The sequence below is a fragment of the Cervus elaphus genome, chromosome 1, assembly GCF_910594005.1.
Source record: "Cervus elaphus chromosome 1, mCerEla1.1, whole genome shotgun sequence".
Taxonomy (NCBI): Eukaryota; Metazoa; Chordata; class Mammalia; order Artiodactyla; family Cervidae; genus Cervus; species Cervus elaphus.
The window spans coordinates 63,640,403-63,712,491 of record NC_057815.1 but is presented as its reverse complement, the minus strand read 5'-3'; the positions used below and the strand labels follow the sequence as shown (position 1 = coordinate 63,712,491).

Below are 72,089 nucleotides of genomic sequence, written 5' to 3'. Positions count from 1 at the left end.
TAAGGACACTGAGGAGGGGTGTCAATGATGAATCAGAACTTCTAGAAAGGTAATCTCAGGGTAGCTGACATGTGAGTAGACTCTTCAATTTTAACCAAAAGTTACTGAAGGTTGGATGTGTAAAGAAATATGACCAAAGACACAGGGTCACCACCTTCATGAATTGAATAAGTGACCAATTCCTTATGCAGAGAGATGTGAGAAAAGTTTCTAATTTAAGAGGTTAGAAAAATTTCATGATGTTTTGCAAGACATGGAAGGCCACCTCTCATTTGTAATTCTCAGTTTCTATTTTTTTCTGAAGATTACAATTTAGCTCTGCATTACTGATTTATTTACCTTAACCTTAAACTATCCTGGTAACACATGTATACACTGAGTCCACAGGAACTATTTAGAAAGTCGAATCTTAGTGATACAGCTAAATTTTATTCTTTCTCCACTCTTTTCCATCCATCATCCATTTTAGGTGACTCCTAATTTGAGTGTGTATCCTTTCAGATTGTTTTTAGCATAAATTATCAGTATAAATTTGTTTATCTTATATACATATGTTGAAGGTGAAACTCTAATATTTGGCCAGCTGATGCAAAGAGCTGACTCATTTGAAAAGACCCTGATGCTGAGAAAGATTGAAGGCAGGAGAAGAAGGGGACGACAGAGGATGAGATGGTTGGATGGCATCACTGACTCAATGGATATGAGTTTGAGTAAACTCCAGGAGTTGGTGATGGACAGGGAGGCCTGGCGTGCTGTGGTCCATGGGGTTGCGAAGAGTCGGACACAACAGAGTGACTGAACTGAACTGGATATACATTTGTACTTATATATATAATAGTTTACATTACAGAATGTATCTTATATATATTACATGCATATTTATATGCACACACATATATATGTATATTAATATGGGAATAGAAAACAAATTTAGCTGCATTTTTAAAATTTTGAATTTCTTCTATATTAGTTAAGTATACTTTATTTTGATTACCGCTTAATAATAAATAATATAAATTTGCCACAACTTTTAACTTAATTTTATTGAGAGACATTTTGAATATTGTATTTTTTCTTCTATCACTGGCAGTTTTACAATGAGAAACACTGTATATATCTCCGTGTGTATATAGAAAATTATTTTCCAGGATGGCAAGTGGTTAAAATGTTCTACCAAAAATATTATTTTTAGTAAAAAGGTTTACCAAAAAAGTTCCCTCTAAAGTTGGGTCAGTTTGCACCCCTACCAACTGAGTGTAAGTGCTGTCCTTTAACCCAAATGTCACTACAACATATCATCAATCTTGATATTCTTTTGGTTAAGAATATAATATGTGTTTTGTATCATATTATTTTAATTTTCCATTTCCTAATTGCCAGTGAGATTTTATTTTCCATTAAGAAAGTATTTTTAAGTGGTATATTTAAATGGTACAGTGAGACAGAGCAATAAAAGATGGAATGCTAAGGTGCCTGATAAATATGAAAGTCTTGATGGATCCACAAATACAGATAAAAGGAAAGAGATATATGTATATCTATGGCTGATTCATGTTGAGGTTTGACAGAAAACAGCAAAATTCTGTAAAGCAATTATCCTTCAATAAAAAATAAATGTTTTTAAAAAAAAGGATATAAATAAATGTTCATTGTAGGGAAAAAAAGAGGGGAAGTTCATTAGCTCAAAATGCATTAGCTCAGAGTATATCTACACTATCGATAGAACAGGATGTCACTGACATCCTGACATTTTATCTAACAATGATAATTGTACCTCTGAGATGTAACATATATTGAAAGTGCATTGGAAAGGTGTTAATTAGGAAGAGAAAAACTTATATTTGGGCCAGCTTCTTAGTGGAATTTTTTAAAAGGAAATTTTCAACCAACATCCATAATAAAATTAATGGTGATCGTATTTTCTAATGTTATGCACAGGATCCTCTTTCCCTTTCTCACATATATAAATGCAGTGAAAGAAATGATCACATCCATAGGGCAATTAATTATATTAAGAATGAGTTCTTTGAAATCAGTGTCTTAGGCACAAACCGGGTCTAACATTGGGTTGACCAAAAAGTTTGTTGGATTGTTCTGAAATATCTGAGAGTCATATGATGAATAATTTCTATCTAAATAAATTACAAATGTTGTAATTACCTGCAATCCACTACCTGCAGTTCACTATATTTGGCATGTTTATCAGAAGTTTCAAAGTTTTTAAGGTTTTGTTTGTTTGCTTTAGAGGAAAATCCATGAAGAGAAAGCTAAATATCTGACACTGATTATGACAGTGTACGATAAGACTGATGTCCATCCATTAGTCTTCATTCTCTTTGGCATTCCTGGGTTGGAGGCTACTCACATCTGGATCTCCATCGCCTTTTGTTGTGGCTACCTTTTTGCCCTACTGGGAAACTATTCTCTTCTGTTTATCAACAAGACAGACTCCAGCCTCCATGAGCCAATGTACCTCTTCCTCTGCATGGTGGCTGTAGCTGACCTAACTGTGTGCACTACAGTTGTGCCCAAACTTCTCAGCCTCTTCTGGTTCCATGATGGAGAGATTCGCTTTGAAGCCTGCCTCACCCAAGTGTTCCTGATTCACTCTTGCTCCACCATGAAGTCTGGCTTCTTCCTGGCCTTGGCTTTTGACTGTTATGTAGCTATTTGTAATCCGTTAAGACACTCTGCTATTCTGACCCATTCTGTAACTTGGAGGCATGGGTCTAGCAATTGTATTCTGGGACACAGCACTTCTCTTTCCTCACCCTTTCCTTCTATGGTGGCTTCCCTACTGTGAGACCAATATCATTTCCCACACCTATTGAGTTCATGGCCCTTATCAAGATTACCTGTGCTGAGACCAGAATCTGTAGAGCCTATAGCCTCATCATAGCATTTCTTACAGGAGGAGTGGACTTCATATTGATCATTTGTTCATATCTCCTCGTATTCTACACTGTCTTCCACCTTCCATCCAGGAATGCTCGACTCAAGACCTTGGGTACTTGTGGCTCCCATGTCTGTGTGATCTTAGTATCCTATACTCCAGCCTTTTTCTCTTTTTCCACTCACAGGTTTGGGCATCATGTGGCACCCCATGTCCACGTATCTGTGGCCAACATTTATCTCCTAGACTCACACATGTTGAACCCCATCATCTATGGGGTAATGACCAAGAAGATATGGGACACGTTTCTTAAATTTTTCAGGTTTTCAACATTTCTGAACTAAATCCTCTTAGTTGTTGAGTGCTGTGAACAAATAATATATTTTCAATCTTAAAAGTTGTGTTTTTTTCATGAATACCCTGTCTTAATGGTCAGAGGGATTAGATTTTTCTGCGGGAAGTAACGCATCCAAAGATATATTCTGTGTTATAACAGTCATTACGTTAAGGAAGATATATTACCAAGTAGAACTCTTTTTCAAAATATTAAAATATTATTTCCTATAATAGCCCAGAAAACTAACAAAATCTGTGGAGAATTATATGAGGCAAAAAATAAAAGCTATATGCCATATATCTATTTGTTTAACATTTTAGACATTATCAGATTTAGAAATTTTCCTGTTTTTTGCTTAAGTCCTTTCTTCTTGATTAAATGTCCTTTTTTTTTTAAGTACATACTTGATAGTACGTAGTGAGATTATTTTGGTGCTAGCTTTTCTGTTATCTGTTCATTTGAAGATTTATTTATTTCATCCTCATTCTTTTCTTTCTTTTTTTTTTAAATTTATTATTTCTGTTTGGCTTCACTGGGTCTTAGTTGGAGCATGCGGGATCTGGTTCCCCAACCAGGGATTGAACCAAGGCCCTTTGGTTCAGAGTATGGAGTCTTAACCACTGGACCACCAGGGAAGTCCCTCATCCTCATTCTTGAATTATTTTTTTACCTACACATTTCTATCCTCCAGTTATTACATTTTCTTAGCCTTTGAAGTCATTATCCTACAGTCTTTTGGAACTTATTATTCCTTTGAAAAAAAATCTGTTGACCAAATTGTCATTAATTTTTAATACTTTCTCTTTGTCAGTTAATCCTGTTGCTTTCTTTGGTGTCCTATAGTTTAGCATGTATAACTCTCATAGACCTTAGCTAAATGATAAAAGGCTACATACTGTATGATTCTGTTTAAATGAAATCCTACAGAAGGCAAAACTATAGTGGGGTTAGTGTTCAAGTACCCATGTTTTAAAATTTCTTAGGTGATTCTTAGATGTAGCTAAAATTGAGCTACAGCTGTACAGATTAAGGCACAGAGAAATTAGTTGACCAGTGGGAAAATGTTTGGAAAGATGTTTTAGTCAAGTACTTCACCCCTCAACCTAAGGATATAAAGAGATCAACATTTATTAAGCATTTGCTAAGTCCCAAGCTCTTCACTATATGGTTTGTATACATGATTACTTAACCCTCACAATATTTTTGTAGAGTTAATTATTGTAAATACCTATATGAAACAGCTCAACAAAGATATATTCAATAATCCAGTGAGTAGAGGAGCTAGGATTTGAGGCTTGTGGAGCTCTGAAGCCATAATTTTCCTACAATCTCACAATGATTCCGTATACAGCCACATTTCATTGGAATCTCTGTAAACCTCAGCTCTGTAAACCTCCTCAAAAGCTGAGGTTTCTTTGCTGCTCATTCCATCCTTCATAGCCATCCTCAGTTTAGATTCATTTAGCCAGTATTTTATATTTGACCAGAATTCATTGTGAGGTAGAACGATCCATAAGGCAAGGTTTGTACTCGGTTTCAGGGTCTCAGAAGTGTACAGAATAAATATATTCTTTCCTTCCCATGTGATTCCTGAGAAGATTGATATTTTTTAAAAGTTGGGGCATGTGTGAGTTCAAAATTTCTGTCTTGGTGATGAGGCTTCCCTAGTGGCTTAGGTTGAAAAGAATATGCCTGCAATGTAGGAGACCCGAGTTTGATCCCGTGGTTAGGAAAATTCCCTGGAGAAAGGAATGGCAGCCTACTCCAGTATTCTTGTCTAGAGTGATAAAGACCATTTTGAAGGATTTAATTTGGTTTGTGAGTCAGGAATCTCTCTAACTAACCCCCAGAGTTAAGTGTGTATTCCTAATCAGAATAAGAGGGCTCATCACATGAAGGAGCACCAAAGAACATATGACTTTATTAGAAAGCCTCCCTTCCAAGAAGGGGTGGGAGGTAACATTGTCTTAATTAAACTTACTCAGTTTATTCTTACTAAATTTTCCAATCTACTGCTTTTTCCTAGTATGTAGTAGAGAAGGGTATCAAGCAAGGCTGGGCTTTATAATATATAAACATCAAGAGTAGGGTAGAAATACCTTGCTTCAGTTGTTTGATAAGGTTGATTGAAACATAGGAAGATTTGTTTTCAGTGTAATAACATCTAATCATACTTGTATAGAAGTTGCATTCTCATTGTCCTTCCTAAATTCTTTCCATATGTTAACCCATTAAATTATATAAACTAGACATGGTTTGTCACATTCATATCCTCATTTTACAAATAAGGAAACTGAGTAATAGAGAAGTTATATCATTTTCCCATGATCACAGAGATGGTTACAAGTTGAACCAGGATTTGAACATAGGAAGTTTGGCACCACAGTTGCATTCTTAACAATTACACTATATTTAATTATACTTCACACTGAAATCAATGTGACAAGTGCCATGATAGGAGTAAGAAATAGTTAATTAGCCAAGCCTGTGGAGTTTAGAAAGTCAGAAAATAGTTCCAGAGATTATCAAGTAGATAGTTAAATAAAGTTCACTATGGATTAGGTCAAGTCAATGGGTGTGTGTGTGTGTGTGTGTAAGGGGTAGTAGTGTCCACTTTTGAGTTAAATAGTTCTATACTCAGTCATCTCAGTTCCTAAGGTTATCCCATTTTCTTCTCTGACAATGGGTGGTATATTCTGGGCAAATTTACATGTCATGAATGTGAAAAATGCAAGAGTGTAGACAACTTTGGATCTTTGTATTCTTACTACTGTTGGTCTCCCAAAACCATTTCTAATGCCATAGTCACCTCCTGATCTCTCTTCTTGCTGGTTCCAGTAACAGAAAATAATAACCTTGCATTTGGGGTTTTCTTAATGAAGTCACAGAAAACTTCTTAGGGTTATTCTCTTAATCTGTATCTTCTTGAATGGAATGTACATATCCTCCTCATCTTTGTTCTGATTATAGGCAAATAGAGCATTGCCATTTAATTGTCTTCCTATGGATGACTGTCAAGAGAAACACAGATTTATACACATACACATAAATATTAATTTTCAGGTTTATAAAACAACAGAGAATTGTCAGGTAAAGTAAGTTGATTTATACACATCACTCCTTAGAACAAAATCTGTCATCTTTTACTATACTAAGTTGTCACTGTGCTATATCACCTTAATAAATCTAATGAGTGAGTGATACTTACTCAGTCATGTCTGACTCTTTGCGACCCTGTGGACTGTAGCCTGTCAGGCTCTTTTGTCCATGGAATTTTCCAGGCAAGGATACTGGAGTGGGTTGCCATTTCCAAGTCTAAACACACTGTAATCAAGAGCTCTTTCTCTCTCTTCAACACACCTACTCTAAAGGTAAGTAGGTAGGTAAAGTGTATATTTATATATCCATATCTGTCTCTATATCTATACATAAAAAATAGTGTGGTGCATTGAAATACTCAGTTGAAATAGGAATTACCAATATTAGGAGAATTACCACCATCATGAAAGTGCATTTACGCCACACTACCAGGAGGATATCATCTTAATGACGTGAAAAGACTGAAAGAGCTCATAGGAAGGGCTACAGTGGCGTGTGTTACTATTGCAGCTTTCCTTTGATGTAGTCCACTCCCTGATAAAATTAGAACTTTTTTTGTCCCTTTACTCAATATTGTATGAGACTTCAAATCACTGTGCAGAACAGCTACATTAGACAGATAAAATGTATTAGAACAGTATTTCTGGGGATGAATGTGTGTGTGTGTGTGTGTTTTGAAAAGGTATATTGTAAGAGTTTCCTAGTGGTCTGGTGTCAAGAGTCCTGGCTTCCACTGCAGGGGGGTGTGAATTTGATCACTGGTGGGGAACTAAGATCCCACATGGGCAGGGTCAAAAAAAAAGAAAAGAAAAGAAAAGGGTTCATCGCAGCTTGAGTTTTGACACATAACTTAAAAAAAAAATTCTAGAAAGGAGAATTTAATCCTCGACGTGGGAGAGAAGATAACAGATATGAGTTAACATATTTAGTCAAAGGTAAAAATAATGATAATAGTAATTACTCAACTGAGAAAAAAAGAAGTGTTTCAAGAAAGAAATAAGAATTATCTAGAAAACTATCCCTAATTTGAATATGGATGACTGTATGCAAGGAGTGGTTTTTAAATTGAAGGAATTTGGGAAGGAGATGAAGTAGAATACTATAATCATATTTCTTTTTTATGACTTAGATTCAGCTAATTTAGAGTTTAGTGTGTGGGAAACCTCATAGTATTTAGATGCATGCATTAGAAAGTAGTGTCAATTTCTGCTGGTCATTGCCATGTAAATTTGATTAATTTCCCTTCTGTAGTCTGAGATTTCTCACCTAAGAAATGAAGCTAAAATGCCTACCTGCTGGTGGTTGCAAGGTTGACATAACTTAAGATGGGTCAGCAAAAAAATAGTTACTGATTAACCTGCTGATAAGAGAATGATAAATTAGAAAGCTGCAGTGAACTTGGTTCTGACAAATCTCAGCTTGTTGGCTTATTCTTACATCAGGAATCAGCAGGCTTTACATCCCGGTCCTCACTGCATATGAATGTTTGGATGAGTGTATAATATTCATAATGAAGTGCATCTGTTACCCTTATCCTTAGATATTTTCACAGACATATCATATACATTACATATTTGAAGATTACACCATTCTAGAATGATTAGCACTACTATCTGCTTAAAGGAAGAAAACAAGTGATATGCTTGTGTTTACTAGGTTGTAATTGGTGAGGATAATTTCTGAATAGTTTAAGGTAAGTTCAATTACCTTTCTCTCTCTGTGCCAAAAATAGCCTTTAAATTTGATTAGAAAGGACTGAAGAAGAGGTAAAAGTGAGAAAGAGAAAGAAAACATGAAAAAAAGAAAGCTTGATAAATCAGTAAATAGGATATAAGACAGTAAAGAGTTCAGGTGCATAGAAAGAATAGCAAAGGTGTCAACAGATATGTGAACTGCACACAGATTATATTAGAATATATTAGAAAGAATTAAGGCAGCAGTTGCTCAGCTATATTTAAAAGTTTATGCCAACACATTCTTACAGTCAGTTCCTTTCTCCCCTCACCTCAGTCACAAAGTTTTCCTTTCTTATCCCTATCCTACCAACTTCTCTTTTTTCCTTGTTCTCAGCTGGCCACAAAAAGGATCTTCACTTCTAAAACCTAACTTAGCCTTCAGGGACTCTTGGAGAAGTTAGTAAATCTCTCCTAGCAGCCTTCTGAACGCCATTTGATTTGGCGGGAGGTTTCTTGGTACTGTGGACACAGTCTCCAGAGTGAGACTTTGTTGTACTGAAATACTGTAAAGGATAGGGGACAGAGAAACAACAAAGCTCTGAGATTGAATTAACTCCTTGTCTGGTGAAATAATGTAGAATGTCCCCAAGCATTAATAGTCCATCTAAGACTCAAACTTTCAAATTTAGGATTAGTTTATTTTGAGGGAGGGAATTATTATTATTGTTAGCTTTATAACATCTTTAAACATTTTTTTTTTTTTTTCTGCTAAGGTTCCTGGGATTTGTTCTAGGCTTTTAATCCTTAACTTCTCAAGGTGGGTGGTGCTGTTCCAGTTCTCATGATGTATATATATACACTAATGACTATATTAAATTTGGTATATCTTCTTACTGTTGTGCAGCCAGCATATTAGCTCAATATTTACTATAATTGAACAGCTAAAAAGTAAAAAAAAGTACACTATAATTTCATCACAGTGACTCAATATCTAGTCTAATTGCACTGTCCTACTGTGCTTATGGCAGGAAGTGAAGAGGAACTAAAAACCCTGATGAACTAAAAGTTGATGAAAGTGAAAGAGGAGAGTGAAAAAGTTGGCTTAAAGCTCAACATTCAGAAAACTAAGATCATGGCATCTGGTCCCATCACTTCATGGGAAATAGATGAGGAAACAGTGGAAACAGTGTCAGACTTTATTTTTGGGGGTTCCAAAATCACTGCAAATGGTGATTGCAGCCATGAAATTAAAAGACGCTTACTCCTTGGAAGGAAAGTTATGACCAACCTAGATAGCATATTAAAAAGCAGAGACGTTACTTTGCCAACAAAGGTCCATCTAGTCAAGGTTATGGTTTTTCCAGTGGTCATGTATGGATGTGAGAGTTGGACTGTGAAGAAAGCTGAGCACCAAAAAATTGATGCTTTTGAACTGTGTTGTTGGAGAAGACTCTTGAGAGTCCCTTGGACTGCAAGAAGATCCAACCAGTCTATCCTGAAGGAGATAAGTCTTGGGTGTCCATTGGAAGGACTGACTTGAAGCTGAAACTCCAGTACTTTGGCCATCTCATGCGAAGAGTTGACTCGTTGGAAAAACCCTGATGCTGGGAGGGATTGGGGGCAGGAGGAGAAGGGGACAACAGAGGATGAGATGGCTGGATGGCATCACCAACTCGATGGACATGAGTTTGAGTAAACTCCAGGAGTTGGTGATATACAGGGAGGCCTGGTGTGCTGCGATTCATAGGGTCTCAAAGAGTAGGACATGACTGAGTGACTGAACTGAACTAAACTGTGGTGTTGGAGAAGACTCTTGAGAGTCCCTTGGACTGCAAGGAGATCCAACCAGTCCATCCTAGGGGAGATCAGTCCTGGGTGTTCATTGGAAGGACTGATGCTGAAGCTGAAACTCCAATACTTTGGCCACCTCATGTGAAGAGCTGACTCATTGGAAAAGACCCTGATGCTGGGAGGGGTTGGGGGCAGGAGGAGAAGGGGACAACAGAGGATGAGATAGCTGGATGGCATCACTGACTCGATGGACAGGAGTTTGAGTAAACTCCAGGAGTTTGTGATGGACAGGGAGGACTGGTGTGCTGTGATTCATGAGGTCGCAAAGAATCGGACACGACTGAGCGACTGAACTGAAAGTGAAGAAATGCATGCAGTTTTCCATCATAATGAAGTCTATGATGTCTTCCCTGGTAGTGCAGATGGTAAAGAATCTGCCTGCAATGAGGGAGACGTGGGCTCCATCCCTCTGTTGGGAGGATCCCCTGGAGAAGAGAATGTCTACCCACTCCAGTATTCTTGCCCGGAGAATTCCATGGACAGAGGAGCCTGGCAGGCTACAATCCATGAAGTCTATGATGGATTCCAATAGATGTTTCCTGTCAGTAATGGAAAACAGGGGTGAAAATCCAGAGAGAAACTCGTCACTTTGTCATCACTCTCCCACTAACTACTTATATGAAACCATGAAATATGGTTTTGCACCCCATTCCACTATGAGGGAGGAGAGGTTTTCCCCACATACCACCATCTAGGTGTCCCACAAAGTAATTAAATTTTGACACTGTCTACCTGGAGATATTTTCAAATCCCACAGGTCAAGGGTTCAGTCCTATAAGACTTACTACCATGGCCCCCTGCAAACCAAGGTATCATCTGGGCTTCTGTCTAATCAGCTGTACATTGGCAGTTCCAATGAGCCCCTCCTTGGGATCGATTAATTTGCTAGAGCAGCTCACAGAATTTCAGAGAATTATTTTACTTAATTCAATTACCAGTTTATTATAAAAAGTTACGACTCACGAAAAGTCAGATGGAAGAGAGTCCTAGGACAAGGTATCCAGAAAGAGTAGGGATCTTCCATATCCTCTGCAGGCATGTTCACCAACCCAGAAGCTCTCTGAACCTTTTTTTTTTTTTTAATTGTTTTTTATGGAGACTTCAGTCTCCCCTCCCTGGAGGTAGCCCGGGCAGGGAGTGAAAGTCACATCTCTTTAATAACATTGTTGGCTCCACTAGCAACTAGCCCCGCTCCTTAGGCTGGGTCCAAAAGTCACCTCGTTAACGTAACAAAAGACTCATTTCTTGCTCTCACCTCAAGAAATTTCAGGAATTTTAAGAGCTCTGTGCCAGAAACAGGGACTAGGAACAAATACTTATTTCTTCTTATAAAGCACAGTATCACAACTATGTACAAATTGCCTTATCTTCTCACTCTCAATTATTTTTACTGAATTATAATTGACATATGATGTGTACTTTCAAGTTGTCCAGCATGTTGATTAGATTATGTTTATATATATATTGCTTATTCTTTCCCTTTGCATGAATTTTTTTCCCTAAATTTTCAGAAAATGTTTTCATTATATTTCAGATCACTTCTCAGAGACAATGTGATCACTCCATCTAGAGTAGCCTTAACTTCTGTTCCCTCAGAGTGCCTCATATATTTTTATATCACATTTTCACAATACAAAATTATTTGCTCACAGTATTAAATAGTTCATACAGCTTCCCAAATGCCCCTTCCTCTCTGCATACACATTATATAATATAAGGAATCTGTATGTTTCATATCAGTCTTGTATGTTACTGCATCCTAAACACATAAGGTCATATCTGGGCTTTAGTAGAATTTTAGTGTACATTCACTCATTCAATCTTCTTTAATTAGGCAGCTGGCTGAACCACAGTGTGATTGGTAGCCTAGGTTCCTGACTACTCCAGGATATGTGTTGGCATCCCTCTAGAAATAATCAAAGATATTTTTTCAATATTAATTATAATTCTCACACATAAAAAGCTTTGCCTCTGAGGGTTGATCCGTGAGCCAAAAGCATTAGTTTCTTCTTAAGACTTGTCTGAACTCAGTATAAACATAACTATGATAATGATTCTAAGAACTCATCAGCTTTTCTAACTGGACTCTTCCTATTTCTTGAATTTTCCTCTTTTCTATTTGCTGGCAAGTTTTTATTGTACATCATCAGAATTAGTGAAAATAGACCTCAAATTGTCCAATGATTTCCAGTTTACCACACTGGATTCCAAAGTAAGCACTCTTGCTGGATAATGTTTCTTAATTCTAGGCTTTAACTTATCAAGCTCTTGATAAATTAACTTCAATAGAAACAAATCACATATAGGCATATTCTTTTTTTTTTCCATTTATTTTTATTAGTTGGAGGCTAATTACTTTACTATATTATAGTGGTTTTTGCCATACATTGACATGAATCAGCCATGTGTTCCCCATCCCTATCCCCACTCCCACCTCCCTCCCCATCCCATCCCTCTGGGTCTTCCCAGTGCACCAGCCCTGAGCACTTGTCTCATAGGCATATTCTTAAATGTCAGGATTACTTTCTGAAGTAACTACTGTCGATATCTTCATTTTACCATTCAAAACTGAGAAAGACAGATAATATAACTTGATGAAAATCAACATAGTTAGAAAGTAGTTGTTTTTGGATTCAAAACTGAGCAGTATCACTTGAGAGCCAATGTCTTAAACAGCAAATTTTTGCTTTTCTTAGAATTTAGAATATTCAGGTAATTTTTGTACTAACCAAGATAATATGAAATGGATGACAATAAAATGAGTTTATACAGCCAGAAATATGAGCACAGAGTTAACACTTTACTATTGAGGGAGGAGGTATGAAATCATAGGGCAAAACAGAAGGGGGTCATGTAGAACTGATATCTGATAACCCACTTGCTCAGAAAGAAGAAAACAAAAATTAAAGACAATAAGTAACATGATTCTGAAGAACTACTAACTGAGAGAGGTACTCAGGTTACTGAAGAATTTGGTAATATATGCTACTATGGCCTCATGACAAAACTGCTTAGGTCATTATTAGGAATAGTGTATATCTTAAAGAAAAGCACTGTATTGTATTAGGTACCTGTAGTGACTTGGCATGCCCCAAATGAGTTATATACCTATGATAAGTGCATGATATTCCATACAAAGTTTAGTCTGTTACTAAACTTCAGAAAGGAAGAGGAATGAACAATATCACAGTCAAGAGTAACAAGAAAGATGACTTATAAAGAAACGTCAGAATACAATGTTTCTGTTTTATAATACATACTGTGAGTAAATAGAGTATGCAAGAACACAAAAGAATGACAGAGAGAACTATATATGTTTTCAGTGAATGAAATGAATCAGTTTGAACCAACTGAGGAAATAAAAGGGAAAATGGTAGGACAAATTGGATTCATTAAGTCTTCTAAAGACGTTTTTGTGGGACTAGATATTATTTAGAAAACTTATAAGATTTCTAGGTAGATTGAGGAAATAGTAATATGCCACACAAAATTCCAGGAAGTAATCTGGAGGGAATAGTCTCTTTATCTGTTTTCTCAGAAGATATTTAGCTAGAACTATCCCAGTTTCTGAGGTTTTAGATTTAAAATATTTTCAGTTTTCTTGTCTATGAGAAATAGACAATTCCATTAATTAAGCTTAGTGAAAGTCAGAATAATGAATCAATACTAGCGTCTCTTGAAGTTCATAATACTGAACAACAGAATAGTATTGCGGAAGCAAACATAATGAAAAAGATCACGGAAAAGTGGAGAAATTGAATTATCAAGCAGACATGTTAAACAGAGTGAAGTAAGCCAGAAAGATAAAGACCAATACAGTATACTAACACATATATATGGAATTTAGAAAGATGATAACGATAACCCTATATGCAAAACAGAAAAAGAGACACAGATGTACAGAACAGACTTTTGGACTCTGTGGGAGAAGGAGAGGGTGGGATGTTTTGAGAGAACAACATCGAAACATGTATATTATCATGGGTGAAACAGATCACCAGCCCAGGTTGGATGCATGAGACAGTACTCGGGCCTGGTGCACTGGGAAGACCCAGAGGGATCGCGTGGAGAGGGAGGTGGGAGGGGGGATCGGGATGGGGATTACATGTGAATCAATGGCTGATTCATGTCAATGTATGACAAAAACCACTAAAATATTGTAAAGTAATTAGCCTCCAACTAATAAAAATAAATGGAAAAAAAAAGAAAACAAAAAAACAAACAAAAAAAAATAAACACCTAAGTCAATCATCTTCTAAGCAAGTTTCCTGAGAAGAATGACATTAAATCAATACTAACGAATACTTTATATTGCAAATAGAATATGTAGGGATTCAGGCTTCTAGAAAGAAGGTTAATATCTTTTTTTAAAATAAGTCTTAGAAACTTATTCCATAAAAACTGATCATTTTAGAATTTGTGAGAAGTCAAAAGTTCGAGAGATCATTCTCTGATCCTCTTGGTTCTCATGCCATAGATTATTGGGTTCACCATGTGTGGGATGAGGACAAAGGTATTAGCCACAAAGATATGAATATGAGAAACCACGTGGTGCCCAAACCTGTGAGTAAGGAAGGAGAAAAAGGCTGGAGTATAGGCCACCAGGATCACACACACATGGGATCCACAAGTGCCCAGGGTCTTGAGCCTAGCAGCCTTGGATGGAAGATGGAAGACAGTGTAAAGGATGACAACATAGGAACAGAGGATTAATATGAAATCTAAACCTCCAGTGAGGAAGGCAGCAGTTAGGCTATATATTCTGCAGATCCTGGTGTCTGCACAAGCCAGCTTGATCAGAGCCATAAATTCACAGTAGGTGTGAGGGATGACATTAGTTCTGCAGTAGGGAAGCTACCAAAGCATAAAGGGTTGAGGACTGTAAAGCACGACTCCACGGAAGACAATAGCCAGCCCCAAGTTCTGGATGACTCTGTGTGTCAGGATAATGGAATGTCTCAGAGGATTGCAGATTGCCACGTACCTATCAAAGGTCAGTGAATGAGAAATACTTGGACAAGGCAGGCTTCAAAATAGATCTCCCTGTCATGGAACCAAAAAATGCTGAGGATTTTGGACATAGCAATAGTGGAAAGGATCAAGTCGACCACAGAGAGCATACAGAGGAAGAAGTACATGGGCTCATGCAGGTTGGAGTCTGTTCTGATAATAAATAGAATGGAGAAATTTCCAAGGAGAGTGCTTAAATAAATAAGGCAGAAGAGCATTGATATCCAAGTTTGAATGGCCTCCATCCCTGGAATGCTGAAGAGAAGAAAGGTACTGGGATGAAAGCTGATGTTTGGCAATGACATGATGAAAAATATGGGCTGTGTTCAGTTGCAGAATATGTGTATACTTTCATATTCATATGACCATTTATTTACTGATGACTTCATTTATTAATTAATATAAATCTTGAGAATGTTTTATACTCTAAAAATAAAATGATAAATAGGACCTAATTCCTAATTTCAAATTGACATTGTAATGGGGAGAAACTGATATAAACCAGTGATTAATTTCCCACATGATCAATGTAGTAAAAGGTTTATGAACAAACCATTTTATGAACAAAGTGGTAGAGATATTTATTCTACTTCTGTGAGTCAGAAGATTCACAGATAAGATGTTTAGTCTTGGTTCTGAAGCACTCTGGACCTTTAAGATAAAGAAAAATTGTAACATAAGTAAATTCACAATCAGACAACTCTAACCTTAAATGTATTAGCCCTCTTGAAAATTAATTTGTTCAAGACTGTTTGTGAAATGGGGCTTCCTTGGTGGCTTAGATGGTAAAGAATCCTCTAGCAATGCAGGAGACTTGAGTTTGATCCCTGGGTCAGGAAGATCTCCTGCAAAAGGAAATGACAACCCACTCCAGTATTCTTGCCTGGGAAATCCCATGGACAGAGGAGCCTGCTGGGCTCTAGGCCATGGGGTCACAAAGAGCTGAACATGACTAAGTGACTAATACTTTCATTTGTGAAAAACAGTGTTCCCTCGGTATGCATGGAGGATTGGTACCAGGACCCACCATGGGTAGTAAAATCCTCAGATGCTCAGATCCCTTAGTCAGCCATCTGTATCCTCAGTTCCACATCTGTACATGAAACCAACCCTGAATCATGTAGTAGTATTACATGTATTTATTGAAAAGAATCAGTATGCAAGTGGACTTGTGCAATTCAAACTCATATTCAAGTGTCAATTGTCCCTTGAAATGGCAGTGACATTGCAGAATGAAGAGAACACAAGACTCTGTCCTAAATTTCACTTGACTGTCCACTGTGCCACATCAATTAGCATGCTTTAATGAATAATTCTAATTGCACATATTCTAGACTCTTTTTCCATGGAATGAAAACTGTAAAAGTGATAGCAGAAGGTTCTAAATTAGGACACATTCTGCATTTGTCTCCTCAGATTATGTTAAAATTAAGAACCACCCTCCTCCTATGGAAGGTAACTATTTTGAACCAGGTAATAATCATCCTCTTTTAACCAATATCTCATTTTTCCTTCAAACATCGCCTCTTTTCTCCATCCTTTCCATCTGATAAGTTCAAACTTCAGAGTTCTGGAGGTATGGGAATTTAGCAATATATAGCTAAATTGTGTCATGCTGACAAGTACCACTGTTAATTCTGAGGACAGTTTATAGACCAGCTATATAAGAGCAACAGTGGCGGCACGTTGTACTCATGGAGAGATACAAATCAAAACAAGGAAAAACAGCTGAAAATACAGGGAGTAGAGCCTGCAAAATATAAGTGTATATTTTATCGCTCATATTCCAGTATGACCAGAGAGCTAATTAAGCAGATAAGTACACTTCTGTTAGGAAATATATAGATGTATAACTTTTCATAATTGTGCTGTTTGCCTAATTCAAATGTAGGCCAGGGAGCTAAAAAGGACTAAAAGTCCTAACACTTAGAAGATGGCATGGGGGCAGAAATAAACATATCTCTCAGTTTTGGAGTTGGCAACCACTGAGGAGCTTTCTCATTTGAAATTGAATAAGAGACAAGACAATAAGGGAAGTCTAAAATTATTTGCTAATTAAGCTGTAAATTGTCTTAATACATATGGTTTAAGATTTACTTTGAATAATTACTTCAGCAAATAAAAGTTCAGAAAGTAGATATTAGCATGTAAAGGATAGGCAAAACACATACATTATTGTGCAGTTAAATTTCCTCTTCAGAATAGCTCATTTAAAGAGTAAATCAAGTTCAGAGCAACACCCCCTTATGTAACTATAAAATATGAAAACATAGCATCTGCGTGGCATAATTCCAGTTCTAAAATTTGTAATAAATTCCTGGACTGCATTGTTTTTGTTATGAAATGATAAAATCAAATAACAAATCTTTGAGTTAAGAATTTTAAAATAACACCAGTAATAATTTTGAGTAAACAGAAGAAAGTAAATGATGAGAAGAAAGAGAAAAAAATAAAAAGTGGGATATAGCAAAAAAGTGAGAGGAAAAAAAAAAAAAAGTAAGAGCAAGCCCATACATACTTGCTTGGAATTTTTTTTTTTTCCTTTGTCCCATTGCCACTATAGGAACTGACTTTTCTTCAGTGGATCACAAAGCTCCTGCTTCTCACTTCAGTAATAATAATATATACTTAGATTTCATGTGCAAGTAGCATCCCTGTTGCAGAATCTGAGAAGAAAGTAATACTTACACAATTTGTGTCCTCCTAGGTACCTCTTTCTGTAGCACAACCTAAATTTCTTCAGTCTTAGCTCCCAGATAAATCCATTTGATAGCATGGCTTATTCTTGAGTTTGTTGTACATAACAAATGCTGATGTGGGTATTTGCCCTGGGGTTTGGTTGAACAGGTCAAGGAGCAGTTACTGTTATGTCTTCCCTTTTCAGTGGCATTACTTATCCTTAGAGAACCTCAACTGAGGTTCTACAGATATGATTAGATAGGAAGACCAAACTCCTGGAGAAAAGGAAAATCCTAGAGGAGTAAGATCTAATGGTCAAGGAATATCAGCTTTGATATAAGCCATGAATTGATAGAAATAAGGAGAGAGATGTAATAAAAAATATTTTATAACATCTTGTCAATTCAATGAGGATGTTTATTTATAGAAGATACTAGTCATCACTCAATCATTTCTCACCAATTAATTCTAGAGTATTAATTTTAAATTAATTTTAATATCACTGTCATTGAATTTTAATATCACTCTGTGTTCTGATCCCTTTGGCCTTGATGAAAAACCCAGGACCTCTTGATCCACAACTCTAGTAATGAAGAAAGATGCTGAGGTGGTTGTATTATACTTCACCCCACCTGTCCTATATCATCAGAACAGGTTTGTCAATATTCAAATCTACTTCTCATCTAACCTCAATTATATTAATAGTTCTAAGATCACAGGCTCCCAGCAGCCAAGAAAGTGGCCCAGGTGTGCATGGGTTCCCTGTGGAGCCTGATACACCAGAGCTGAGCTTCTTGAGTAGGGAATAGGGTTATTCTCATACCATTTTCACAAGAGCCAGGAAGATAAGAATAAACAGATAGGTTTTTCAATGGATTATGTCTCACTGTAAAACTAATTTCAGTAGGGGTATATTGATTGGTCACAAATACTTAAAGATATGCTTTTTTCACAAAATTCTTTCAAATTTTTTACAACATTGGCTTTATGTAATAATTTATAACTTGTTTGAGTACACGTAATTCCTTATTTCCTCTGAGAAAGCGTAATGGAACAGAGATCTTTCTTAAAAGAAATGATAGAGTTTTCATAATTGTAATTTTAGTGGTCACAAAATATGTCATTGAATTTTCTTGCATAGTTTACTTAACCATTCTCCACTACTTGAATATATGTATTACTTTATTGTTTAACTAACTAGGAAAAATTATCAAGATTAACTCTTCATGTATGTATGATAGAAATAATAAATAAAAAATTCACAAACCATGTGCATCTACTGCTCTGAACATTGCTGTGCAAAGAAACTTTATGATCTCTAGCTCCAACATCATACATATGGAAATTTTTCACATTCCTGAATTAATTCATTAAACCAACTCTTTTATTCATCAAATCAACTCTTTTATATGTACTAGGACATAGTAATATTCTAGAGACTGGAAATGTAATAAAGCAGACAAGATCCCTCATATTAGGAATATTTGATGTAGTGGTTAAAATAAACAATAAACAAATAAGGAAACATAATATTTCAGGAAATAAAAAGTTCTTTTCTGACATGAATTTGCTGTCTAAAAAACTTAGAATTTTTATCTTGAGTTTGATAGCAGTTAATTTTTTTAACATTGAAATTTTTTAAAAATCTATTTTCTTTGCTATACCATGTGCCCTATAAATTTGAATTTTTTTGTGTTTCCTTAATTCTAGTAATTATCACTCATTTTAAAAGTATTTTCTCCTCTCATTTATTATTTACCTTCTTCTACCTTTCTTGATAAATGCATTTTTGGCCATTCTAGTTGACTCTTCCAACTATTTAGATTTTTCCATTTTCTGATGATTATTAATTAGTAATTTCATAATTACTTTATGATCTGTTACCTGACAGGTTTTGGGGGTGTGTGTGTAAAGTAAAATTGTATAATTTTATGTGCAATTTCATAAATAGTGACTAGATCAATTCTACTATCTTTTTTCTTCCCAAGTACTCTTTAGAATCCTATCAGAATTAACTTTCCTATTGCTGCCATAGTAAGTTATCACAGATTTCATGGCCTGGTGGTGGTGGTGGTTCAGTTGCTAAGTCATGTCTGACTCTTGTGACCCCATGGACTGTAGCCTGCCAGGCTCCTCTGTCCATGGGATTCTCCAGGCAAATCCTGGAGTGGGTTGCCATTTCCCTCTCCAATTAAGTGGCTTAAAACAGCATAAACTTTTTATTTAATTCTGTATGTTAGAAATTCAGCTCATGTGTCGCTGTAATAAAGGTTTCATTCTTTCCCAGAGATTTTAGGATAGAATCAATTTTATTGACTTTCCAGCTTTTAGAGGCTGCTCCTTGGCTCAGAGTCTCCTTGCATCTTCAAGGCTGACAATGGATAATTAAGTTTTTATCACCCACCATGTATCACTAAAACATTGATTTCTCTGCTACTTCCAACTTCTACTTTTAAGGACCATTATGATTACATTGGACCTGCCTAGATAAGCTAAAGCATTCTCCATATTTTAAGATCAGGAGATTATTAGACATTAGTAGCTTAAATAACCCTTTACCATGTGAAGTAACATTTAATTTCCTAGGACTTGGATGTGGATATACTTAGGAAGCCACTATTCTCCCTGCTAAAGGGGTTGCTTTTATTATTTTTTAAAAGTGTGTTTATGTTTTATCTCAAGTAAGATTATAAATATATATGTACATGTATTAATAATTGATAGATACAGTATAATATATTATATATACTATATATAACATCACTTATATATTATATAAATATGTATATTCAGTTCAATTCAGTCACTCAGTCCTGTCTGACTCTTTGTGACGCCATGAACTGCAGCACACCAGACCTCAACAGCACACCAGGTCCATCACCAACTTGCGGAGTCCACCCAACCCCATGTCCATCGAGTTGGTGATGCCATCCAACCATCTCATCCTCTGTCATCCCCTTCTCCTCCTGCCCTCAATCTTTCCCAGCATCAGGGTCTTTTCAGATGAGTCAGCTCTTCCTATCAGGTGGCCAAAGTATTGGAGTTTCAGCTTCAAAATCAGTCTTTCCAATGAATACCCAAGACTGATCTCCTTTAGGATGGTCTGGTTGGATCTCCAGGCAGTCCAAGGGACTCTCAAGAGTCTTCTCCAACACCACAGTTCAAAAGCATCAATTTTTCGGTGCTCAGCTTTCTTCACAGTCCAACTCTCACATCCATACATGACCACTGGAAAAACCATATCCTTGACTAGACGGACCTTTGTTGGCAAAGTAATGTCTCTGCTTTGTAATATGCTGCCTAGGTTGGCCATAACTTTCCTTCCAAGGAGTAAGCATCTTTTAATATCATGGCTGCAATCACCATCTGCAGTGATTTTGGAACCCGGAAAAATAAAGTCAGCCACTGTTTCCACTGTTTTCCCATCTATTTGCCATGAAGTGATGGGACTGGATGCCATGGTTTTGGTTTTCTGAATGTTGAGCTTCAAGCCAACTTTTTCACTCTCCTCTTTCACTTTCATCAAGAGGCTTTTTAGTTCCTCTTCACTTTCTGCCATAAGGGTGGTGTCATCTGCATATCTGAAGTTATTGATATTTCTCCCTGCAATCTTGATTCCAACTTGTGCTTTCCCCAGCCCAGTGTTTCTCATGATGTACTCTGCATATAATTTAAATAAGCAGGGTGACAGTATATAGCCTTGTTGTCTCCTTTTCCTATTTGGAACCAGTCTGTTGTTCCATGTCCAGTTCTAACTGTTTCTTCCTGACCTGTATACAGGTTTCTCAAGAGGCAGGTCAGGTGGTCTGGTATTCCCATCTATTTCAGAATTTTCCACAGTTTATTGTGATCCACACAGTCAAAGGCTTTGGCATAGTCAATAAAGCAGAAATAGATGTTTTTCTGGAACTTTCTGGCTTTTTCAGTGATCCAACAGATGTTGGCAATTTGATCTCTGGTTCCTCTGCCTTTTCTAAAACCAGCTTGAACATCTGAAAGTTCACAGTTCACGTATTGCTGATGCCTGGCTAGGAGAATTTTTAAGCATTACTTTACTAGCGTGTAAGATGAGTGCAATTGTGTGGTAGTTTGAGCATTCTTTGGCATTGCATTTCTTTGCGATTGGAATGATAACTGACCTTTTCCAGTCCTGTGACCACTGCTGAGTTTTCCAAATTTGCTGGCATATTGAGTACAGCACTTCCACAGCATCATCTTTCAGGATTTGAGACAGCTCAGCTGGAATTCCATCACCTCCAGTAGCTTCGTTCGTAGTGATGCTTTCTAAGGCCCACTTGACTTCACATTCCAGGATGTCAGGCTCTAGGTGAGTGATCACACCATTGTGATTATCTGGGTCATGAAGATCTTTCCTGTACAGTTCTTCTGTGTATTATTTCCACCTCTTCTTAATATCTTCTGTTTCTGTTAGGTCCTTACCATTTCTTTACTTTATTGTGCCCATCTTTGCATGAAATGTTCCCTTGGTATCTCTAATTTTCTTGAAGAGATCTCTAGTCTTTTCCATTCTATTGTTTTCCTCTATTTCTTTGCATTGATCACTGAGGAAGGCTTTCTTATCTCTCCTTGCTATTCTTTGAAACTATGCATTCAAATGGGAATATCTTTCCTTTTCTCCTTTGCTTTTCACTTCCCTTCTTTTCACAGCTATTTGTAACACATCCTCAGACAATCTTTTTTTTTTTTTCTTTTTGCATTTCTTTTTCTTGGAGATGGTCTTGATTCTTGTCTCCTGTACAATGTCACAAACCTCCATCCATACTTCATCAGGCACTCTTGTCTATCAGATCTAGTCCCTTAAATCTATTTCTCACTCCCACTGTATATTCATAAGGGATTTGATTTAGGTCATACCTAAATGGCCTAGTGGTTTTCTCAACTTTCTTCAATTTCAGTCTGAATTTGACCATCAGGAGTTCATGATCTGAGCCACAGTCAGCTCCCGGTCTTCTTTTTGCTGACTGTATAGAGCTTCTCCATCTTTGGCTGCAAAGAATATAGTCAGTCTGATTTTGGTGTCGACCATCTGGTGATGTCCATGTGTAGAGTCTTCTCTTGTGTTGTTGGAAGAGGGTGTTTGCTATGACCAGTGCATTCTCTTGGCGGAACTCTATTAGCCTTTGCCCTGCTTCATTCTGTACTCCAGGGCCAAATGTGCCTGTTACTCCAGGTGTTACTTGACTTCTTACTTTTACATTCCAGTCCCCTATAATGAAAAGGACATCTTTTTTGGGTGTTAGTTCTAAAAGGTCTTGTAGGTCTTCATAGAACCATTCAGCTTCAGCTTCCTCAGCATTACTGGTTGGGGCATAGGCTTGGATTCCGTGATATTGAATAGTTTGCCTTGGAAATGAACAGAGATCACTCTGTCTTTTTTAAGATTGCATCCAAGTACTGTATTTTGGACTCTTTTGTTGACTATGATGGCTACTCCATTTCTTCTAAGGGATTCCTGCCCACAGTAGTAGATATAATGGTCATCTGAGTTAAAGTCACCCATTCCAGTGCATCTTAGTTTACTGATTCCTAGAATGTCGATGTTCACTCTTACCATCTCCTGTTTGACCACTTCCAATTTGCCTTGATTCACAGATTCCTGGTTCTATTCAGAGAGTTAATTCCTAGGCAGATTGATAAGAAGTCCAGGGGTCCCCAAGGAGAGAGAGGTCTGGAATTCTCACTCGAATTAAGAGGTGGCACCCTGAACAGAACTAAGTGACTTCATTTTATGTCTTTACTTTCTATGCTCTGACTTTCTACTTTTCAGATGGGCCTGATAATATATGTGAGCCTACTTATGCTTACTCCAAAAATCCTGAGTCTGCCATTTGATCCTCAAGACAATGCCTTCCTGTCCTGGGCTCACTCCTATCCAGCATTTCACAATCAGTCTAACTGCTGGGTCTGTGGAGAGCTCCTCTCTTCATCAGTGGAAGGCTTCCCATGGTGGACATCTCCATTTCAAGGAAAAGACCTTCTCCAAGTCTGCGAATACCTTCAACAACAATCATATGCAATGCTTTTCTTCATCTGATGACATCTAACAACCCTAAAATGGACTGGTGCAGCACGTTGTACTTTAACTATGGACATAATGTGACTTTTAATTTTGATTATACGTTGTGTCAGTTCAGTGACTGTTTTGCAACACATAAGGTAAATAGGTCTAATCTAATGTGTTTTTACCTGATGTTTATCAAATATGGGATGAGGTTATATGGTTAACTCATGAAAAAGGACGTCTAATATCTACTGCCCTTGTATGCTGGGAACAAATAGAGCCATCCCCAGAAATTAGTCAAAAACTTAATTATAGTGAGTGGAAACACTTAGGATTTTTGCCTCAGGAAATATGCAATGTAATCATTCCCGTGTTTTCCAATCCAAATTCAGGTCCTCCCTTTGTCTGGCCAGGCACTGACTGGGACTGGATATCTCAGTCATGCTGACTTGCTCCAAACAGGACTTATTGGATATGTGGCTCTTACCTATGGGCGTGGCTCCCCCCTGGTTGGATAGGGAGATGCACCCTGGGTCTAGCCTTTACTCATGGCCTTATATTTTCAGAGCTTCCAGAAAAGCCCGCTAATTTACCCCACCTTAAAACTCAGTGGGCAAGGTCTGTATTTCACTGGTATGATTATTTTGCTGCAGTGTTTGTTCCCTCTTTGGGAACTACAGATGTTATGCAACGAGTGGATGCTTTGATTAATTTTACTCAACAGGCGTTAGAAGATTATCAAAAAGCTATTTCAGCTTTTAATGCTGAACAAGGATAAATTAGAGAGGTGGTTTTACAAAACAGATTAGCTTTAGATATTCTGACAGCTGTGCAAGGAGGAACTTGTGCCATTATTCATGCCCACTGCTGTACTTATATACCTGATAGGAGCACTGATGTTACTCATTTAACTAAACACATGACCAAGATGACTGGGGCTATGGATACTCCTAAAGCCTCAATTGCCTCACTTTGGGAGACATTAACCAGTTCCTCATGGTGGAAAACTATCTTAATTACAATAGTCTGATTGTTCTATTTTTGCTTTTTGCTCCCTGCATCTGTAACTGTGTAATTGGATTTGTTTCTAGTTGCATGAAAGCTTTTAATTTACAAATGGTTGTCCAAGCTCCTACGAGTGCCACAGCCTCCTCCAACTATTACTTGGGCCCCTGGATCAGAAACCCTCAATATGAGGGTTAGAAGAATATGTTGCCCTAACAATTTAGGGACCATGCCCCTAAACAGCAGGAAATAATTATGGAATGAAAACAATGCCCCTTTCCCTTGGCAACATAATTCTCCTAAAAGAAAAGGGGGGAATGAAAGAGTCATTTCCTAGGCAGGTTGATAAGAAGTCCAGGGGTCCCCAAGGAGAGAGGGGTCTGGAATTCTCAACAAGGAAGAAAAGACAAACTTTTTTTGTCCCTCTACATCCTGTAGGCTTATATAACAATAATGTACCCTGCTTGAGGATAGTCTCTGGAAAAATCTTTCTGGCTAATCCTGTTATCTTAAGGTATAAATTATAGGAATAAGTCTAGTGAGGTCTTTAAAACCTCCAGACATTCTTTTGATTCACTGTAATTAATTAGAGAGTATATAACTTCATGGCTAAAACTAGCAAGGGGGTACTCTTTCTGCCCCCTTCTGATGCCTATGTCAGAAGCTTTCTCTATCTCCTTTATACTTTAATAAAACTTTATTACACAAAAGCTCTGAGCTATCAAGCCTCATCTCTGGCCCCAGATTGAATTCTTCTCCTTGGGAAGCCAAGAATCCCGGCATCTTTGCATGGTTCGGCAACAACCTTTCAGAAGGACTTATGTTGAAGCTGAAACTCCAATACTGTGGCCACCTCATGTGAAGAGTTGACTCAATGGAAAAGACCCTAATGCTGGGAAGGATTGGGGGCAGGAGAAGGGGACGACTGAGGATGAGATGGCTGGATGGCATCACCGACTTGATGGACATTGGTTTGGGTAGACTCTAGGAGTTGATGGACAGGGAGGCCTGACGTGCTGTGATTCATGGAGTCGCAAAGAGTTGGACACGACTGAGCAACTGAACTGAACTGAACTGAACTGAAGTGATCCACATACTACATAGAAAAACAAGCTAACTCTATCGATTTTTGTGACCATGGACTTTCATTTTTTCTCCATTTCAAAAGGCTCTAAATCTCTACATTTATTTTCCTCCTTAGAAACTTAGAGTATTTCTGTGTTACTCTCTGGCTTACATTTATGCTTTTTCTCTTATGTTATTGTTCAAGTAAAATTTCTGAGCAATTTGAATGTTCTGAAATCTCCAATTAACTTTCAAATTTTCATATTCCATCCAGATACCTTTTATGAACATGTGTTCAACTGATACAAAGACATATCTAACCAGCTGCTTCACAGGAAATTCAAATATATGCCCTAAGCATAAGAGTTAATTTAACCCTTTCCAGCCCATACAACTTTTTCATGTATTTTATTAAAAAATATTATTGATGAACTATGTTCTCAGTCATGTCTGACATTTTGTGACCCCATGGACTGTAGCCTGTCAGGCTCTTCTATCCATGGAATTTTCCAGGCAAGAATACTGGAGTAAGTTTCCACTCCTTCTCCAGGGGATCTTCTTAACGGAGGGATCAAACCCACCTCTCTTGTGACTCCTGTATTACAGGTGGATTCTTTACCACTGTGCCACTGGGAAGCCCTAGTATTGATGAGACTATCATAAATGTAATGCCAGTTTATTTTACTGTTGGTAATGTAGCTGTGAAAAGCAAAGTCAGGAGCCAGACTGTCGAGTTCAATAAATGGCTCCATTTTAACCAGTAGTTTGTCTCTGGCTGTGATCTGTCTGTGCTTACTTCCCTCTTTGTGTAATGAGGATATCAGTATCTACTGTCCATAAGGTTCTAATGGGAAAGAGACTGGAAAAAATGCCTCACTATATAAAAGAAGCCACCTGCAATGTAGGACACCCAGGTTCCATCCCTGGGTTGGGAAGATTCCCTGGAGAGGGAAACGGCAACCTACTTCAGTATTCTTTCCTGGAGAATTCCACAGACAGAGGAGCTTAGCAAGCTCCAGTCCATGGGGTCACAAAGAGTTGGACATGACTAAACGAGTAACACTTTCACTTTTTTCACTTCATATATATAGACCTATATACATATATATGTATACATAGAGATATATCTATACATAGATAAGATAGGATTAATTTCCAAAATATACAAGCAGCTCATACAACTCAATACCAGAAAAAGAAACAACCCCATCAAAAAGTGGGAAAAAGACCGAAACAGACATTTATCCAAAGAAGACCTATAGATGCCTAACAAACACATGAAAAGATGCTCAACATCACTCATTATTAGAGAAATACAAATCAAAACTACAACGAGATATCACCTCACACCAGTCAGAATGGCCATCATCAAAAAGTCTACAAACAATAAATGCTGGAGAGGTTGTGGAGAAAAGGGAAGGCTCTTGCACTGTGGGAATGTAAATTGATACAGACACTATGAAAGACAGTATGCAGATTCCTTTAAAAACTAGGAATAAAACCACCATATGACCCAGCAATCCCACTCCTAGGCATATACCCCAAAGAAACCAAAATTGAAAAAAAAAACACTTGTATCCCATTGTTCATTGCAACACTATTTACAATAGCTAGAACATGGAAGCAATCTAGATGTCCATCGACAGATGAATGAAGAAGTTCTGGTACATATACACAGTGGAATATTCAGTTCAGTTCAGTTCAGTCGCTCAGTCATGTCCGACTCTTTGCAACCCCAGAATCGCAGCATGCCAGGCCTCCCTGTCCATTACTCAGCCATCAAAAGGAAAACATCTGAGTCAGTTCTAATGGGGTGGATGAATATAGAACCTATTCAACAGAGAGAAGTCAGAAAGTGAAAGATACATATCATATTCTAATGCATATATATGGAATCTAGAAAAATGGTACTGAAGAATTTATTTACAGGCAGCAATGGAAAAACAGACATAGAGAAGAGACTTATGGACATGGGGGAAGGGGAGGAGAGGGTGAGATGTATGCAAACGTACATTACCATATGTAAAATAGATAGCCAACAGGAATTTGCTCTTTGGCTCAGGAAACTCAAATAGGGGCTCTGTACCAACCTAGAGGTGTGGGATGAGGGAGATGGGAAGAAGGTTCAAAAGCGAGGGATATTTATATATCTATGGCTGATTCACGGTGAGGTTTGACCAAAAAGAGCAAAATTCTGTAAAGCAATTACCCTTCAATAAAAAATAATTTAAAAAAATCTTCCTCTGCTTCCTCATATATAAAACCTACTCTGTCTTACGTTTAAAATTTACCATACCAAAAGGCCATTTGAAACACTCAATCAGCCAGCATTAGCTGAAAAGGGATAACATTTTTCTAAGCCTGAAATCTTGACCATTAATTTCTTTGGCTTTCAATCACTCAACAATGATATCCACTATGAAGATTTGTCAGCTGTCGTCTCATGAATCCACAAATTTAGCTGCTGTCCCCTTTTCTTCAAGCTTCATAATGTACTACAGATGTTATTCTAGCACTTTCTGGAGGGTCCTCATATATGGATGCAGGTATTTTCTCTTTTTTTTCCTGGGTGTAATCTATTGTAGATTCATTGACTTTGAACTCACAACAGCAGTATGAATCACACTTGAAGAAAGGTTGTGTAACACCCACATTTTCTCTGTAAGGTACATCCTGGCCTTCTTGCTGTTATACTAGACAGCACTATGTTTGGAGGCATTTCAAGCAGCAAATTTATCATCAACAGTACAGAAATGTTTAAATGATGGCACAAAATAAATCATGAAGAAGATTATTTACAGTATGAGAGCTGAACCAAGAAAGGAGAGTATTACATCAGGGACATGTATTTACATCAGGAGACTCACTTTTCTTCCTCTCTGAGCATGTCCACAAATAACCACAAAAGCTCTGAATACTAATTTTGGGTAAGAATTGGCACCCTCTTTCTTTTTACTATGTGATGTTCCACTTCATCCATGATAGTTTTCACTCTTCTGAAATCAGTTTTGTCTGAAAACGATGTATTTAATTCAGATTTCTTTTTATCAGTGTTCATACAATGTTTTTCTTTAACTTTTAACCTGTGCTTTTTTTTTTTCATTTATTTTTATTAGTTGGAGGCTAATTACTTTATAATATTGTAGTGGTTTTTGCCATACATTGACATGAATCAGCCATGGATTTACTTGTGTTCCCCATCCTGATCCCCCCTCCCACCTCCCTCCCCATCCCATCCCTCTGGGTCTTCCCAGTGCACCAGCCCTGAGCTCTTGTCTCATGCATCCAACCTGGGCTGGTGATCTGTTTCACACTTGATAATATACCTGGCATTGAAACAAGCAACCTGTGCTTTTCAAGCGATATCATGTAGACAATATATAATTATATGTTTTTAAAATCGACGCTGACAAGTTATCCCTATTACTTTTGATATTCAGATGTTTCACACCTAAAGTGATCTTTGATTTAATTGGATTAAAATCAGCCATATTTGATATTGTTTTCTATAAGTTATACTTGTTCTACTTTTCTCTTCTTTCTTGTTTTTGTTCCCTTCTTCTTCTCTTTTTTTTCTCTCTTTTTTTTCCTTCTCTTTTTTCCCCTTCCCTAGTTTTAATTGAGCACATTAGATGATTCCTTTTTATCTGCTTGCATATCATTTTTACCTATTTTCCATTTTTTTTAGCAAGTAACTAATCCAAGTTCACTTTTAAACAATAATATATCACTTTATGTGCTTCCCTGGTAGAGAAATCTGCAGCAGTAGAGAATCTGCCTGCTATGCAGGAGATGCAGGTTCAGTCCCTGGGTCTGGAAGATCCCCTGGAGAAGGAAATGGCAACTCACTGCAGTATTCTTGCCTAGGAAATCCCATGGATGGAGGGACCTGGCAGGCTATAGTCTACAGGGTTGAAAAAGAGTCAGACATGACTTAGTGACTCAACAATATGCCACTTTATGAGTACCAAAGGTAACTTACATTAGAATATTCCCAACTCCCAGTTTCTCTTTCCCATGTTTTATAACATTGCTGTTAATCATTCACTTATCCATATAATCATAAAATACATTCTCACAACTATTTCTTTGAATAAATGGTTATCTATTACATTAATTAAAAATAAAAATAAAGCATCTTTTAGCTTCATTATTCCATTTCTGATGCTTTTTTAATGTGGATATAAATTTATGACAATATCATTTTTCATTACTCTGAGAAACTTTTTAAAGTAATTCTTGCAGTGTCAGTTTATTACCTATTGATTCTCTGTTTCTGCACATCTGAGAAAATATTTCTCTTTCACTTTTGAAGGATAATGTCACTACATGTTGAATTTAGACTGTTTCTTTTTTCCTTAGAATACTCAAATATTTCATTCCACTCTATTCTTGCCAAAGTGTTAAATATCTACCATATGATCTAGCTATTTCATGCCCAGCTGTTACTCAAGATCAAATGCAGGCTTTGTACTTTACAGTCTAAAGTGCATGATTTATATTTTATAGAAAGACATAAAGAGTAAAAGTATTGAGAATGTCAGAAAAGTTAGAAAGCTTTTAACAGGATAAAGAGATACATGAATATAGAGAAGAAAAGTAAAGTACAACTAAAATCAGTAAATTATTAGAAGCTAAGCAGTGTGGAATGCACCACACAATTCTGATTCCACTTATTTTGTTAGATTTATTTTGGCTAACTTTAGTTGATGCAAAGTTAGGTTACTTTAACAATCTATCTCCTTTGGGATCTTATGATACTTTGGTGATAGTAAAATGATCAGCTGTTCTACCCAAGAGAAAAATTACACATGCATTTCACATTTTCCCAGTGGTGCTGCCAGCCATGGCAGCATATGCTCCTGTGGTCATATATTATCTTCCTTTTGAAATAAACAGAGATCCCAGAAGTGTATCCCCAACCGAGTCCCATGAGCCTATTAACATTATTGTTTCTGCATAAAACCCTCTAGTCTTCTGACTTTCTTAGTCACTAGCACTGGAATAGCTATGTTTAGACAACTGGTTCTTAACCTAAAGAAAAACAAATCAGATATCTATTTTGCTGAGTTCATGATACTTGAGGAAACTGAATTATATTTTCTTCTCAAAAGCAGACAAACATTACTAGAAATTAAAGGGTCATAAAGTGATCTAATTTTTAATACCTCTCTAGAAATATTTTTGGAGAAGGCAATGGCACCCCACTCCAGTACTCTTGCCTGGAAAATCCCATGGACAGAGGAGCCTGGTGGCCTGAAGTCCATGGGGTCGGTAAGAATCGGATATGACTGAGCGACTTCACTTTCACTTTTCACTTTCATGCATTGGAGAAGGAAATGGCAACCCACTCCAGTGTTCTTGCCTGGAGAATCCCAGGGACAGGGGAGCCTGATGGGCTGCTGTCTATGGGGTCGCATAGAGTTGGACACGACTGAAGTGACTTAGCAGCAGCAGCAGCAGCAGAAATATTTTTAATCCTCTATTAATGTCTGCTAGTTCCAGATTTACTCTCACTGGTTTTCCTGGCTTAGAAGTTGACTACCTCTGGCTCTCCATCCCTTTCGCCTCCATTTATGCCATGGTTTTCCTGGGGAATTGCATGGTGCTCCACGTGATCAGGACTGAGCCGAGCCTACACCAGCCCATGTTCTACTTCCTGGCCATGCTGGCCCTCACTGACCTGTGTGTGGGGCTGTCCACTGTGCACACAGTGCTGGGAATCCTATGGGGCGTCATTCAAGAGATCAGCCTGGATTCCTGCATTGCCCAGTCCTATTTCATCCACGGTCTGTCCTTCATGGAGTCCTCTGTCCTCCTTACTATGGCTTTTGACTGCTACATTGCCATTTGCAACCCACTACGCTATTCCTCCATCCTAACTAATGACAAAATCATGAAGATTGGGTGGCAATCTTATGTAGGAGTTCTATGCTCATACCTCCAGTCATTATTCGCCTAAAGTTCTTAAATTATTGTCACCCCCACATCCTTTCTCACTCTTTCTGCCTGCACCAAGACTTAATTCGAATGGCCTGTTCAAACATCCGCTTCAATAGCATCTATGGTCTGGCCCTGGTGGTCAGCAACCTGTTGTTGGATGCAGTGCTCATCATTATCTCCTATATCATGATCTTGCATGCGGTCTTGGCAATTGCATCACGAGAAGAGAGAATCAAGTCTTTGCAGACCTGTGTATCTCACATCTGTGCTGTTTTAGTTTTTTACATCCCAGTCATTGGCCTGACCATGATTCATCGTTTTGGCAGACACCTCTCACCCTGGGTTCATGTTCTCATGGGCAATGTCTATATTCTTTTCCCACCCTTAATGAACCCCATTATTTATAGTATCAAGACCCAGCAAATACGAAGAAGAGTCCAGAGATTGTTTTACTTGACAAAATGTAAGTCTTAATATCAAATGTGAATGTATTTAAAAGTCAACAAAGGAGTTCCAAAGGATAAGAGTCAGTGAATAATTAAAATATGTTCAATGACTTTCATTTGAATGAGGCTTTCCATTTTACAAATACCTTCCTCTGCATTTTCCTTGAAACTGTCATATCAGTGAAATTGACATGTTATGCTGTCAATGATTTTTGTATATCTGAAAATACATATATAATAGCTTCAGAATCTTAATAAGGTCTGAGGCAGATTAGGTATTAAAATTCATCTCACTATGGCCAGTTTGGGATTCATTCATTATAAAAAGATACATTTTGCTGACTAAAATGCCTCAAGTAATTACTTAAGGACCAAAAATTATCTTACTTATTCTCCCTATTCTAAACAACATTCTTGCTTTTTGCCTACCCATTTCCCCAGTTTAGCCACATGCCCATGTCACTGAATAAGCATAATAGAGAATTTGACCTTTTTGAATAAATTAAAAAACCAATGAAACATGCAAACAACAAAAAATTAATCTTGATGTTTTTTGTCCGCCAGCCAATCTTCCCCACTCCCACCCTACTGAACTGGAGATAGGGACAATCAGTAATTGCCAGAGTAGGAAAAAAAATAGACTTTTGTGATTAGTTTTATTTTCTTAATCCAAGGAACAATACAAATAACTACTCCATTTGAAAACCATTTGAAAATATTTCCTATGAACCTATAGATCATATAAATCCAATGGGGATAGAGGGTTACTGTGATCAAAGAAAAATGTTTCTAATTTATCTTCTCATCAAGACTCTGTGGTAGATGCTATTTTCTAATACATATATGATTTGTAGTTTAAAACACACAAAGATTAAATGATACATCAAAGTTTTAGGTGGTAGTAGGTAATGTGACTTGAATATATACTCTGTTTATTTTCAAATCACGTGAAAAGTCTTTCTTTCCTATCTCCCCTCTGTGCTTTTTAACATGAAGTTTGTTAAATGGTTCCACAACCATCATAAGATTTTATAAAATAAATAAAGTGAGCAAAAACACAAATAAATCATGGATAGCAAAATAATGCACACATTTGGACTCTTGGTATGTGTAAATTTTCTTAAGATATTATTGTTGCAGGGATATTTATATAATCTTCTTGATATGTTTAAGGCATGTTTTGTTAATGCATACTTTCAAATAGTAGTTCACTGTTTAGATGTACATGTATTGTCTGATAAATCCTCAAAAATATTTACAGTCATGAAATCACGACCACAATCAATCAAGATATGGAATATTTCCATCACCCCACAAGTGCCTTTTATCTCTTTGCAGTCACTGTTCTCCCACAGCCCCAAACTCTCCACTGCCTCCAAACTAATTTCTATCATAGGTTTTGCCTTTAAAAGAGCCCCTATTTGTGTGCTCAATTGTGTCTAGCTCTTTTGCAACCCCATGGACTGTAGCCCACCAGGCTCCTCTGTCCATGGGATTATCATGGCAAGAGTACTGGAGTGGGTTCATTTCCTGCTCCAGGAGATCTTCCTGACCAGGGATTGAACCCTCATCTTCTGTGTCTCCTGCATTGGTAGGCAGATTCTTTACTACTGAGCTACCTGGGAAACACCTTTTAGAGAAGATCCCATTAATTGAATCATAACTAAAGTAATCTCTTTTAGTCCAGATCCTTTCACTTGCAATAACACTTTTGAGATTCACCTTGTTGTTGTTGACTGCATCCACAGCTTATTTTTATATTTGAGTTTTATTCCTTTGTACCACATAGGGAAAACTATTCATTAATTGATTGGGTTAGCATTTTATATTTTTCATTTTGAATGAAGCAGTTATAAACATTATGCCATACAATTTTAAAAGCGACTCCCTAGTATTGTTAGAGTTTATTTTTAATCATTACAATAACAATAATAATGGTCATAAAATAATAATTAGTTTATATTTATCAGATTCCTACTATATGCCAGGCACTGTGGAAGGACACAGTAACGATTCTCACTGTTGATCTTTAGAACCAGTCATGCATAAATCATAATCAGCCAATTTTGCAGATGAGGAAATTGAAGTAAAGGGATTTTTAAAAAGTAGAAAACAATTGTGGGGCACTTTAGTTTCACAGCACTTTTACCACTACCATTACTGTTCCATTTTACATTGCAGTTATCTCCCCACCATTCTATTTGTTTTTATTGTTGGTAGTGTCCATGGTGTGAATTAAAAATTTTTAATTGTGTGTTGCTGTAAATATAAGTTTTCAAATGCATTAGCACTTGAAACAATCATTTAGTAGGCCATTCTTTCATCAGCCAGTGTTATGATATATAAAATTCTAATGTAACAGGTTTTGTACTTTTTACTCAAATAATAAGATGTGGTGAGTTTAGTTTTTTTTTTAGTCTTATCTGCTGTCAAAGAGCCAATGGTTCTTCCACTTAAAACATCAATTAAAGTTTTTGAGCTTAAAAATGATGTTTGTTGTGGTGTCATATTTTCTGTCAATTGGAAACTGATGTTCTCTGCCAGGATATTTCCTTCTTCCACAGGTCTCTGCCACTAACTGTCACCTCCCTACAGACCCCTCATCACTGCATTGAAGGGGAAGCTGACATGGCCCTGGATTCAAAAACTGGATGGGCCTCTCTTCTAAGTCTGTAACACTTTGCAGACCCTTGCTGAATGAATCTTATCTTACCTCCTCACTCTGTATGGAATGCTTATTTTTCTCATCCTCTGCTGCATTTTGACTGATTTTCTCTCCAAACTAGTTAGCAATCCAACTGTAAATGGCGCTCAGTCTCCAAGCTCTGAAAACTGACCCATTTTCTCTTATTCCCCTGACTCTAAGTTGTTGTTGTTTTTTTTGTTTTGTTTTGTTTTTTAGCCTTTGGCTGCAGAATCATTTTTTCCTAGCATAACAGTTCCCTTGACAACTCCACTAGTCAGCATTCACCATGATTTTTGTGTCCCCCACAATGCTGTAAAGAACACCTAGATCAATGTGCTGCATTGTGGAAGAGCAAGAAACTGGTTCCCTCACTGAATATACCATGTGCTGGTTTTTACCCTAATGCTGCTCTCTGATGATGGCATGAGATAGTTTACATGGAAATCTCCCTCAGGTGATAAACAAGTAGTAGGTTATTAATCTTCTGCTTTTAACTTCTCCCTCAAAAGACATTGGGTTTCTAGCTTCTCATGCCCTGACACTCTGAATGAGGGCCAAAGAATGCAGCTGAACCTGAGACCTTGAAGATTACTTATTCTCAATTCTCCTTGCCTATCTGTGTTTCTCTTCTCCATCTCATGCTGAAAGGGGTTCCATTACTCCTCTTTTGTTTTAATATCTAAAAGAGACTTCCTCTACATTCCAAACTCTTTGCTTCTATCCTTGTTCTAGCTGGTACCCTCTAACAGAAGTAGCTGATAACAGTAGGATGCTAGTGAAAGAAAAGAAAAATCAATAATATCCAAAAGGCAAAATATTATATATATTATATTAGATTATATTTATTTTATATTATATATATATATAGGTACACACATATATACAAATACACACACACACACATATATACTCTGAATGGTTTCAACTACTTCTTTTCTTATGGTAATACATATGAATTTTAGCAAATTCTACTTGTTATAAAATAATGCTAATACATTTTGGCATAAGTTAAACACTTTTTTCCACAGTACTACATTTAAATCAAGTCCCAATACCAACATGACACTGCAAAAGTGCAAACTAAATTTTACTATTATATTTGTAAATGATTATTGACATTTCAGTTCAGTTCAGTCACTCAATTGTGTCCGACTCTTTGTGACCCTATGGACTGCAGCATGCTGGGCTTCTCTGCCCATCACTAACTCCCGAAACTTGCTCAAACTCATGTCCATTGAGTCGGTGATGCCATCCAACCATTTCATCCTCTGTTGTCCCCTTCCCCCCCGGCCTTTAATCTTTCCCAGCATCAAGGTCTTTTCTGATAAATCAGTTCTTCGCATCAGGTGGCCAAAGTATTTGATCATCAGCTTCAGCATCAGTCCTTCAGTGAATATCCAGGACTGATTTTCTTTTTTTTTTTAATTTTTTTATTAGTTGGAGGCTAATTACTTCACAACATTTCAGTGGGTTTTGTCATACATTGATATGAATCAGCCATAGATTTACACTTATTCCCCATCCCGATCCCCCCTCCCATCTCCCTCTCCACCCGATTCCTCTGGGTCTTCCCAGTGCACCAGGCCGGAGCACTTGTCTCATGCATCCCACCTGGGCTGGTGATCTGTTTCACCATAGATAGTATACATGCTGTTCTTTTGAAACATCCCGCCCTCGCCTTCTCCCACAGAGTTCAAAAGTCTGTTCTGTATTTCTGTGTCTCTTTTTCTGTTTTGCATATAGGGTTATCGTTACCATCTTTCTAAATTCCATATATATGTGTTAGTATGCTGTAATGTTCTTTATCTTTCTGGCTTACTTCACTCTGTATAAGGGGCTCCAGTTTCATCCATCTCATTAGGACTGGTTCAAATGAATTCTTTTTGACGGCTGAGTAAAATTCCATGGTGTATATGTACCACAGCTTCCTTATCCATTCATCTGCTGATGGGCATCTAGGTTGCTTCCATGTCCTGGCTATTATAAACAGTGCTGCGATGAACATTGGGGTGCATGTGTCTCTTTCAGATCTGGTTTCCTCAGTGTGTATGCCCAGAAGTGGGATTGCTGGGTCATATGGCAGTTCTATTTCCAGTTTTTTAAGGAATCTCCACACTGTTTTCCATAGCGGCTGTACTAGTTTGCATTCCCACCAACAGTGTAAGAGGGTTCCCTTTTCTCCACACCCTCTCCAGCATTTATTGCTTGTAGACTTTTGGATAGCAGCCATCCTGACTGGTGTGTAATGGTACTTCATTGTGGTTTTGATTTGCATTTCTCTAATAATGAGTGATGTTGAGCACCTTTTCATGTGTTTGTTAGCCATCTGTATGTCTTCTTTGGAGAAATGTCTGTTTAGTTCTTTGGCCCATTTTTTGATTGGGTCATTTATTTTTCTGGAATTGAGCTGCAGGAGTTGCTTGTATATTTTTGAGATTAATCCTTTGTCTGTTTCTTCATTTGCTATTATTTTCTCCCAATCTGACGGCTGTCTTTTCACCTTACTTATAGTTTCTTTTGTAGTGCAAAAGCTTTTAAGTTTCATTAGATCCCATTTGTTTAGTTTTGCTTTTATTTCCAATATTCTGGGAGGTGGGTCATAGAGGATCTTGCTGTGATTTATGTCGGAGAGTGTTTTGCCTATGTTCTCCTCTAGGAGTTTTATAGTTTCTGGTCTTACATTTAGATCTTTAATCCATTTTGAGTTAATTTTTGTGTATGGTGTTAGAAAGTGTTCTAGTTTCATTCTTTTGCAAGTGGTTGACCAGTTTTCCCAGCACCACTTGTTAAAGAGGTTGTCTTTTTTCCATTGTATATCCTTGCCTCCTTTGTCAAAGATAAGGTGTCCATAGGTTCGTGGATTTATCTCTGGGCTTTCTATTCTGTTCCATTGGTCTATATTTCTGTCTTTGTGCCAGTACCACACTGTCTTGATGACTGTGGCTTTGTAGTAGAGTCTGAAGTCAGGCAGGTTGATTCCTCCAGTTCCATTCTTCTTTTTCAAGATTACTTTGGCTATTCGAGGTTTTTTGTATTTCCATACAAATTGTGAAATTCTTTGGTCTAGTTCTGTGAAAAATACCGTTGGTAGCTTGATAGGGATTGCATTGAATCTATAGATTGCTTTGGGTAGAATAGCCATTTTGACAATATTGATTCTTCCAATCCATGAACACGGTATGTTTCTCCATCTGTTTGTGTCCTCTTTGATTTCTTTCATCAGTGTTTTATAGTTTTCTATGTATAGGTCTTTTGTTTCTTTAGGTAGATATACTCCTAAGTATTTTATTCTTTTTGTTGCAATGGTGAATGGTATTGTTTCCTTAATTTCTCTTTCTGTTTTTTCATTGTTAGTATATAGGAATGCAAGGGATTTCTGTGTGTTAATTTTATATCCTGCAACTTTACTATATTCATTGATTAGTTCTAGTAATTTTCTGATTTTCTTTAGAATAGACTGGTTGGATCTCCCTACAGTCCAACGGACTCTCAAGAGTCTTCTCCAACACCAGAGTTCAAAAGCATCAATTCTTCAGCTTTCAGCTTTCTTTATAGTCCATCTCTTACATCCATACATGACTACTGGAAAAGCCATAGCTTTGACTACATGAACCTTTGTCAGCAAACTAATGTCTCTGCTTTTTAATATGCTGTCTAGGTTTGTCATAGCTTTTCTTCCAAGGAACAAGCATCTTTTAATTTCATGGCTGCAGTCACCATCTGCAGTGATTTTGGAGCCCAAGAAAATAATGTTTCTCACTGCTTCCATTGTTTCCCCATCTATTTGCCATGTATTGCTGGGACCAAATGCCATGATCTTAGTTTTTTGAATGTTGAGTTTTAAGCCAACTTTTCACTCTCCTCTTTCACGTTCATGAGACTCTTTGCTTTCTGCCATAAAGGTGATGTCATCTGCATATCTGAGGTTACTGATATTTCTCTCTGCCGTCTTGATTCCAGCTTGTGTTTCATCCAGCGTGGCATTTCACATGATGTAGTCTGCATATAGGTTAAATAATCAGGGTGACAATATACAGCCTTGACATACTCCTTTCCCAATTGGGAACCAGTCTGTTGTCCCATGTCCACTTCTAACTGTGGCTTCTTGATGTGCAGGCAGATTTCACAGGAGGTAGGTAAGGTGGTCTGGTATTCCCATCTCTTGAAGAATTTTCCACAGTTTGTTGTGATCCACATAGTCAAAGGCTTCAGTGTAGTCAATGAAACAGAAGTAGATGTTCTTCTGGAATTCTCTTGCTTTTTCTATGATCCAACAGATATTGGCAATTTGATCTCTGGTTCCTCTGCCTTTTCTAAATCCAGCTTGAACATCTGGAAGTTCTCTTTTCACATACTGTTTAAGCCTAGCTTGGAGAATTTTGAGCATTATGTTGCTCGCGAGTGAGTCTACTGCAATTGTGAGGTAGTTTGAACATTCTTTGACATTGATTTTCTTTGGGACTGGAATGAAAACTGACCTGTCCTGTGGCCACTGCTGAGTTTTCCAAGTTTGCTGGCATATTGAGTGCAGCACTTAACAGCATCATCTTTTAGGATTTGAAATAGCTCAACTGGAATTCCATCACCTCCAGTAGTTTTAGTTCTGGTGATACTTCCTAAGGCCCACTTGTGTTCTGACTCCAGGATATCTCACCCTAGGTGAGTGATCACACCATCGTTGTTATCTAGATCATGAAGATCTTTTTTGTATAGTTCTTCTGTGTATCCTTGCCACCTCTTCTTAATATCTTCTGCTTCCGTTAGGTCCCTACCATTTCTGTTCCTTATTAAGCCCATTTTGCATGAAATGTTCCCTTGGTATCTCTACTTTTCTTGAAGGGATCTCTAGTTTTTCCCATTCTATTATTTTCCTCTATTTCTTTGCATTGATCACTTAGGAAGGCTTTCTTATCTCTCCTTGCTATTCTTTGGAACTCTGCATTCAGATATATCTTTCCTTTTCTCCTTTGCCTTTAGCTTCTCTTCTTTTCTTAGCTATTTGTAAGGTCTCCTGAGACAACCATTTTTCCTTTTCACATTGTTTTTCTTGGGGATGGTTTTGATCACCACCTCCAGTACAATATTACAAACTTCTGTCCATAGTTCATCAGGCACTCTGTCTATCAGATCTAATCCCTTGAGTCTATTTGTCACTTCCACTGTATAATCGTAAAAGATTTGATTTAGGTCATACCTGAATGGTCTAATTCCCTATTTTCTTTGAGTCTGAATTTGGCAATAAGGAGTTCATGAGCTGAGCCACAGTCAGCTCCTGGTCTTGTTTTTGCTCACTGTAGAGAACCTCTCCATCTTTGGCTGTAAATATTACAATCAATCTGATTTTGGTATTAACCATCTGGTGAAGTCCATGTGTAGAACCATCTCTTGCATTGTTGGAAGAGTGTATCTGCTATGACCAGTGTGTTCTCTTGGCAAAACTCTGTTAGTCCCTATTGACATGTCTGGATACTTATTATGCTACAGATATTGTTATAAGTGCCTTTTATATTTTCTAAATTTAACAAAATATCCACATATATAAAATAAGCTTCCTAAGATTTTATACCAGAAGCAATCTAACCAAGATTTGATTATTAGAAATCTGACTCCAGAGATTGTCCTCTTTAGTCACAAGCTTACACTGTGTCCTATGCTTCAAATTAGTAATTCCAATTAATTACATGAAAATGACTGCACGCTTATTTTTTTTAACTTCACTCTTAATAAAAGTATTTAAAGCCCTATGCTTTTTCATTCTTAAGTTTTACTATGATTCTATATAGTCTCTGCACTATATTGTCTTATAATTGCTAATCACAATTACACTTTTCTGACTCCTCTATAACAGTTTCTTTTGTGATATACATTTCTTCAGTTTCTGCCTGATATGTCACATACACATTCTTTTTTTTTTTTTTTTCACATACACATTCTTTTGTCAAATATAGTAATTTATTTTTGCCACTCTGTGCTGCTTGTGGCAGGATCTTAATTCCCCGACCAGGGATTGAACCCAGGTTCTGGCAGTGAAAGTACTGAGTCCCAAAACTGGACTGCTAGTAAATTACCCAGATACACATTCTAAAGTTCATTTTAAGTAACATGATATTCAGATATCTAGGAAGTTTTTTAAATGTTGCATTAAGACTCCTAAGCAAGGGAAAGAGATGATTCTTAGTCATTAGCTTCAGCAAGAAGACTTACATAGTTCCAGAACACGTTAACTGGCCTTGTCTCTGTAAAGAACTCATTTTTTTCTGAACTCTTGCTGACTTTTATAGGGCTGGTGCTTTCCTCTTGGAATGGTAAATCCTTGCACTTTCTGGATCCACTCTGAGGCCTCATTGATTCTTTCATTGCATCATTAGTTCTCACCCCCCTCCCTGTGTCTATGGCTGCAAGGCAATTTTGCAAACAATCGCAACCCCATTGTTTTTAAAAATATGTGTTTGGATGTTGGAATAGCTTTTTAGAATTATTGCCTTTGTAACTTGTAGTCTGTTTCTTTAACCTGGTCCTATATTATAATTAAAATATATTTACTTCTCTTTTTACTTTTATTATCTTACCAGTGGACCATCGTATTTTCAGATTTTTTTTTAGCTTCTCTATAACCTGGAGGTTGCTAAGGAGTTCCCGTGGGCTCTTATCAATTTAAAGAAAACAACCAGAGTTCATGCTGTGCCAAATATGCAGTATTTGACAGTGACCCATGCTTTATCTATTTATTTTAATCTTCAAAAATATGGATATTTATGAGATCTTGAAGTTTGTGCCTGCTAAGTTGCTTCAGTTGTGTCCAACTCTTTGCGACCCTATGGACTCTAGCTCACCAGGGTCCTCTATCCATGGGGATTCTCCAGGCAAGAATACTGGAGTGGGTTGTCATGACCTCCTAAAGGGATCCTCCCGACCCAGAGATCCAGTCCACTTCTTTTGCATGTCCTGCACTGACTGGGGGATTCTTTACCACTAGCACCACCTGGAAGTTCAGTTCATTTCAGTCACTCAGTCATGTCTGACTCTTTGAGACACCATGGACTATAGCACACCAGACCTCCCTGTCCATCACCAGTTTCCAGAGCTTGCTCAAACTCATGTCCATCAAGTTGGTGATGCGATCCAACCGTCTCATCCTCTATCATCCCCTTCTCCTCTTGCCTTCAATCTTGCCCAGCATCAGACTCTTTACCAATCATCCCCTGTGAAAAGGTACTTGCTATCACTGTGTAAGGCTGATAATGTGGCTAGAACTTAAATTTGTGAACTAAAGTATGAGGAGGTGATCAAACCTTGTGAGGTACTTAACTCCACAGGAAGGCATGTCCAAGAATTGTAAATATGGGAACGCTCCGTGACGCTGATCCAAAGAGGAAAATAATCCCAGGATTAGTTTGGCTTTAAATATAGACAGCTGAGGGAACAACAAATATATGTGGAAAGAGAGGGGATTTTCTTTATAAAAATATTGTAGTGGTTTCTTTGTCTTGCATACTCACGGTTATATAGCAGCATAGAGCTGCTCTTATTAAATAATTTGGGATGGACTTTATCCTTTACCATTTTCTAATAAAAGTTTTCATGAAATCCATATTATATTCCTTCTTATTGTTTGTTTGTATTCATCTAGTAAATTCATCTGGGTCTGGAAAATTCCTTGTTGGAAGGTTTCAAACTACAGTTTCTCCAGTAGATATGAGAGTACTTAGATTACCTATTTCTTTCAAAATGAGCTTTAGTAGTTTGTACATAGCAAGGGATTTTCTCATTTGTCTTAGTTATTAAATATAATGAAGTTAATTTTTATTTTGTAATTGTATATTTTCTATTTATTTCCTGAAAATTTTGACTAAGTTTGTAAGTTATATTAATTTTTGAAAAAGTCAGTTCATACTCTCATTCTTGTAAATTTCAAGGAGATATGTATGATATCCAACAATAAATTAATAAAGTTATCCTTTGTAAACAGGTATCAATAGAACAATGAATCAAATTTAAAATCCTAAAGCAATATTTAGGCCAACTAACATTTATGAAATATAAGAATTCACAATCACTATAGTTGATTGTACATGAATACACTCACAATATGATTTTTAAAGTTTAAAAATGGACTTTAAAGATAGACTACAGAGTTTTTTCTTCTAGAGAACAGAAAGAAGAATAGAACATTTTACTGAATATAATATACTTAATGAGCTTAAAATCTTTTAAAATTTTGATGTTTATACATGTGTGGGAAACAAAAATTTGCCCAAATCACTTCTGTGTACTCCTGTTTTCTTTCAATATCTAGGGGAAACAGCACAGAATTTAAGCAAAATAGTAAATACAGAAAGAATCAGAAACAATACAATTAATCAGTAATCATATAAAAATCTGGAAATCATGATAAACTTATATTTCTCTTCTTCACTGCTAACTTGTAAAATAAAGTAGAAATTCTATTTTTACTTACCTAAAAATCCTAGTAGAAAAATGCTCAAAATATCCTCCATCAAAGTAAAAAAAAAAAAAAGAATACTTTCAAGAGACAAAGTAATTAAATATAAATCCTGGATACTTAAGGAATTAAGAAAATAATAGGGACATCTGCAGGGGAGGTAGAATAATATTAAGTCATGCTAATGCTAAATATCTCATCTTGTACAGGAAAGAATCACTAGATATAATTTAATTATTTATAATTAGCTTAATTTGCATGTTCTTTTAAAAATATACATACTATCAGAAGAATTCTGTATATTCTACCAGATTTTCTATGCAAATACACTTGTGTGTAAGATTCCATACATTAATATGTGTGTGTACATTCATTACTTATGATCATCTGATAAATATCATTCTGCAACCTGTAATTTCTCTCTAAAATGTTTTAAGCTTATTAGCACTTTGTAGTAACATATTCAGTAATAATTGTACTAAATTTTTAAAATGTATTGCAATACATTCATCCTGTGCATTTGTATTTCTAGTTTTCATTTTTGTCATCAATGCTGTGAGGAAATAAACATGTTCATGAGTTTTCATTAGTACTTGTACAGCGAACATGTAAAATATTCTTTATTCTTTATTATTTTATAAATCATTTGTGTTCTCAGACATCTCACTGTTTCTTTTCTTCCCTGATGAATACCTTTTACTGTTGCTAGTAAGAGTAATAATTATTACTACTATGGTAAAATAAATGCAGTCTATAGTATGATTATAAAATGATCAAGAGGAGCATTGACATTCATTTGGGGAGCTGATGCAGATTTTTTATTCATTCCAGTGCTTTTACTAACATATGGTGCTAGAGGTAAAGATCCCACCTGCAAATGCAGGAGACCTAAGAGACACGGGCTGAATCCGTGGGTAGAGTAGCTCCCCTGGAGGAGGGCATGGCAGCCCATTCCAGTATTCTTGCCTGGAGAATACCCATGGACAGAGAGCCTGGTGAGCTAGAGTCCAGAGGGTCGCAAAGAGTCAGACACAACTGAAGCAACCTAGCACACACACATGCTAATAATCCGTAAATTTCTACGTCTGGCAAATTTTTCTCCTGTCTCCAGAGTGAAAAATTAAAATAGCTTGATGCCCCAAGATCACCTAAAATCATTATGTCCCATAATGCCTGAAATTATACTTAGGAAAGAGGAAATATGGGCTTCCCAAGTGGCACTAGTGGTAAAGAACCCTCCGATCAGTGCAGGAGATATCAGAGGTGGCTGGATCCCTGGGTCAGGAAGATCCCTTTGGGGAGGGAATGGCAATCCACTCCAGTATTCTTGCCTAGAGAATCCCATGGACAGAGGAGCCTGGTTGGTTACAGTCCATGGGGTCATGGAGTTGGACATGACTGGAGTAATGTGTGTTACACACAAGGAGGAAATATAAAGGAGATTCCTTTCTCTGTCCTGCAGTTCCAGTGTATGTAGGATGCAGGCTGATTACAGTAGTATTACTGGCAATAGTAGCAATAGACAAACTTCTTTCATTTTCATTACATGCTATGCAGTGTTTTAGAAGCTTTATATAAATCATTCAACATAATAATTTTAACAACCTTATAAGTTACATAATATTTTGTACCTGTTATAAAGATAAGTGTACAGAGTTCCAGAAAGAGTAAATGCACTCTGCCAAGGCCATACATCTGAAATTCAAGACTTGAACTTAGAGCCCAAATGCTCAGCTAATATATCAGGATGCTAAATACATGAATACTATTTTCACTGATTTACAGAGGTCATATTATAGGAGAATAAACTAAAACCCTGATAAGTTGATTTGAGATTTTTTTTCATTTGTTTTAGTGTGTGTGGGTGGGCTGTGTCTTCAGTTCTCCTGTTTGTCTATATTAACATAAAATTGAAATTAGCTATCAAATTTCTTTGCTTTAAACTTGTAACAAAGCTCATTATTACACAGACTCTAAAATGTCCATGGTCTGACACTGTCCTGAACAAAAGCAGTGAAACAAGATTTTAACATGATCTGATTTACTCAAATCTTAATGCTATTGTTCTCTCTTAATGCTGGCATGATATAAGATTTCCAATATAATTGTAGGTACTCTTCAATTACTGGAGTTACATAGAGAATTAAAGAACTATGCTGTTTAAACTACATCAGCAAAATTTCTTGCTCAAAGAAAAGACCTGGATAAATTTCTCCTGAATTTGCTTGGTCTTAACTCCATAAATGATGGGGTTGAGAGTGGGTGGTACCACCACATAAAGATTGGCAAGAAGAATATGTACATGTAGTGGTATACTGTGGCCCCCAAATCGGTGAGCAAAGGATGAAAAAAAGGCTGGAGTATAGAACAGTAATATAACACAGACATGGGAGCCACAAGCACCCAGAGCCTTGAGCCGGGCATCTTGGGAAGGAATTCTAAACACAGTACAGAGTATTAGGGCATAAGAGATGATGATAAGCACCACATCCAGGCATGTGGAAAATAGAGCCACAATAACCCCATAGTAGATGTTGACCTAAGCCTGGCAATGCCCATATGTTCACAGTATGAGTGACGAATAATGTTCCTTCCGCAGTAAGTAAGCCGATAAACCAGAAAAACCAAGGGGAAACAGATGAGGAAACTCCTAATTATAGAAGCAATGCCTATTTTTCCAATGACTGAGGGTGTTAGAATGGTAGTATATCTTAGTGGATAACAGATGGCTACATAGTGATCAAATGCCATGGCCAGCAGTATGGCAGACTGCCACAAAGATGAAGTGGAGGAAAAACATCTGGGACACACAGCTACCAAAAGATATACCCCCTTCTTGGAACCAGAAGATTGCTAACATCTTGGGTGTGGTGACAGTGGAGAGAAAGATATCTGCCAAGGCTAACATGGAGAGGAAAAGGTACATGGGTTCATGAAGACTGTGCTCAGTGAAGATCAGAAATAGCAAGAGGGTATTTCCTACAACAGCGACTATGTACATGGAACAAATGGGGATGGAGATCCACGTGTGTGCATCTTCCAGTCCTGGGATCCCAATCATGGTGTACCAAATATCTCTAAGGTTAGTGTAGTTTGAAGAGGTTGTCATCTGTTACTCTGTCCTCTGATGCTGGACCCTGAAATAGGGTAAGGGAGAAAGAGAGAGAATGAGAATGAAGTATCAGGGCTGTTTTATCAGATTAAGTTTGACTCTTGGCATTGCAGTAATTTAAAAAAGGATGGTAATAAGTAAAGATTCAAGGAATGTAAGCCAAATAGTCTTCACTGACATGAAAGTTACCATGACTTAATAGAGCTAATGCTACTGGTAATGATAATGAAAATAACAATAATAAACATTGAATGCACTTATAATTTCATTTAGTCACTGTGACCAATACATTATATTTATTGACTTGGCATCATACAAGAAAACTTCTTTATAAGCTCTTGAGTATCATCAGCTTTCCTTCTTGTCTGACTAGTCACTTCTGGTGATTAGTAGACACTTTTTTCCCCCTTAGAGCTAAAGAAAAAAGTGTTTAGAATACTGATATGGTCTTTTAGGGAGCTCAGTAACAATCATTATTCTTATGATTTAATATGAAGACTTTCATTATCAAATGAGAAGAACTTAGAAAGAGAAATATAAGTGTAGACAGTCCTTACTTTGAACAGTGTTTTTCTAACTTAATAGTGTGCATATTGAAATCATGTTCTCTATTTGCATGGTCCCAGGATTGCATGCATTTCAGATGAATTAATCCTGTCAAAGCAAGGACTCATAAGTCATCATTCTAAAACAGAAGATAGGTCCTCTCATCACTCACACACATTACCTCCTCCCTCCATTCTCACTTGCCTACCCCATGTTTCTTTTCTCTTTTCCCATTTATTTCTCCCAGCTTATATTCAAATATTTGTCCTTTCCTTCTCTTCTTCTTCTTTTCTTTAACTCAAATTTGAATACTATTTCCAGAGAAAAGGAAAAAAAAAAAAAAAAAACAGCTTGCAGATAACAAAATAGAAAATGAGTTTCAAGCACTCAAGAATTAAACGCACAAGCATTAGACAATTTAATGAATATTTCTTTAAGTTCACTCTGTATTTAATACATCACTGAGGAAGGAATCAAATATGGATCATAAATATTTTCTATTTCACGGATTCCTACCCTTGTGAAGGTGATGAGATGTGGACAACAAAACACCTCCCTTCAAAGATCAGGATGAAATAATTGAGATATTCAATCACATATGTATGACACAACGAAGCATAACCTTCACTACAGAGATAATGAAAAGATTCATGAAAGTGTGGTCATTAGTCTGTTTCTCAGAAACAGAAAGCCTCAGGAAAGAACAACAAAGACAAACAAAAAGCTAAAGTAAGGTATTTAAGTTACTGTAAAAATAAGATCATCTAGCTTATTGAGAGCTTAGAGATATAAGAAATATGACTGAGCAAATAGATTGTGTCTTGAAGAAAAAGAATTTTAAAAGTCAAGCTAACGGCTTTGTGGCTTTGAGTTTACTTTGTCACACGAAGAACTAATTTATTAGTCAACAATACTTACTGAGTCTCCAATATTTTGGCAAAGTTTTAAGAAGAACATAATATTATGAAAATTTATTTTTTCAGAGAAGCTTTTACCAGTGGGCAATTCTTTTTTGAACCTCCTGTCTCCCAGTAGAATAGCTAAACAATTCTTAATTAAAACTTTGTAGTATAGTTCACTAATACATTTCAATTTCCATGATAGGTATGAGTCTATCTTCAGCATACAGTATAATACATTTTTGTTTAGTAAATATAGTTTAAAAGTTGGTGACATTTATTGAAATGGATGATAGCCACCCAGAGTTGCTCTGGGAAATTTTGCAGCAGATCAAAGCAGCCAGGAATGTAGCCTTAACAGTGAAAGCAGAGTATAGAGAAGAAATACGTCTAGAAAAAATAAAAAAAAAATTGACTGCCAGGTGATAGGTCATATGAGGGATAAATAAAAGGCAATAAAATATTTTGAGACATACTTTTCTGGAAAGAATAATGATATCTGTAACCAATAAAGGGAATAAGCTAGGAGATGCAAAATTCAGAGAAAGTTAATGCAATTGTTCTGAAACTATTAATATTTAACATGTCTATGGAATGACTGAGGAAATCAATGTGAGTGACTGACCCAAACCTACTTAGTACCCTGGAAAGAGGACTGGACTAGGTATGAGGCTCTAGCTGAGCTGTAGCCTCAGTTATGCCATCAACAGACTGAGATCTTGGAAGAGGCATTTCACCACTCTGAACTCTCTATACATCCTAGATTGGAATCAAATTAACTCATAGATGGTTCCCTTCTAGATACAGAAATCTAAACTTCATTTCCCACTTGTGAACAATCCCTTCTTTAATCGTTCTTTGCCTTTGATTTCCTTGATCCCATTATACCCCTGTCTTCCTCCTACATTTCCATGGTTCTGAGTCTTTTCTCCGATGCTATTCTTACTCTGATTCTTTGCAGTGGTATCACTGTCGCTGTTGTTATTGTTATTGTTATTGCTCTTATTGTTCAGTGCCACTTTCAAACTGTTGTGTTGAGGGTAGAACATCAAATAAAAACATTAGACCTTCACTAGCATCTAGTGAAAACCATTGGGCTTTCACTAGCATCTAGTACAATTTCAAGAAATTAGTGAGGATAAAGTCTGACCACAGACTGCAAGACTTTGGATGTGTAACAGCTGAAAACAGCAGTGGTAGGCAACTCGAGAAGATTGGGGCTGAGGAAAGGAAAAGAGTAACTAGAAGGATGAAAAGGTGCTAGGATGTTTTCTTTTGAACAAAAGAAATAAACATGATGCTTAAAGTCAATGGAGTCTGACAGTAAAGAATTTGAAGCAAGAAAGTGAACAGCTTTTGAAACTAAGTTCCCATCATGGAAAAAAACAAACCATTCAAGCTACCATATGGGTGTTCTGCTTCTTTCCTTGAGGCAAAACAGTCAGAAGAATATGGGGTATAAGGAAAATTTTCAAAAGACTCACATTGCATCCAGATATTTACAATAAATTCAAAGGCAATGCTTATTAGGAGACTTCTCTGATGGGCCTCCCTTGTAGTTCAGTCGGTAAAGAATCTGCCTGCAGTGCAAGGGACCCGAGTTCGGTCCCCGAGTTGGGAAGATCCCCTGGAGGAAGAAATGGCAACCCACTCCAGTAACCTTGCCTGGAAAATCTCATGGACAGAGGAGCCTGTTGGGCTGCAGTCCATGGGGTCACAAAGAGTCATGCAGGACTGAGCAACTAACACTTGCTTACTTACTTTTGATGGCTCAGCAGTAAAGAATCCACCTGCCAATGATGGAGACATGGGCTCAATCCCCGGGTCAGGAAGATCCCCTGGAGAAGGAAATGGCAACCCACTCCAGTATTCTAGACTGGGAAATCCCATAGTGAAAGGTGCCTGACTGGCTACATTTCATGGGCACACAAAAGATTTGGACATGACTGAATGACAAATCAACAACAACAACAAAATGCATATTGGAGTTAGTGTCAAAGCTCATACAGAAAAAAAAAAAAAATAGGTCGCGAGAGACAGAGAGAGATACTGTTGAAAACAAAAGGTATGTAAAACAGAAAACAAATGAATAAGCCATTGTCCAACAGAAGTGAAGACTATCGAGGTGAGAGGAGAGAAATATTTTATAACAGAGTTGAGGATACCCTGGCAGGAGAGACTATACATGACTAAAGAGTCAACTGATTCTTCTTCAGGAAAGTTCAATTTTTCAGAATCAAGAAAAATTAAACAGAAAGAGGAGACCTAATCACAAGAGAGCATAGTTGGCCGGCAGTTGAAGGAAATGATGAATGAATGCACAAGTGGTTCCCAAAGATAAACAGATTCCAAGGGACCAAAAGAGAAAAAGCAGATTTTCTCAGGGAAAGGGTGGAGGAGGGAGAAATATTTTTCCTGTTCACCTGAAGCTAATCAAGCTCAAAATTCTGTCCTGGATCTTTCTAATCTCTTTTCTCACTAACTACAGGTCTGCAATTATATTCCTTGTTCATATATATATATATATATTTTTTTTTTCTCTTATGCTCACTCTGTCCACTTTCCTTTCAGAAGTACTTTCATCTTTTAAGTGAAAGTATACTAATATATTAAAATAAATCCATAAAGACACAGAAATGAGCTGATTTTGAAGACCAGCTTAGATATCAATTCAACCACAGTTTCTAACATAAGTAGATATAACATGACCCTCATAGTCCACCGTCTAGGCTTCAGAAAGAAGCCTTCAGCCATTCAGTTCTATTCTAGATATCTTCTAGAAGCTCAGCATTTTCCAATATAATTTCCATCATTTCCCTTCTCCCCAATACTCACTGGTTACCTCACTCAAAACAACTTCTTACTGCAGCAGTGGGATCATATTGAGGAACTGTGGTAGAAGGAGATGGCATAAATAGTGAGTCAGCTGATCTGAGAAACCTCGGAACTTTGTCAGACACATGTCATCCAACAGCCCTCGTGGGTCTGTTACTTACCAAGATGGAAGTTGCACTAAATGCTCTCCTTTGAATTTGTTTTCTCCTTATTCCCAGTGACTTAATATCATTCTTTCTCATGTTCTCAGCTTGTGATTTAAGTCATAATTTACTATTTTCATTTGTTTTCCATCCTAATTAAATCTTGTTCTAAATAGATAAGAATACACTTTCCCATCAGAAAAAGAAAAGCCTCGGTATGTAAAAACCACTATCAGAGCCTCCTGAGATGCCTGCTCTTTCAGCTCTGAGAAACTGGCTTCCACACCCGCTACATCTAGCCTTGTGTCTCAATTCCTTTTCTGTTTTAGATAAAATGAGACAAACTCCTTCTGCACTAAACTATTCCAAAGAGAGTTTTAACCAGCAAGCTGAAAATAAATAAAGAAAAACCACACAGAAACCTGTGAGATAGAATGTTAAAAAAAAAACCCAAAAAACTCAAGAATCTGTGACTGACTACAGTCAGGGTTAAAAAAAAACAACAACAAACACCAGATCCTTTTCTTCTGATGATCCTGACTTTAGATTTATCCCAGGTTTTAAATCCTGAAAAATGTCTTCCTCACAGACTGACTGTTTCGAAAGTTATAAATCAACCTTCAATGAACCCTTCATTAACTTGAAAGATCACTGTTTGGACAGGTAGCCTGAGATTCTCATTATTATCAAATATCATTTCACAAGCATTAGACATGCCTCCACTCCCAATCTTGGATCTGCTTAAATCATGGCCCTGGGCAGGTGCTATAATGTAAACATATATGGAAGGAAAATAATCACAGGTTCTTTGGAATAGGAGTGAGACTAGTATAATATCTGAGACTCACAGATCCCCTTCAGAATTCATCAGGCAGTTACCTACTATCCAATATCGGACACCAGGTCCTCATTGCCTTCTTTATTCTACAACCACAGACTCACAGACATCCCATAAGACAGGTTGTCTATCCTTGATCTAGGTTCCAATGTTGACTCAGATGCTGATTCTATAGCTTTCTCTATCCCAGGAGAACTAAAACCCAAGAGAATTTGGGAATACAGAAAAGTATCTGTGGTCTTCTGAGTTCTTGATCCTTTAATTAAGGCCAAGAAAGACCCACTGAATGAATAACTAGGCTTATGGGAAGATCATACTTCTTAGACAACCCTGGGGAATTAACAACAGCTGTATTAGCGGCAGCAACCCATAGATAGACTGCCCTGACAGACACAAAAATTCATAGAAATATAGGATGTTGTCAAGGTTTCCATTTATTAAATGCATGAACTGTCATGAGAGTTGGAAGGTCTATTTTTAGTGTTGAGGGAACACAATCCTTAGGAATTTACTGTCTCTCAAGAAACATAAAAAAAATCCATGGAGGGGTAAAGCAATTAAATATTTCTAAAACTTTTTTCTTATTAAATATGAGTCAGATATATTAATAGGTACTTGGGCAAACTTCAGGAGATGGTGCGGGACAGGGAGGCCTTGAGTGTTGCAGTCCATGGGGTCACAGAGTCGGACATGAATGGGTAACAGAACAGCAACAACATGTAAAGCAATATATGGGGCTTCCCTGGTGACTCAGATGGTATAGAATCTGCCTGGAGTGCAGAAGACCTGGGTTCACTCCCTGGTTGGGGAAGATTCCCTGGAGAAGGGAATGGCTACCCACTCCAGTATTCTTGCCTGAGAAATCCCGTGAACAAATGAGCCTAGCGGGCTACAGTCCATGGGATCACAAAGAGGCAGACATGACTGAGTTACTAACCCTTTCACTTTCAAAGCAATATACACTCCTCAAACCCTGCTAACTGTTTAGTTTAGGAAGGGAGATATGCATGTGGGGGAAAATTAGCCTTTAATATCAGCTACTATTGCCATAGTACTTAGCAAGTTTAAAACATATTTCTGATGTATCAGTACTTTTTAAAACACACTGACTCCTGATATTATTATGTTTCCAGTGACTAGATGAGGGCATTGAAGTCCTGAAAGTTCATCTGCACATATAGTAAGAAATTGAGCTAAAAGTTGAATGTAGGTTTCCCTTTGTCCAATTACATGCTCTTCTTAGACAACATTGTCATTAAAAATTTAGTGATCAAGCAAAAGAAGTGCTTTTCCAACAGAACAAAAATCATTAATTTAAAGTAAGAAACTGTTTAAGCATAGTTTATTATTTCTATATGGAAAATACTATGCAAATGGTATTGGAGTGTATGGATTATACTTACACTCTATGGCAAGGATCCAATACCCCATCATGCACCCACCTCCACTAAAACTGCAATATTAAAAAAAAAAAAAAAAAAAAAACCTCCAGTTTGAAAGGAGTGGGATGAAAAATGTGATAATAGATCTATCAGATCTATTATATTTCTCTATACAGTATCACCCTTTTATAATCAGGTTGTTTCTGGTTTGTGCATAACTCTACCCTTGGTTCTTTCTGATGTCCACCTGTGATTTGCCCTCAGTAATCCAATATACACCAGCAACACAATAGAAAATGCAGGTTCATGATTAACAATTTAGCCAACACGAACTCATGGTTTTAGGGAACTGAAAGGGCAACAAGATCTACAGTTCATCAACACAATGCAATTCTTAAAGAACTGTGGCATTTACAGTTTTAACTGTGTTGCTAATTTTTCTTTTGAGGGCTCCCCAGGTGGTACTAGTGGTAAAGAACCTTCTTGCCAATGCAGGAGACTTAAGAGACAAATGTTCGATCCCTGAGACAGGAAGATTCCCTGGAGGAGAGCATGGAAACTCACTCCAGTATTCTTGCCTGGAGAATCCCATGGACAAAAGAGATTGGCAGGCTACAGTCCACAAGGTCGCAAAGACTTAGACACAACTAAAGTGATACCCCTCGTCCAAGGTAAGGAGCAGCAGCTGTGCTTTGCTGGAGCAGCCATGAAGAGATACCCCACGTCCACGGTAAGAGAAACCCAAGTAAGACGGTAGGTGTTGTGAGAGGGCATCAGAGGGCAGACACACTAAAACCATAATCACAGAAAACTAGCCAATCTGATCACAGGACCACAGTCGTGTCTAACTCAATGAAACTAAGCCATGCCATGTGGGGCCACCCAAGACAGCCGAGTCATGGTGGAGAGATCTAACAGAATGTGGTCCACTGGAGAAGGGAATGGCAAACCACTTCAGTATTCTTGCCTTGAGAACCCCATGAACAGTATGAGAAGGCAAAATGATAGGATACTGAAAGAGGAACTCCCCAGGTCAGTAGGTGCCCAATATGCTACTGGAGATCAGTGGAGAAATAACTCCAGAAAGAATGAAGGGATGGAGCCAAAGCAAAAACAATACCCAGTTGTAGATGTGACTGGTGATAGAAGCAAGGTCCGATGCTGTAAGAGCAATATTGCCTAGGAACCTGGAATGTTAAGTCCATGAGTCAAGGCAAATTGGAAGTGGTCAAACAGGAGATGGTAAGAGTGAATGTCAACATTCTAGGAATCAGCGAACTAAAATGGACTGGAATGGGCGAATTTAACTCAGATGACCATTATATCTACCACTGTGGGCAGGAATCCCTTAGAAGAAATGGAGTAGCCATCATAGCCAACAAAAGAGTCCAAAATGCAGTACTTGGATGCAATCTCAAAAACGACAAAATGATCTCTGTTCGTTTCCAAGGCAATCCATTCAATATCACGGTAATCCAAGCCTATGCCCCAACCAGTAATGCTGAGGAAGCTGAAGCTGAACGGTTCTATGAAGACCTACAAGACCTTTTAGTACTAACACCCAAAAAAGATGTCCTTTTCATTATAAGGGACTGGAATGCAAAAATAGGAAGTCAAGAAACACCTGGAGTAACAGGCACATTTGGCCTTGGAGTATGGAGTGAAGCAGGGCAAAGGCTAATAGAGTTCTGCCAGAGAATGCACTGGTCATAGCAAACACCCTCTTCCAACAACACAAGAGAAGACTCTACACATGGACATCACCAGATGGTCAACACCGAAATCAGATTGATTATATTCTTTGCAGCCAAAGATGGAGAAGCTCTATACAGTCAGCAAAAAGAAGACCGGGAGCTGACTGTGGCTCAGATCATGAACTCCTTATTGCCAAATTCAGACTGAAACTGAAGAAGGTAGGGAAAACCACTAGACCATTCAGGTATGACCTAAATCAATCCCTTATGAATATACAGTGGGAGTGAGAAGTAGATTTAAGGGACTAGATCTGATAGACAGAGAGCCCGATGAACTATGGACGGAGGTTTGTGACATTGTACAGGAGACAGGGATCAAGACCATCCCCATGGAAAAGAAATGCAAAAAGGCAAAATGCTTGTCTGAGGAGGGCTTACAAATAGCTGTGAAATGAAGAGAAGTGAAAAGCAAAGGAGAAAAGGAAAGATATTCCCATTTGAATGCAGAGTTCCAAAGAATAGCCAGTAGAGACAAGAAAGCCTTCCTCAGTGATCAATGCAAAGAAATCAAGGAAAACAACAGAATGTGAAAGACTTGAGATCTCTTCAAGAAAATTAGAGAAACCAAGGGAATATTTCATGCAAAAATGAGCTCAATAAAAGACAGAAATGGTAGGGACCTAACAGAAGCAGAAGATATTAAGAAGAGGTGGCAAGAATACACAGAAGAATTGTATGAAAAAGATCTTCATGACCCAGATAATCACAATGGTGTGATCACTCCCCTAGAGCCAGACATCCTGGAATGTGAAGTCAAGTGGGCCTTAGAAAGCATCACTACGAGAAAAGCTAGTGGATGTGATGGAATTCCAGTTGAACTATTTCAAATCCTGAAAGATGATGCTGTGAAAGTGCTGCACTCAATATGCCAGAAAATTTGGAAAGTAAATGCTAGTAAAGTAATGCTCAAAATTCTCCAAGCCAGGCTTCAGCAATACATGAACTGTGAACTTCCAGATGTTCAACCTGGTTTTAGAAAAGGCAGAGGAACCAGAGATCAAATTGCCAATATTTGCTGGATCTTCGAAAAAGCCAGAGAGTTTCAGAAAAACATCTATTTCTGCTTTATTGACTACGCCAAAGCCTTCGAATGTGTGGATCACAATAAACTGTGGAAAATTCTGAAAGAGATGGGAGTACCAGACCACCTGACCTGCCTCTTGAGAAACCTGTATGCAGGTCAGGAAGAAACAGTTAAAACTGGACTTGGGACAACAGACTGGTTCCAAATAGGAAAAGGAGTACGTCAAGGCTGTATATTGTCACCCTACTTATTTAACTTCTACGCAGAGTGCATAATGAGAAATGCTTGTCTGGAAGAAGCACAAGCTGGAATCAAGATTGCCGGGAGAAATATCAATAACCTCAGATATGCAGATGACACCACCCTCATGGCAGGAAGTGAAGAGGAAGTAAAAAGCCTCTTGATGAAAGTGAAAGAGGACAATGAAAATGTTGGCTTAAAGCTTGACATTCAGAAAACTAAGATCATGGCATCTGGTCCCATCACTTCATGGGAAATAGATGGGGAGACAGTGGAAACAGTGACAGACTTTATTTTTCTGGGCTCCAAAATCACTGCAGATGGTGATTGCAGCCATGAAATTAAAAGACACTTACTCCTTGGAAGGAAAGTGATGACCAACCTAGATAGCATATTAAAAAGCAAAGACATTACTTTGCTGACAAAGGTCCATCTGGTCAAGGCTATGGTTTTTCCAGTGGTCATGTATGGATGTGAGAGTTGGACTATAAAGAAAGCTGAGCACCAAAAAATTGATGCTTTTGAACTGTGGTGTTGGAGAAGACTCTTGAGAGTCCCTTGAACTTCTAGGAGATCCAACCAGTTCATCCTGAAGGAGATAAGTCCTGGGTGTTCATTGGAAAGACTGATGCTGAAGCTGAAACTCCAATACTTTAGCCACCTCATGCAAAGAGTTGACTCATTGGAAAAGACCCTGATGCTGGGAGGGATTGGTGGCAGGTGGAGAAGGGGACAACAGAGGGTGAGATGGCTGGATGGCATCACCGACTCGATGAGCATGAGTTTGAGTAGACTCCAGGGGTTTGTGATGGACAGGGAGGCCTGACGTGCTGCGATTAACGGGGTCGCAAAGAGTCGGAGACGACTGAGCGACTGAACTGAATTCAACTGAACTGAAAGTGACTTAGAGCACATGCTTGCACATTTTCTTTCTCTCATGGTGGGAGATATGAAATCAGCAAGAGAGATGGTATGTTACAGCAAAGAACACAAACAGATAGTTCTTAGACCAGAAGAAGAAAAAACTAGAGCTTAAACACTATAAAAAATCTTCACATTCATTGATTTCGACAATAAGCAACCTATAAATATGTCTTCTCTACCCATTATTCTAAATGTTCATTGAGAAGTAACTATGCCTCATGTTGGATTTTGCATTACAGTTGTCATCAAACAGTAAAACTCTTTATCCTGACAAAGCCCTACACCAATTAAATATACTTTCCTATGACCGTCTCTATCCTAAGAGAGGCCCTGATGAAACCATTGCTATGAGGTTTATACCAGCCTCCAGAGAGAACCAGAAATTCCCTGAACAGTAAAATTCTTCTGTATAGTAAGGTCAGATACAAGGATAATCTGCTTGGCCAGTGGCTTGAACACTGTCAGAAATGGGATAAGACTGTTGAGAAGGCAGATTGGGTTTAATTAGGGACAGAGAAAGCCCTGAATCTACAATGTCTTACCTTCTTGATAATTGAGTCCAAATATCTGTTCATATTGTGCTTTTAGGATATATGTATTTGGGTAAAGTATAGAACCAAGCAGAACACTTTTCTTAGCACAATGGAGGTCCTCACAGAAGACTTGCATCAAATTTAAAACTTCCAAGGATTCTTTACAGTGAAAGTCTAGCTATGTTGAGTTTCTAAAAAGGTAGGTCAAATACTAAGGAATTTTAAGATATTGGTGTATGTTTTCCTTCCTGTCGTTTGTTTGTTTACTTCTATAGTAAAGTCCTGTGGATTAATTTCCCAGGGAAGAGTATGGTATATGTCCATTAGAACGAAGCATAGGGACAGAGTGGTTACTAGATGCGGAAATGCTTATCAGATCCAAAGAAAAAATAAAAGCCCTTCCTGTAAACAGTGATGGTGTGACATTTAGTAAGAAATGAAATGTGGAAGAAGATGAAGCCCAGTGCTCTCCTCTTATCTAGTCTTCATTCATGGAGTTGGTGAACATGCTGGTAAATACCTAAAATATGTTAAGGGAGGCACTGAATCAAAATGGTTCAGTTTCAAATAAGAAATTTGAAATAAAATTGATTTGCAGGCAGCACTGTGCTAACCCGGAGCAGTGCCTTAGACTGTAAGTGGCATGTGGCATGTCTAACTAGAGTATCTGGAAAGGCATCTGCTGAATTTCCAACTTCCATATGTTGTCCATGTGAAGCAGGGACCCTTATGTGTCTCACTGAAGGTGGCTGAAAAGAGCTGTGAGTACTGCTCTAAACTTGTTAGGTGAGTGCCAAGATGAGAAGAATGTTCTTAATGTCAAGATCTATTAGCAGTATAGTCAATACTGGATCTTCATTGAAATCATTAGCAAGTCAGTAAAACTACAAAACCAAGGCAAAGAGTAGATTGATGACACTAATGTTTCTGTTGTTGTTGTTATACTTAGACAAAAGACACAAGCTACAGAAAATTCATCAGTGGGTACATTTCAAGATCCAAGAAAGTATAAGCAGTCGTGACACTGTTTTATGTTGAATTTTTCTTTCAGTGTAGTGAAATTTTTAGAAGGAAAATGTTTCAATATAAGGATTCAATTTTGAGTTGATTCAAGATACTCATAGCAAGAATGTTTAAGTTTAACACAGGCTTTCTTTAACTCAAAAGACATGATCTACCCTTAAGCAGGAGATTATTTCATGGAAACTTCCAATTGCTATTACATATATATGTATTCTCATAATAGTGATCAAGTTGAGAACAGTATTATTCGAAAAAAAAACCCCACAAAATTTCATGTTATTATTTAAGATGTAGTTGAACACTTTTGATACTGTTAAATATAAAGATTTAGTTTATTATAAAGTTGCTACTATATTCTTAAATCAGACTTCCCAGGTGGTGCTAATGGTAAATAACCTGCCTGCCAGTGTAGGAGATATAAAAGACGGGGTTCGATCCCTGAGTGAGGAAGATCCCCTGGAGGAGGGCATGGCAACCCACTCCAGTTTTCTTGCCTGGAGAATCCCATGGACACAGAAGTCTGGTGGGCTCTAGTCCATAAGATCGCAGAGAGTCTGACATGACTGAAGTGGCTTAGCATGCATGCATACATATTCTTAAATCATTTGTTAGATTGGTAAGCCATTTGAAAATACTTAAGTGTACTGTATAAATTAGGATTTTTCATCATGCCGCATGGAAAAATCAGAATTATATGCCATTACAAGGACACAACAGACCTAGAAAAATGGGTACAAAAGCTAGTTCTGAAGCCAGATTGCCTGGGTTAATATTCCTCTACCATCATTCACTAATGTTACTTAACCTCCTTGGTCCTTAGATTCTTTCTCTGTAAAGTACACATAATAGTAGCAAAACTTTTATGAGGACTAATTGAGAAAAATGCAAACAAGTATAGCAGTGTTTAATATGCATGTGTATGCATGCTAAATAGCTTCAGTCTGTGTCCAACTCTTTGTGACCCTAATGTACTGTAACCCACCAGGCTCCTCTGTCCATGGGATTTGCCAGGCCAGAATACATGTAGTATTCTTTAGTATACCATTCTGTGTATGGGGTGGGGAGTGGGTATGGCTAATGTGCCTAAACATGGCGCTTGGTCCTGACAGTTTTGAGGAGGGTGCTTTGTGAGGGGCAGACTAGCATGGGACGTCAGAGCAAGAGAGAAGGATAGTGATGTTCAGATGGGAGTGGAAGGGCGGGTATCAGCCCAGCAGGAAGCTGGATTCTAAATGTAGTCCAAGTGATGAACGCCAGAGCCTGAGCAAAGTGGGAAGGGTATATATCTGTGAGAGGTGTCCCAAAATGAAATGTGGACCTGTGTGAGCTAAGGAGGATGTTCTGGCACCCGGACATGGCAGCCTGACACGAAGTGCTGGAACACAAGTTGGTTGAGGAGTCCTCCGCGTGATAGGGGGAGCCGTACACAAGATGTCAGAGCCCATCTTGAGTGAGGAGGAAATCTGTACTGGAGAAAGTACAGCGTTACCAAACAGAACTCTCCACTATATACAGTAGTTCAGACTCAGTATTACTCCACTGCCTCTATTTAATTTGACATGCAGAATACAGTTATAACTATTTTAATGTCCATGTCTGCTATTGCTAGTAGTATGCATGCATGCCCAGTTTCTAAGTCATGTCTGACTCTTTGTGACCCCATGAATTGCAGCCTACCAGGCTCCTCTGTCCAATGGGATGTTCCAGCCAAGAATACTGGAGTGGGATGCGATTTCCTTCTCCGTTTGCTAATAGTATATATCTTTGCATATGTTTAAATGAGATGCAGAGTGTGTTGGGGTAGCTCAGAATTTTATGTTTATGAGAGAGTCTCACGTTAGTGCTGTGAGATGCAGTGTGTTGAATGACTGTCTGTGGATAGTGTCTGTGGTATGATTGATGTCCTACTCTCTTACGAACCATGGCTTTCTTCTTCTCTTTTATAAACATGAGTGACTCTGACACTTAATGTAGTCTTAAAAAATTATAAAACTTAAACATCTAAGTCCCTAAGAAGTCAACTTCTCTACTAGAGTTATCTTTATGATAGACTCAGTCCCTGTCTGAAAACATAAGTAAAGAGTTGTAGAACACTCTTTACTAAGCTTACTAAGAGAGAATGTGGTAGAATATAGAAGACATCACTGCCAAGAATACATGAATGGGTGACTGACTGTAGACTGGATGACTGACTGTTTAAGTATAGGTCTTGATACATCAATGGATGGAAATGTATACATTGTGATTCATCTGGGATCTGCTCTTCAAAGATAAATTTACATCTATAAAAATATAATTTTGTTTGTTTACATCTATGTGATTTTAAAACAGCACTATGGTACTAATTTTTCCTGAGGACAAAAACAGAGTATTGTTTTATCCCAATCCACCTTGTCTCTCACTTTCTTCCAGAAGGAATACTTTATTAATTTTTTTAAAAAATTTGTTTCTAGTGTTTAATTTTTGGCTACACTTTTAAGTAATATGATTTTATTAAAGAGTGTGTATTTATTTCATATTTTTCCAGAAAAGGTCAGTCATATTAGCTCCCTTACATTCTCCCCCATATCCAAATGTAGTTGCTTCACTATTTTGCTTCTGCTTCCAAATTTAAACAAAACACTTAAATGTAACTGTATTTAAGCAATAATATATAATCTCTTTCTACTCATCTTTGGAGGATAAACACATAAATATTAATACCATTTCCTCCAATTATGCCATGTTTAAGATATTTATTGAAATGTGGATATTTATTATTTCCTAATATATTATATGAGTAGGGCATGGCAACCCACTCCATTATTCTTGCCTGGAGAATCCCCATGGACAGAGCAAGCCTGGCAGGCTATGGTCCATGGGGTCAAAAGAGTCAGACACGACTGAGCAACTAAACACACACACACAATATATATTATATATGTGTTTTTGAAATAGAGATATTTCAGATTTTATTCAAGAAATTATTTGTTAATGTTTGATACTATCCTAGCACCAATTTAAAAGTAATGACAATACTCATTTTGATGATTTTATCACTCTCTCATATTTTGAAAAATCAACATATCATTTTAAAAGAGCATATCAAACAACCTAGAAATTAATTGTGAAAATGAACAGTATCACTTGAAGTATTTATTTAAATAGCTTGAGGTTTATGTGGTTTATTGAAATATCTTATTCTTTATTTCTGCAGATATAATTAACAGGAAAAAATGTCCAGGTTTCAAGAAGCTTGAATATTGTTTTTGTGTGTGGCCATACTGCATGGCATGTGGGATCCTAGTTCTCCCACCAGAGATTGAATATGCACCCCTTGCAGTGAATGCATAGAGTCTTAACCACTGGACCTCTGGGGGAGTCCCCAGATGCCTGAATATTTACAGGTGTGACATAGATGTGGGGAAAGTGCAGAAACTTCTTTCAGAGGCATCTTAGCCAAAGTAAATATATTCAACTTAAGTGGATATATTAAGAAACAGAATCCAAGAATGAAATTTTTCTAAGCATTGGGATAAAAATAGAGAATAATATTCTTAATTTTCATTGCTACTTAATCAATGACTGAAGCTTTCCAGACTGAAATAATTCTAGTAGATCTTACTATTAATAGCAGTTATTCATTGTCCTCACTCTGAGTAGTTATTCAGAAAGAGTTGAAAACATTCAAAGGGTCCATTCCTTGATGTAAAGATGACTAGAATTAATGCTGCCCCATAAGAGGTAGATGCATTATATTCTGTGTTAAAAATCTCGGTTTTTCTCCCAGTAGAAACATTTAGAAACTGATTTGGGCTGTGCCCCCCAAACATATCTTTATGGAGCTTATAAACAGTAGCTGTTTCCAGCCACCCACTCTCCTTTTAACAGGCGTCCCTGGACTTGAAGCTGTACAAATATGGATCTCTATCCCACTGTGTGTCATGTACCTAATTGCCCTCCTAGGAAACAGCACTATCTTCTTCATCATCAAAACCACCTCCAGCCTTCATGAGCCTCAGTACATCTTCCTGTCTATGCTGGCAGCCACAGATGTGGGTCTGTCTTTATCAACTCTGCCTACAGTCCTCAGTGTCTTCCTCCTGAATCACAGAGAGATTGAGTTTCACTCCTGCCTAATGCAGATGTTCTTTATCCACACCTTCTCCTCCATGGAGTCAGCCATCCCGCTGGCCATGGCCTTTGATAGATTTGTAGCTATTTGCAACCCACTGCACTACAAAGTAGTCTTAACCCATTCTCGGATTATGGGGATGGGGCTTGCAGCCATGATTAGGGGTGTGGTGTTGATGGTACCTTTGCCAATTTTGCTCAAGCGATTGCCCTTCTGCAAGGATGTCATTCTATCACATAGTTATTGCTACCACCCTGATGTTATGAAGCTGGCTTGTGGCCCTATCACAGTCAACATCATTTATGGGTTGTCCCTTGTCCTGTGCACCTTTGGAGTTGACTGTATGTTCATTGTCATTTCATACATCCTAATTTTGAAAACAGTGCTGGGTATTGCCTCCAAAGATGGTCAGCTCAAGGCACTTAATACTTGTGTTTCCCACATTTTCACTGTCTGCATCTTTTATGTGCCACTCATTGTGTTGGCTCTAATTCATAGGTTTGGCACATTCACATCTCCTCTTCTTCATGTTACCATGGCCAACCTCTTCCTCTTCTTGACTCCTGTTCTTAACCCCTTGGTTTATAGTCTAAAAACAAAACAGATAAGGTTTGCAGTGCTCAAGGTATTCAAGAGCAGGAAAAACTTGCTCACATAATCAAATATGAGTTATATAATAAAGCTAAACTGATAAAAACAGAGAGTAGAATGGTACTTGGCAGGGACTGGGGAGATGAGGAAATAGGAAACCTTTTGTCAGAGTGCACAAACTTCTGGTTATGAAATGAGTAAATTCTGGATATAACATGGTGATGTAGTTAACAATACTACATTATATACTTGAAAATTGCTTAGAATACATTTTAAGGGTTCCCACCATGAAAAGGAAATGATAATTATGTGACTGTGTAGATTACAAAAAACTGTAGAAAATTCTTCAAGAAATGGGAATACCAGACTACCTGACCTGCCTCCTGAGAAATCTGTATGCAGGTCAAGAAGCAACAGTTAGAACTGGACATGGAACAACAGACAGGTTCCAAATCAAGAAAGGATGTATATTGTCACCCTGCTTATTTAACTTATATGAAGAATACATCATGAAAAATGCTGGGCTATCCAGCCCAGCAGAAGCACAAGCTGGAATGAAGATCACCTGGAGAAATATCAATGGCCTCAGATACGCCGATGACATCACGCTTATGGCAGAAAGAGAAGAAGAACTAAAAAGCCTCTTGATGAAAGTGAAAGAGGAGAGTGAAAAAGTTGGCTTAAAACTCAACATTCATAAAACTAAGATCATGGCATCTGATCCCATCACTTCATGGCAAATAGATGGGGAAAGAGTGGAAACAGTGACAGACTTTATTTTGGGGGGTTCCAAAATCACTGCAGATGGTGATTAAAGCCATGAAATTAAAAGATGCTTGCTCCTTGGAAGAAAAGTTATGACCAACCTAGACATCATATTAAAAAGCAGAGACACTACTTTGCCAACAAAGGTCTGTCTAGTCAAAGCTATGGTTTATCCAGTAGTCATGCATGGATGGACAGTTGGACTATAAAGAAAGCTGAGAGTTGAAGAATTGATGCTTTTGAACTATGGTGTTGGAGAAGACTCTTGAGAGTACTTGGACTGCAAGGAGATCCAACCAGTCCATCCTAAAGAAAATCAGTTCTGAATATTCGTTGGAAGGACTGATGCTAAAACTGAAACTCCAATACTTTGGCCACCTGCTGTGAAGAACTGACTCATTTGAAAAGATCCTGATGCTGGGAAAGATTGAAGGCAGGAGGAGAAGAGGAAAACAGAGGATGAGATGGTTGGATGGCATCACTGACTCAATGGACATGAGTTTGAGTAAACTGCAGGAGTTGGTGATGGACAGGGGGGCCTGGCATGCTGCAGTCCATCGGTCACAAAGAGTCGAGCACTACTGGGTGACTGAACTGAACTGACTGAATTATGTGACACAATGGCGGTATTAACTAACTCTACTCTGATAATTTTGTAATATATGTGTATCAAATACATACATTATATGCCTTATACTTGCATAATGTTATATGTCAATTCTAGTTCAATAAGACCAGGGAAATTTGTTTTGTGATTTTTAAAAAGAAGAAAAAAATAAGCCTAAACAATAGAATCAAGGGCACAATTGGCAGACAGCAACAGAGTCGTAATAAAGTTCATGCTTCTTCAACAACAAAAATGGATATATTCAAATAGAAATTTTATATAAAATAAATTATAGAGTCCAAAAGTATGTTCTATACATCTGTGTCTCTTTTTCTGTTTTGCATATAGGGTTATCGTTACCTTCTTTTTAAATTCCATATATATGCATTAGTATACTGTATTGGTGTTTATCTTTATATTTGGACTCTGTGGGAGAAGGTGAGGGTGGGATGTTCTGAGAGAATAGCATTGAAACAAGTATACTATCAAGAGTGAAAGAGATCACCAGCCCAGGTTGGATGCATGAGACGGGTGCTCAGGGCTGGTGCACTGGGAAGACCCAGAGGGATGGGATGGGGTGGGAAGCGGGAGGGAGGATAGGGATGGGGAACACATGTAAATTCATGGCTGATTCATGTCAATGTATGGCAAAAACCACTACAATATTGTAAAGTAATTAGCCTCCAAATAATAAAAATAAATTTAAAAAATTATAAAATACAGATAAAGTCAATGTCCAAATATGAGGCAGACAAAAATATGTCATATTGTTGGAGTGCAAGAAAAAGGGATGATTTCACCTGCACTTTAAACACTTTCCTTCAAATTGCACAGTAATTATGATATAAGAATCTCATAGGAGATAATCAATCCCTAGATAAATCTGATTTAGCTCTATCTAAAAGTATAATGATTTAAATGTAGACGTAATCTAGAGATTAAAATGGAGCAAAATTCATGATAAAATAGATTAGAATTGACAAATACTGTGAGGTAAGGGCCTTGGAGAAATTCTTGATGAAATAACAATTGTTTGCTAGGCCAGCAAATATGCCTAATTAAGTGCATGCTAAGTCGCTCAGTTGTGTCTGACTCTTTGCAGTCCTCTGAACTGTCACCCACCAGGCTCATCTATCCATGGGATTCTCCAGGCAAGAATACTGGAGTGGGTTGCCATGCCCATCTCCAGGGGATCTTCCCAACTCAGGGATTGAATTTGAGTCTCCTGCTCTGTAGGCAGATTCTTTACCATGAGTCACCAGGAAAGCCCCTAGTTAAGTGATACTTATACTGTTCTAAGAAACAACTGGATGTCTTATTGTTTCATGTCAATAATACTACTCTTTCCACTCCAGTCAGTCATTTACAGGCCAAAAAAGAAGTCAATGATGGTTAAGATATTAAGATGTGAGGCTTTATAAGGATATGCTCAGATTATTACTAAATTCCATTTATTATTGTGAGAGGATAAATGCTTCAGCATATGCACACAACCCTGGCCAAATACTGAGCTCAGAAGCTTGGTGTTTGTCTTCTGTCTTTTAAAAAAATTTTTTAATTTTTGTATATGTATGTTGTATTATTCATATTAGATGAAAGTTTTAATTTTAATTGTGCTTACATATTTCCATTTGAGAAACTGAGATGCCTTGTAATACATATTTTTTCTTGCTTGGTTGGTTTTTTGGGTTTGTGATAATCCAAACATTTCCTCTGTAATTTTTTAGTGGAATTTATGAAGAGAATTTTCTCTCTTCTCAGTCTCCAAATTGCTTTAGCACACAAGATTTGGACCTCCAACTGGAATTTAAGGAGTTATAACTCAAGTCTTTGGTGATATACTGTTTTGTTTATATCTCATTTATGGGGAAAGCAGGATCCTTTGTCCCTTCAAAAGCAGACATAAAAACCTATCAACTCCTATCTTCATTTGCTGCTGCAGTAGGGGGTCTGTATTTAAGGGTTACTTCAAATGTTCACTTAGCTTTTTGAAAATATTGAAAACCATGAATTGTATGCTTTAAAGTGATATTAAGGAATATGAATTACATATTTACTCTTTAATTAATAGTTATGTTTTTGCAGAATGCTTAAAACTGTATATGATTGAAACTATAATAAACTAAACTATCTACAAAAGGATGGAGGATGATACCAAGTGTGATAATAATTGTGTTAGGAGTGGGGAGATTGTGAGTGATTCATGCACTTTTAAATGTTCTAGACTTTTAATAAACCTGTTATGTTTGTTCATATTTGCCCATCTAAAATTTTAGTTATGTTATTTATAATAATTTAAATTTTCCATACATTTACATTTAAAATCTTAAGTTAAAATTCTGTGAGCAACCTAGAGTGGTGGGAAGAGGTGGGAGGTGCCAGGGAGAGTTAAGAGGGTGGGGACATATGTGTACCTCTGGCTGACTCATGTATGGCAGAAGCCAATACAATATTGTGAAGCAATTATCCTTCAATTAAAAATAAATAAATTTACTTAAAAAGTCTGTGAGCCTAGTTTATAAAGATTCTAATAATATCACATAGTAAATAATGTCATAAGTAATACCTTTATAGTCTTTGACCTATGTCAGGACATTTTTAAATATGAAACAAACTCTGTACTTTAAAGGATTATTGCAAAGGCAGGAAAAATTGATCAATGGAGACAAAATAGCTCAGCTAATCATTTATGAGATTTAAAAAAAAAATGGGAATTTAAATGGTCTGTGTCTGGCCTTGTCACAGGTAAGGAAGAGGGCATCACTGAACCCCATCTGTGTCGTATGGGGAAGGTTGGCTTCTTGCAGTAAGCCACTTCCTAGACTAAAAAAAAGTTAGAGAACTCTTAAACTGTGCTGTGTGCAAATTAATCATGGAAAACCTCACAAAAATGCAGTCGGAAAGCCAAAAGGGGCAGCTCTCATGCTTGATGTCAATACAGATCTTGACCGGAAGATATGCTTTGTGTATCCGGCAGGAAGTGACAGTAATTTATTATTAGCAGGAGGAAGAAATATTTTCTCCTTGCCTGGCAATATCTCAGTCAATGAAGACTGTTACCACGTAGCCAATAAAAAGTTGCTATACTACAAATTCCTTTTCCTCCAATGTTTTTTTGTTTTTAATACTCCCCCGCTCTGCCCCCAACTTCCCCTTCTCTGTAAAAGTTTCCTCTCTTTTGTTTTATGGGGATTGCATGTTGTTTGCCATAATTTCAAGTGTGTGTGTGTGCTCAGTCGAGTGTGTGTCCAATTCTTCGAAACTCCATGGACTGTAGCCCTCCAGGCTTCTCTGTCCATTGAATTTTCCAGGCAACAATAGGGGAGCAGGGTGCCATTTCCTACTCCAGGGGATCATCCCAACCCAGGGATCAAACCCATGTTCTCCTGTGTCTGCTACATAGGTAGGAGGATTCTTTACCACAGAGCCACCTGGGACACCCTTAATTCCATGTAACCAAATTGCAATTCTTTGTTGCTTCTGAATAAACCTACTTTGCTGGTAAAATAACTGGATACTTCATTATTTTAGATTAACAGCTGTATTCCATGGTCACTGGGCTCAGATAACAGGCATGCATGCTCATTCTTATCTGATTCTTTGTGACCCCGTGGACTGTAGCTTACCAGGCTCCTCCGTTTGTGGAACTTTCCAGGCAAGAATACTGGAGTGGGTTGCCATTTGCCAAATATACTATACTCTTTACATATACATACATACATATATATATATATAAATATAATGCATTACTACTCATAAATACCCATTTCATAGATAAGCAAACAAAGGCACATTTCATTAAAATAACTTGTTAAAGGACACCAAAGTGCCCCAGTTTAGTGGAGTTTTGACTCCAGGCAGTTTGGCTACAAAATCTTGGGTTTATGATTGAACTCAGTGACTCTATAAACTCAGTCAAAAAACTTGGACTTATTTTTTAAACATACTACAAATATATTTCATGAGCATGGACAACTCATTTTTTTTTTATATATTTAGCAAGTTCACAATTTTGTGAGTTTTTATGTTGTTGCTCAGTTCTCAGTCGTGACTGACTTTTTGCAACTGGATGGATTGCAGCATGCAAGGCTTCCCTGTCCTTCACCATCACCCAGAGCTTACTCAAAACTCATGTCCATTGAGTCGGTGATGCCACCCAACTATTTCATTTTCTTTCGTCCCCTTCTCCTCCTGCCTTCAGTCTCTCCCCAGATCAGGGGCTTTTTTAATGAGTCAGCTCTTATCATCAGGTGGCCAAAGCATTGGAGCATCAGCTTCAGCATAAGTCCTTTCAATGTATATTCAAGGTTGATTTCCTTTAGGATTGACTGGTGTGATCTCCCTGCAGTCCAAGGGACCATCAAGAGTCTTCTCCAACACCACAGTTCAAAAGCATCAATCCTTTGTTGCTCAGCCTTTATGGTCCAACTCTCACAACCATACATAACTACTGGAAAAGCCATAGCTTGGACTATATGGACCTTTGTTGGCAAAGTAATGTCTTTGCTTTTCAATATGCTATCTAGGTTGGTCATAGTTTGTTTTTTTTTTTTTTTTTTCCCAAGGAGCAAGTGTCTTTTAATTTCATGGTTGCAATCAATGTCTGCAGTGATTTTGGAGCACAAAACAATAAAGTCTGTCACTGTTTCCACTGTTTCCCCAACTATTTACCATGAAATGATGGGATCAGATGCCATGATCTTAGTTTTTTGAATGTTGAGTTTTAAGCCAGCTTTTTCACTCTCCTCTTTCACTTTCATCAAGAGGCTCTTTGGTTCTTCTTCACTTTCTGCCATAAGGGTGGTGTCATCTGCATATCTGAGGTTACTGATATTTCTCCCAGCAATCTTGATTGCAGCTTTTGTTTCATCCACCCTGGCATTTCACACGATGTACTCTGCATATAAGTTAAATAAGCAGTGTGACAATATACAACCTTGACATACTCCTTTTCCAATTTGAAACCAGTCTGTTTTTCCATGTCTGGTTCTAACTTTTGCTTTTTGACCTGCAGACAGGTTTTTTAGGAGGCAAGTAAGGTGGTCTGGTATTCCTATCTCTTGAAGAATTTTCCACAGTTTGTTGTGATCCACACAGTCAAAGGCCTTAGCATAGCCAATGAAGCAGGTATTTTTCTGGAATTCTCTTGCCTTTTCTATGATCCAATGGATGTTGGCAATTTGATCTCTGGTTCCTCTGCCTTTTCTAAAGCCAGCTTCAACATCTGGGAGTTCTTGGTTCACAAACTGTTGAAGCCTAGCTTGGAGAATTTTGAGCATTACTTTACTAGTGTGTTAGATGAGTGCAATTGTGCAGTAGTTTGAACATCCTTTCTACATTGCCTTTGACATTGCCTTTCTTTGGGATTGGAATGAAAACTGACCTTTTCCAGTCCTGTGGCCACCACTGAGTTTTCCAAATTTTATGGCATGTTGAGTGTAGCACTTTAATAACATCATCTTCTAGAATCTGAAATAGCTCAGCTGGAATCCATCACCCCACTAGCTTTGTTCATAGTGATGCTTCCTAAGGCCCACTTGACTTCACACTCCAGGATGTCTGGCTCTAGGTGTGTGATCACACCACTGTGGTTATCTGGGAAATTAAGACATTTTTTTGTATAGTTTCTGTGTATTCTTGCCACCTCTTCTTAGTATCTCCTTTTTCTGTTAGGTTCATACCATTTATGTCCTTTATTGTGCCTATCTTTGCCTAAAATATCCCTTTGGTATCTCTAATATTCTTGAAGAGAGCTTTCGTCCTTCCCATTCTATTGTTTTCCTCTATTTCTTTGCATTGTTCATTTTACATTGAAATATAGTTGATTAACAATGTTGTGATAGATTTAGATGTACAGCAAAGTGATTCAGTTATATGTATATATGTATCCATTCTTTTAAAAAATCGTTTCCCATTTGGTTGTTACATAATATTGAGCAGAGTTCCTTGTACTATACTATAGGTCCTTGTTGTTTATCCATTTTAAATATAGCAGTGTGTACATGTTGATCCCAAACTCCATAACTATCCTTTTGCCCTCCTTCAGAACCCAAATAACCATAAATTCATTCTCTAAGTCTGTAAGTCAGTTTCTGTTTTGTAAATAAGTTCATTTGTATCATTTCTTTCTAGATTCTGCATATAAGTAATATTATATGATTATTTCACTTTGATTTACTTCACTCAATGTGACAGTCTCTATTTTATTCATTTTAAAGGCTGAGTAATGTTCCACTTTATATATGTACCATATCTTTATCCATTCATCAGGGACTCATATCTATAAATGAGAAATCTATGATAATCTACAATTCAGTTTTGTTCTAATGGTCTATGTATGTATGGCTCTAAAGGAAAACTCATCAATAACTGAATTGGTATATTTTTGTCTGTTTGGGGATATCTTCTCTCAATAATCTTGAATTCTTTAGTCTATCCAAAAGAAAACTAACTAGCATGCTTTAAATTTTCTGTCAAAATTGATCTGGCTCAACTTGCATTGTCTCAAATGTGTGACAATGTTTTTCACGGAGTATAATTGAGATTGACATTTTTAAAGAAGGTTCTTGAAAAACATATTTTTAACTAAAAATAATAAGTCCTAATTTCTTGTCCTCATACTATTCCATTCACACAGGCATACACTCTCACACACATGCACACACTCAGACACAACACTGAATCTTATTGTGAGCTAGCTACTTCCATTATCTCTTCACAGAAATGTTTGGACATTGAAACTGTTTTCTCTGTATAAAGAAAATGAAAGTTTTTTTTTTTTTTTTTCTGACCTGATTTCTTTTCACTTTATCGCCCCAACCTTATTCTCTGAGGAATTCTGTGATCTGCTAAGACATTGTAAGACCTGGCCAATCCTCAAGAGATTTGGAAGAGCCAGATGGCTTTTTAATTGCGCTTTACCACCTGGAACATGCTCCAGCATTGCCAAAACACTACAGCATGTGAATAAATGCTCCAACCATTGTCCAGAGTTCAGCTAGCCTGTCGTAGGTGCTGTGGCCCCAAATGTAACCTAGGACTTTTCTGACTAAACTTTAAGTATGAAGACCTGAAGGCAGTAATTTATTACAACTCAGAGGAAGTTCACAGGAAAAGGCTGGTTAAAGCTGAAAGGAAAAGTGTTCTCATAGTGGTTGAATTTAAGGTCAATGAACCATTAATATTGCTTATGCCCTTATATTGCTTCCTGTCATGATTATCATGTTAGAGTTCATTTTTCTCGTCTTCTCACATCCTGAAGTCCTGCTTTGAAGCTGATGTCCTTCCTATTTTTTGAACATCTCCATTTCCACAAGCTCCCATGATTCACTTTTTCCTTTTCTCAAATATTTTTATCTTTCCCAGCATTAATTCTCTACCATGGAAGGAACAGATACAAAGTTATCTAAATATTAAATGTAATATAGTTTATGATAGTACTATCTACCCTTCTATTATGAAAGGGAGGCAGATTCTCACATTCTTTATTTTGTAGGGATATTTGAGGATAACATATAGGATGAGAGTTACTAGGTAGTTTAGTCTTTTTTTTGTTTGTATTGTTTGTTTTTTTTCTTTTTTTTTTTTTTTTTTTTTATTAGTTG

The 72,089-nt window shown here is 37.4% G+C and overlaps 5 pseudogenes; 3 read left to right on the top strand and 2 right to left on the bottom strand.

The window, feature by feature from the left end:
- The first annotated feature begins 2,275 nt into the window (after positions 1-2,275).
- LOC122701151 lies at positions 2,276-3,237 on the top strand (annotated as a pseudogene).
- An 11,062-nt stretch (positions 3,238-14,299) lies between these two features.
- LOC122702257 lies at positions 14,300-15,171 on the bottom strand (annotated as a pseudogene).
- A 15,954-nt stretch (positions 15,172-31,125) lies between these two features.
- LOC122701017 lies at positions 31,126-32,054 on the top strand (annotated as a pseudogene).
- Positions 32,055-45,325: 13,271 nt separating this feature from the next.
- LOC122700916 lies at positions 45,326-46,264 on the bottom strand (annotated as a pseudogene).
- A 15,962-nt stretch (positions 46,265-62,226) lies between these two features.
- LOC122702254 lies at positions 62,227-63,082 on the top strand (annotated as a pseudogene).
- Positions 63,083-72,089: the final 9,007 nt, after the last annotated feature.